This window comes from Chenopodium album, chromosome 1 (assembly GCF_948465745.1).
Source record: "Chenopodium album chromosome 1, dcCheAlbu1.1, whole genome shotgun sequence".
NCBI classification, from domain to species: domain Eukaryota; kingdom Viridiplantae; phylum Streptophyta; class Magnoliopsida; order Caryophyllales; family Amaranthaceae; genus Chenopodium; species Chenopodium album.
Genome location: NC_137834.1, coordinates 3,942,837 through 4,014,925, shown reverse-complemented (window position 1 = coordinate 4,014,925; position 72,089 = coordinate 3,942,837). Strand labels below are relative to the sequence as shown.

Sequence of the window (72,089 nt, the reverse complement as noted above, 5' to 3'; positions counted from 1 at the left end):
GATGGGCAGTAGAGGCAGCAGTCACCCCGGGGCTGCTGTGATGTGCAGCAGTGGCAGCACCCGTGTCGAGGCTGCTGTGAGCAGTGTTGGCCGGAGGTTCGTGAACAATGGAGTCTTCACCGACCTCCAAAACATGTTCCTAATCATCTAAAAAATCAAAGCGCCACATTTTCTTGCGACACACCCCTGGTTCCCACATTATCATTAATCGAGTCACTAGTAAGCACAAAGGGAAATTCATTCTCATAGAATTTGACATCACGTGAAACAAATATTTCACTGGTTTCAAAATCATACATCTTCCAACCCTTCTTACCAAGAGGATAACCCACAAACACACATTTCCGACTCCGAGAAGCAAATTTGTCACCCTTAGCTTTTTGGTTATGAGCAAAGCAAAGAGACCCAAAGACACGTAATGCATCAAAATTAGGTTGTTTGCCAAATAACATTTCATATGGAGTTTTCTTATCAAGTAAAAGAGAAGGGGTACGGTTAATAACATAAACCGCCCCAAGAACACATTCTCCCCACAAATCAATCGGCAAGTTGCCTTGAAACATCAATGCTCTACTGACATTTAATATATGTTGTTCAGGGGTACCAACACAAGAGGTTTGAAAGAGAATGCCATGTTCATCAAAATAAGGAAGCATGTGTTTGAATTCGGTGCCATTATCACTCCGGACACACTTAACAGTAACATCAAATTGATTTTTAATAATAGCAAAGAAAGAGCAGAAGGAGGAATAAACTTCAGTTTTATTATTCAGCAGATAAACCCAAACACCTCTTGAAAAATCATCCACAATAGTTAAAAAATAATGAGCACCACAAGTAGAAGTAGTTTTCTCCGACTAGCACAATGAATCATCCACAATGAATCATTTCAAGAGGACGAATAGCACGACTATCACTATCAGGAAAACTGTCTCGGGTTTGTTTAGCTAGAGGAAAAATTTCACATGCTTTATACTTAGAAGTAGTACTACCTTGAATAGCAGGAATCAATTTGACAATTTTCTCCGACGGATGCCTCAAACGACGATGCCACAACTCAAATGTAGAGATCTCCGGACCCGTGATTGCACATACTTTTGGAATACGCCGGAAGTAATATAGTCCATCTATCCGTTCACCGCCTCCAATTAAGCTCCCCGAGGATTGATCCTGTATAGCACAAAGAGAATTAATAAATCGGAGAAAGCAATTAGAATCATCAATCAACTTAGACACCGAAATCAAATTGCAATTCAATTGCGGAACAAATAAAACATGTTGATAAGTGATGCCATCGACAGAAAAACACGACCCTCCTTAGTAGCCATGGCCTTAGCACCATCGGGAAGACCAACGGGACAAGAAGTGATGAAGTGAGCATCTTGTAGAAATTTCTCATTGCCGGTAATACGATGGGATGCACCGGTGTCAATAATCCAAGACGACGATAAATATTCATCATCAATATAGTCCGTAGTATAATCAAACACACCACCCACAAGAGGGGTAGTGACAGAACTAGAGTGCAGCGACAAAGCAGAAGGGGCAGCAGCCGCGACAGACGCACTAGCAGGCGGAGCAGTCACATCAAGCAGGGCAGAAGCAGGTGTGGCAGTAGCAGCGTGCAGGGCAGAAGGAAGAGCATAGAGGGCAGCGTGCAGAGGAGCAGCAGGCAGAACAGTCGTAGTGAGCAAGGTACGTAGTAGCATCGGTCTCCGATGAAACAGTAATCGATTGTCCGCGGTGGCCATATTTTTGTAACCACCATTCGGGAAGACCATGAACAAGAAAACAACCATCGTAATCGTGTCCCGTACGATTACAATGAGTGCAATAGAGATTGATCTTGCGATTGAAAGTAGTAGAAGAAAACATAACATTAGTAGCATTCACCATGATCGAGCAATTAGAGAATTCAAACCAAAAAATCCCTTTAAAAAAAAATTCAGAAATTTATTTAGGGATTAAGAATGTAGAATTAATCAAATTAGGGATTTAGAATTTGATTAGAATGTAGAAGAAAATAGGGATTAGAATTTGATTGGCTCCGATACCATGTCACGAAATGATTTTCCGTAGTTTGTATTAGAGTATGAGCAGAGTATATATACAATAGACTAGGGCACAAGAACTAGGCCCGTTAGCTATCTACTATGCACAATAATAGGCCCTAATAGAAACTTATCTCTTTGATCGAAAACTGACATTGGAAAGTGAACTAACAATTTTAGTTTAGGAGATATTCAGTGTTGAAATGTGTTTCATCATCAAAAGCAAGAGATTGATTTACTGATACTCTGACTAATTCTAATATTGTGATTAAATTTTTACTAGAATTTTTTTTTTCTTAAAGGCATGCTTGGATTGAGGGTAATACATTAAGAGAGTAATAAAAGTCAAACTTGAAAAAACAAAAGTAATTAGAGGTGGTCTATTAAAAAAAAAAATAATAATAATAATAATAATTAGAGATGGTGTTGTACTGTTGTAAGAGGCATGGTGCTTACAAATGAAATAAATTAGTTGTGTCATGAGGAAAAGAGAGAGATGGAGGAATTATTACTCTCATAACGAGGGTAATAGTTGCCCACCCTCCCTCTAGTGTTCTATTACCCCAAAATGAGGGTATTGATTCCTCTTTCTTCACTTCACTTCACACCATACCATCACTACATAATCTTCTTACAATCACACCATCGCTATCCCCTTTTTCTCTATTTTCACATTCATTTTTCTTAGTTTGACTTTTATTACCCCCTTAATGTATTACCCCCAATCCAAGCATTAATTGAAAATTGAATTAGGTAGCAAAGAGGTGGTATGGGGGGGGGGGGTTTCCAGGGGAGGTTCTATTGATCAGCTTCTGGCATCACTTTTCTTGGTAATTTGGCTTTTTTTATTTTTATTATTGTACATCACATAATAATTTATTGATTTTCCATGAGTTTCAGTGTTTGTACAGATATTTAGATCAGCTTCATGACCATCTTTACAATAGTAAGGGGCAATACCAATTATTAAGATGTACCATATTCTATTAATTTGTGCTCACAGTCTCGACAGATGCCTTCAAGATTGATTTCTTTTTCTGAAATTGAATTGTATATGATGATGGAACTCCTCGATTTAGCAGAGTATTCTCCCCACAAGTTAGTAGGGCTGTTTTTGAAGGCAAAAAGCATATGCGTAGTGGTAAGTGTAACAAAATGAGGATGTGTTAGTTTGTAGCTCATTCTTTTTCTGCTCATGTCATACCATAACTTACTCTCTTTTATTTTCTCGTCAAAAAAAAAAAAAAAAAAAAAAAAAAAAAACTTACTCTCTTTTATTTTAGCATACATATACTATTTTATTAGTGGCATGCATGTTAATATTACAATAGCAAGTTTTTTTTTTGAAAGAAACTAAAATAGCAATTCTAATGCAAAATAAATAAGCTGAAATACGTACTAGTCCACACAGCTTATATAGAGGCATGCTGATTATTCTTAACATATAAACACTCAGAGTTGCATTTGCAGGAGAGTGGAGCATCAATCATACTCCCGGAAGTGAAATTATTAGCAGGTGAAACCATAACATTGATGTTGTCGCACATGACTTTGAAGTCGCAGTTATCAGTTACGGTCTTCATAAAAGGATCGGTCTTCAAATAATTATAGCGACCCCGAGCCTTTAGGGCAAAGTGTAAAACATTTTCACCCCATAAATCACGAGAGATGGAATCTACAGTGTTATTTAGAAGTTGTGCATCATCCTGTTTGATCTGCATATGAAATTCCAATTGGCCTTGGCCTTGATCTAGAAGAAACGGGTCGAGTGTTGTTGAGGAGAGGAACCCGGACTGGTGGTGGTCGTGGTGATACTCTAGTGACACTAGCAATATGTTAAAATATACTAAGGCTCCAACATTGTTATTCAATTTAAGGGTAACGTCCAAGTCGGCCGTTATGTGTTTATCATCTCCAAGTCCAACACTGAGATTACTCAACTTCATAGAAGCCACCTCTAGAGAAACCACCTCCAACCTTAGATTGGGGTCATATGGGCTGTTACCCAAGAATAAAATCAATATAAGTCCGGGAAGTACTATTAATAGTGCACAAAGAACAAATGGTTTTTCTTTGCTGCTGAACTCACGGGTATTATCGTTATCATTATCGTTGTTGTTGTTGATGTTGCTGTATGTATTGTTATCGTCATCATTGTTGCTGTTGCAGTAGTCATTATTATCATCGTTGTTGTCATTGATGTTGCTGTATTTATTGTTATCGTTGTCCTCGTTGTTGCTACGGCTACCCTGATCTTGGACATGGTTGTAGTGGTCCCAATACCATTTCAATGGGTAACCAACTGCCAAATCATCTTCACCTTTGTTTTCTGTCATCATCAATCTTCTATCTTCACTATAACCATGGAAAATCTTATCAATACCATCTCGGAATAATTTATATTCGGAACAATTATATAAATCAAACGTACAATTGAGTTCACCAACAAATAAACTCCCCCAAAATATTCTGATTACAAAATTAAACACGGAAATTAAACAAATTATAAATCAATTTCAATTTTTTCATCAAAATTGAACACGAAAAGATTTCTAACTAAAAAATAAATTTGCATTTGATTATCCACCCAAAATATTCAAAGCTAAACCCCAAAACAAACTATTAATCAAATTTGTTTTTTAAAAAATCAAACAATCCTAGATTTGAACAACGAATCAATAATCCAACAAACAATTTATAAATTACCTGAAACGGCGAGACTCCAACCCACTCCGTCAGTAGAAACGGCCGGCGAGATGGCGAGATCGACGCGGATGACGGACGCCTGATAAAGTTTGGAAAGAGAGGAAAAAGGATTGGAGTTATAACTTATAAGTTTATAACGTACGTATACGAAGACAAAAGTATATACTACGTGTCTACGTAGTATAAAAGGAGAAGGAAAATTTGTCAAAAAAAAAATCTTTTAAAAGCACTAAATTTGTTAAAAAAATATCTTTTAAAAGCTTTTGGGTTAAAAAAATCAATTGATTATTTTTGCAAGGAGAAACATGTTTATCTAATTACTCCCTAATTACTCCCTAATCAATTTCGAGTATTGAAATGCAAAATGAGTTGTTTTTCACACTCAATGATAATACAATCCACTTCTCAATTTCTCAAAACCAAACTTTTAATTATAAAACTGATTTAAAAATTAGGTAGTGCAAACTGATTTTATTTCCACTCTGTTTTCATTATCCGAATTGAACCAAACGCCTCCTTGTGGGGTTTAAAACTTGGAATTTATCCTATATTAAATTTAGATCTAGGAGTAATTCTTTTCTAGAAGTAATTCTTATTTTCTCTCTCTTATTTCTAGGAGTAATTCTTATTTTTAGAGATTGAAAGTGAGGCAAATTAGAGAAAGAGAGAAGCTTTAGAAAATTATCTGGTGACAAAATCAACAATGAAAAACAACCAAATAATAGAAATAAATAAAGGCAAAATTGAGTGAAATAATTGTTAATCAAACTAGAAAATGCATAAAAAATAAACCTTAAAGTGACCTAATTATCACTTATTATTCTCTGAATTGCATTACAAGATGAATCTTCCTTAATTATAAATAAAGCTGGTAACAATTTAGTAATACCTATTTGCATTGGCAATTATAAGTAATGTGTATTATTAAAATACTTTTATGATTTATTATCCACCTATATTGTAGCTTTTTTCTCAAATCCTTGCACATATTACTTGGAAAATTTTGACAAAATTAGAGATTTTTTTATTAGAAAATTTAATTTGATTAACTGAATTATTGAATGTTATGAAGCCCGAATTTACATTTTGGCGAGCGTTTAATAAACAATCGCTTATTATGGGTAACTTTGAAATAGTTGCTATCTTCACGATTTTTTATGGACGAAAAAGTATTTATTTACCCTAATTTAATTGAAAATGTTATGCTTAACTCACTTCCTCTCACCAACCTTCATTCAAACACACTCTTATTTTTTTCATTTTTTTTTTCTTATAGAATTAATGTATACTTGCATGTATTTTTTTTATGTAATACGGAAGTTATCTCATTAACTCTTAGAATAATGTTCAGTCCAACAATAAAACCATTTAGATACAATTAGTCAGTCAGCATATCAATAAACTATTTGTTCAAAGTCAATGTGCAACATGCACTTGATCTTTCTCCACAAGAGTTTAGTGGTTTCTTTCTAATACGAGGAAATGTTGATGCAAGCAAGAAATTAGCAGATTAAATCCTTAGGGTTTAGGGTTTAGGGATAATATGCTCCACTAAATCCCATTCACCTTAACATAAGAAGAGATACGAGTCATACGACAACAACAATATCTTATCACTCACTTAATTTGATTCTATCAAATTCCTTCGATCATTTTTAAATCCCTCCATCCAAGATATAAGTCCTTATTCAATAAAAATTATTTTTTTATTTAGCTATGCAATTATATAGCAGATAATTACTTCATAGAAAGGATCAAACAACTTGCAAATATTGTGAATAGGTCCACTACTGCAAAGACAGAATTCATTTAAAATCAACAAGCTTACAACAGGATGAAGATTACATACCCTACTAGTACTTGGAGTTGGTGTGCGGACAATTCTGTGCCTTATCATGCCCAGAGGAGTGAAGGCCTTTCCTATTCCAGTTTTATGGGAAACTGGAAAAATCTATTCATTAGTTTGACATCAGAATTAACATTGATTGACATTTGAACCAATTTTAAAGTTGGTTTTTTCATTTCAATATACTCCTCCTTTGCCATCTTATGAGTGCTAAGCGTGCCACTACATTCCTTTTTAGGCTGAACTGGAGTTGCAAGTCTAGCAAGGGAGGGCTTTTCTTTGAACTTTTCAATGTTGAGTCTGTAGGTTTCTGCTTGCTTCTTAAGTCCAACTTGTTCTTCTTTGCTGCTTCCTTCTGGAGCATCAATAGTAATCAATATTAAATAAAAGAGAGGTATAATTGAGGCTATACCTCTATAGTCACAGTCACATCCAATGCATCTGTAGACAAGTCAACCTTGATCTCAATAGTGCTGTTGGTGATGCTAGCATTTTTTTCTGTATCCTCAGGGCACTCCTTATATTCAATGTTTGAACTTGGTTCCACAATATTGGCTTCCTCATTTTGTAGTTCTTTAGTTTCGGACGAGTCACGGGAAGTCAGGAACTGACAATGACACTCAGAGGCTCCACATTGGAGGTATCGTTCCTTGGAAAATCATCAGCGGTTGAATAACTATTGAGAAGGGATGTTTCTGGATTCAGTGCAGGGGAGCTCAAGCTCATTCGAAGTTCATTAGCAGTTGAATGACTGCTGGAAACTGTCATGTCTGGATTCAATGCAGGTGAGCTCGAAAAAATTTCTGATTCAACAAAACTAGAATCATCACTAGCTTGCTCTAGGGCTGCCTGCTTCTTTGCACCAATCCTCCCATAATAAGCTTTCATCTTGGCAACAGATCCAGGTTTGGAAGACTTTTCTGCTTCTTCTAGATAACGATTGTGAGAAAAAGTCGACCATTTCTCCCAAGCCAAGGACTCTGACATATATCTCCCAAAAGATATAGAGTCTCCAAAGTTACGGAAATATCATGCTGATTGAGATATTTTGTTGATTTATTTACTAAATTATCATTAGATAAACAAGTTTTTTATTTAACATGGACTCCCTCAAAACGAGAGTTGTTAGGGGTTTGATTTTCATTTATTTGTAAGAAAATATTGTTTCATCTCATTCTTTATGATATAATCTTATTTATAGCAGGAAAAAAAAATGAGTTTTTTAACTTTTACTTTGTTAAGATAAGATAAATAGAAGATTTATCTTGTTTGATATCTTATTTACAAGATTATAGGATTACACATCCGTGATTTTAGATAAAAAAAATATAAGAATCTTATTGATATTCTATCTGATTATGATACTTTGTACTCCGTATTTGGTAATGAAATTAAAATGGATTCTCTTATCCTCTCACATATTAATGAGAAAATAAAGAAATAAGTAGTTGGATATGTGTTTATTTAAATTGTAAATTCAAGAAAAATCTCAATGGTATCCTATACTTGTAGTTTTGGATAAAAGTTTATGAACTTTGGGCATTGGACCATTGGTGATTGACTGATTGGTCACGACAAATAAATTTGATATACATAGTTTGGTATGATACCATTACTAAAAAGTATAATACGATATGAGTAAATCTTATATAACCTCTGTAACTAGTGTGTTTACCCAAGGCGTTGATGTTGCTTAGAGTTTTTTTTTTATTTTTTTTTAAAATAAAGTGTTTGAATTTTTTGTGTTAATAATTTTTTCATATGAGTGTTCCTATGTTTTCCATAAAAATAATTTAAATTCATTATGTGAGTGAAATCGAGTAATTTAAAAATAATTATTAAGGCTAATTAGCTTCAAATTTTAAATGCTTACGAATATAAATTTTCATTTATGAAGCTCGAGGTCATAAATCTCTACAAATATAAACGTGTGTACATCATTAATTAAAATTTTACTAGTAGTTTTAAATTAAAATAATAATAATAATTAATAAATAAATATATAGAGTAGATCAAACGTCACCATATGTTTCACTACATATTAAAGATAAGATTTTTTTTTTTTCCCAAAACTCAAAAGAGGGTTAAAAGTCAAAGGAAATTTTGTCAGAAAGGACCTTTTAAGTCCATTTGTTTGTTAAAAAAGACCTTTTAAAGCAAAAGTTGTGAAAAGGGTACAAAATTTGACAAAAATTTGTGACTTGGGACCAGACGTCGGAATGTCAACGTTGACTGGTCAACTCCGGCGTTGACCAGCACGTGACACTCACGTGACATTTAAAAAAGACCCTTTTTTTTTTTTTTTTTTCCACGATCTTCCTCCTTTTCCCTCCAATTTCCCCCAAGCATGGCAGGATCAACCAAGGCAGAGATAATGATAGTGTCGGGAAAAGGCCTAAAACCCGAGGTTGGAGCCGGGTGATGAGCCTTGGTGGTGTGATGCGAACCTATGCAGCAGTGTGGATTAATAACCCGATAATGGCGCGACGTACTCCGATTAATACGTTGGGTTGGTCATTAAACCCAACTTGGAATCACACGTTCACTTTGAATGTTAACACTAAGTTCATGTCAAATTCAAATTCTCATATACAAATTGGGATATATTCTAGTGCAACGGGGTTAATGAATACCAAAAAAGATCGGTGCATTGGTACGTACACCTTGTTTGTTAAGGAAATCCCTACTTATACACATTGCTACTTCTCCCATAAGGATCTTAAGCGTGTCACTAAGGCTGGAAAAGCCCGGTTCGCCGGCTTGATCAACTTCTATACCAATGTCAGGATCCCCTACATGGAACACCAGTTGGAGAGGGTAAAACATGTGACTAAGAATTGCACCGAATGCGCGATTTGCTTGGAGAAATTCAACACATCCAAACATACTACATTTAGGTTGTGCGTTGTGGATCGATGTGATCACAGATTTCATGAGGTTTGTATGGATTCTTGGTATAACAAGCACGGCAACCGCACTTGTCCTACTTGTCGTCTGGCTTTGCATGCTGGTGACATAAGTAGATAATTAAGTTTTGAGATGATCAATGTATCTTGTATTATCTATTAGCTTTTTTGGTAACTTATATCCAAACCCCTTCGTCACTTAATAACTAAAACTTTGGACTTTTTCCACTATTTACCTATTAACTTTGATGTTTTTTAAAAAAAAATTTACCTATTATAGAATTGCTTAAAAAATGGTCATATTGGTTAAATGGATAAATATAATCTTATTCTATCAGAATTTTTGCATCTTATTCTATCAGAATTTTTGCGCCATAACACAGTCACACAATGTCTAGCATAAGAACAATAAAACTCTTTTAAATTACTATTGATATAAAATTTCATAGTATAATTTTTATTGTGTCAGTTATTTCGATACACGGCGAGTAGATGAGTTATTCTTATTAATAGTAACTAGCCTTTTGACCCGTTCGATGCACGGGTTGTTACGTAGGTTATTTTTCTTGAAAAGTTTCGATGTTGTTGTGGAATTTAGTTAGGTATATATACATAGATATTATAGGGCATGAAATGACACATTGGTCTAAGGGACTATTTTATTGTTATGCAATGAACACTAATTAGTTTAACTTTAATTTATTATATTGAATATGAAACACTTAATTTTCTTACTTAAATTTGTAAGTTTTACTGTTTTAGAATGCATAAAGATTAAAGACTCAAACATTATTTATATCTTTTGTTTTTATATTAAAATGAGAATTTAAAAAGAAAAGATTAAGAGAGGTGACATGTGGCAGGCTTAGTATAGATTTGTGGTTTGGTTCACCCGAAATATGTTGCCATTTAGGGGCTATTTGATTCACCCGAAATAAGGGGAATGGAATGAACAAAGAGAATGAAATGAGAATACCTTATATTCTCTATGTTATTTGTTTTAAAAACAAAAGGAATCAATCCCATAAGTCCCACCAACACACAACCACCCCACAACATTCACTTTACACCTTTTCCGGCCACCGTCCGTCCACCAAACCACCCTTCGCCGCCCTTTATCGACCCTCCCCCTCCCCTCGCTGGCCCACACAGCTCGCTCTCCCCTCCCCTGAAAATTAGCTCTCCCCTCCCCTGAAAATTAGCCCTGAAACCCCTATAAATATCCCTCAACCCCCGTAAAACCCGCCGTCCGACCCTTCCTCACCCTCGAAAACCCTAGTCGCTAGGGTTTCGAAGGTAGGGGAGAGTCAGATGGCGGGTTTACAGTGAGGGAGAAGGGATTTTTTCAGTTTTTAAGGGGATGGGGATAGGGTTTCGGGCGGGAGGTTGGCTGGCGAGGGGAAAGGCGGTGCGACAAGGGGTGAGGGAGAGGAGGCGAGTGGTGACATGGATGGCTGTGGTGCGGTGGGGCGAATTTCTGGTGATTTGGGTAGGTAAGAGGGTGGTGGTGGCTAAGGAAAGGGAATGGAAAAGTCTAGGGGGTGGGGAATGAAGTTAGAAGGATTTAGGGTAATGGAAAGGGTAAAGAGAATGGAAAAAAAGTGTAACAAACAACAACAAAGGGAATCGGGTCAGTTGATTCCCATTCCCTTTGATAAATACCCCCAACCAAACGACCCCTTAAGGTAATTCTATCAAAGTACACCTTTACCACCCTAGTATATAGAAGAAGAGGAATGTGGGTGCTGCTGCTGTGCAAAGTTCTGAGGGTTGGAGTGCTCATGTTGCTGGGAAAGTAAAGGTGAACGTGGATGCAGAAACTCTTGGGGCAGCTGGCTTCGAAATGGGGGTAGTTAGGACTTGCAAGGGATGCTGCTGGCTCTGTGCAGTGGTGTGCTTCGGTTGACTTGTTCCTTTGATAAATGTCCTTTGGAATTTGCCCCTAAGTTGCTATTTGTATTGCCCAATTAAACCATTCGGCAATATTTGTTAGACCTTTCTTCTTTGATCAAAAAAATTAACAAGTGATCCATGTTGAATAGAAAATCTCAAGCTATAAGTCACAACTCACAAGCTTTCAAATCTACAATAATGCAAGACTCAGTTTACTCACAGACAGATCAGAAAGAATATGTAGTACAGTACAATTTAGCCAAACAAACTACCAATTGTTCACTGATATTTTATTATTACAATAGCAAAAAAAAAAAAAATAATAAAATTGAAAGAAACTAAAATAGCAATTCTTATGCAAGAAAAATAAGCTGAAATACGTAGTACTAGTCCACATACCTTATATAGAGGCATGCTGATTATATTGTGAACACTTAGAGTTGCATTTGCAGGAGAGTGGAGCATCAATCATACTCCCGGAGGTGAAATTATTAGCAGGTGAAACCATAACATTTATGTTGTCGCACATGACTTTGAAGTCGCAGTTATCAGTTACGGTCTTCGTAAAAGGTTCGGTCTTCAAATAATTATAGCGACCCCGAGCCTTTAGGGCGAAGTGTAAAACATTTTCACCCCATAAATCACGAGAGATGGAATCCACAGTGTTATTTAGAAGTCGTGCATCATCCTGTTTGATCTGCATATGAAATTCTAATTGGCCTTGGCCTTGATCTAGAAGAAACGGGTCGAGTGTTGTTGAGGAGAGGAACCCGGACTGGTGGTGGTCGTGGTGATACTTTAGTGACACCAGCAATATGTTAAAATATACTAAGGCTCCAACATTGTTATTCGATTTAAGGGTAATGTCGAAGTCGGCTGTTATGTGATTAGCATCTCCAAGTCCAACACTGAGATTACTCAACTTGATAGAAGCCACCTCTAGAGAAAGCACCTTTAGATTGGGGTCAGGGTTGATGTCCACGTATAATATAATTGGACACATGAGAATTGTTAATAGTCCAAAAACAAAAATACAACCCGCCGCTCTGCATTTAATGTTATCACTGTTGTTGTTGTTGGTGTTGTTGTTGGTGTTGCTGTAATTATTGTTATCGTCATCCTCGTTGTTGCTATCGTGGTCCCAATACCATTTCAATGGGTAACCAACTGCTGAATCATCTTCACCTTTGTTTTCTGCCATCATCAATCTTCTATTTTCTCTATAACCATCAAATTATAATCTTATCAAATCTATCTCCAAATAATTTGTATTCGGAACAATTAAACGTACAATTGACTTCACCAACAAATTTACTCCCCCAAACTATTCTGATTACAAAATTAAACATGAAAACAACTTTTCAATTTTTTTCATCAAAATTAAAAATAAATTTGCACATGATTATACAACCAAAATATTCAAAGCTAAACACCAAAACAAACTATTAATCAAATTTAAATTTTTTAAAATCAAACAATCCTAGATTTGAACAACGAATCAATAATCTAACAAAGGACCAACAGACAATTTATAGATTACCTGAATCAATAATCAGTAGACACGGCCGGCGAGATGGCGGGATCGACGCGGATGACGGACGCCAGATAAAGTTTGGAGAGAGGAAAAAGGATTAGGGTTTTTTTTTTAACGAGAGTATTGAGGTTATAATTTATAAGTTTATAACGTACGAATACGAAGACAATAGTATATACTAGGTGCAAAGTTTATAATACATAGTATAAAAGGAGAAAGAAAATTTGTCAAAAAAAATCTTTTAAAAGCATCAAATTTGTGAAAAAAAAAATCTTTTAAAAGCTTTTGGGTTAAAAAAAATCAATTGATTATTTTTACAAGGAGAAACATGTTTATCTAATCGAAAACTTTTGTATACACTAATATTAGTGTACATCGAGCAGTATAAGGGTAACTTTTAGCTAATTTTAGGGTAACTTTTTGCCTTTTTTTGGAAACTTTAAACGTAGTACAATTTTTATATAAATAGACTACAAGAAAAGTTTTATAATGGTGATTTAATTACATTCAATTACTAATAATTGATTTTTAGCCATTTAAAAAGTGATTTTTTACTAATAAAGCGTTGATAATTTTTCTGCATATTAGGGTAACTTTTATTCTTTTCAGGGGTAATTTTTAATCACTTTAGCCTATCTTTATAATGGATGTACAATAATTAATGTACAACCGATTTTTTTAAAAGTTTGTGTTATCTAATTACTCCCTAATTTACTTAACTATGTTAGTTTCTGTATCAAGTACAGTAACTTTCAATAATAATTAATAATTTATCATTATAATTAATTTTCAGATAACGATTTATTAGGGTTATGTATAACAATTAAATATACTCCCTCCGTCCCTTTTCTACATTCCTGCTGCTTTCCTTTTTGGGTAACCATAATTACATTCCTCTTTTCCTTTTTTAGTAAGTACTTCGTATTTTTTTCTCCAAATATCCCAAATTATCCTTCTTTTTCTGTTTTGTAATTAATGCTCACTCTTACTTTCCTATTCTCACTCTTATTTTCCTATTCTCACTCTTATTTTGTAATTAATGCTCCTTTAAAAAAATTAAGAATCCTTGTACTTAAATTTAGATGAATATAATTGGTTCTTAATTTTCCAATAAGAGCATGTTATCTATCTTTGTTTTACTCAAAGGCGTCATTTAATATTTTGTACTTCCCATTGTGTTTTGTTTTATTATTATTTGTTTTATTCTTAGTTCCCTAATTCCCGTGTAATTTTACAAACATGACGTAAAAAATGGCGGAGGGAGTACTTCCTAAAATAGAATTAAGTTGGAATTTCATGATAAAATCATGCGCAAATCGGTGTAATTAATGTACATTTATCCTTAATATTCCCTTTTTTAGCTCCTTATACATAACCCTTAGGGATATGTTTATCATTTTCCTTTATTTTTTTAAATATAAAAAAATTAGGTAAAGATATTGTTGTCAAATTTTGATTAAAAAAAAAATGGAGTTCAAAAGAATGATACATATAGCCATATAAGATGCTGTATTATAAATCAAGAGAGTGAGGTATAGCTCAAGTGGTTAGGAGGTTCTCTCCTGATTTCAAGAGATCTTGGGATCGATTCTCATCCCCATCCTCGTGGCTCTCTAAACACCAAAAAACATGTATTAATGTATTATAAATCAAATAAATGTCATTTTTAAAATTAAGTACCTCTATTTTAGTATATGTATAAATTGATAGATTATTGATTATTGACTAATTATAATTATTGTGAATACAAATTATCGAAGAGATAATAGAAATATGTGTTGTTATTTTTTTTTATAAGCATTGATTTGTTATATGAATACCTTCTTGTAGTAAAATAATGGATTTTTATCGGGAAAAAAATGAATAGTAGAATATATAGTGAATTATTTTGTTAAGAATGATTTTTTAATAACTATAAATATTTGTATTAAATATAGGAAAATTTGTCAGGAACTACACGCTTAATAGGGGTATTTGGAAACAACTACCCACTAAAAAATTTTATCAAAAAAACTACCCCCTAAATTTAAAAAGTTAGAATAGCACTACCCATTTGCATTTTCCGACGAGAATGTTCGTCGCATGGGCCCACTTTTTCAATTTTTCTCTGAAAAGACAAGATGCAGTGACAAATTGGACCTTAATTCTTAACCCTAAGATAAGCAATTTGAATTAAAAGCAATAAATTCAACTAATTTTAAATTATCCCCAATTTCTAAGAACCCTAATTTTTCTAATCGTTACACCCTAACATCAAAATTCATAATTAATGAATTAAAAGAGAAGAATTACCTATGAATTGCATACCCTACTTGGTTTTCACTTCTTCAATTAGGAATTTTCAGAAGAAAAATTTAAAAATTGGGCCTCACATGCCGGACTTTCTCGTCGAAAAATGCAAATGGGTAGTGCTACTCTAACTTTTTCAATTTAGGGGGTAGTTTTTTTGATAAATTTTTTTAGTGGGTAGTTGTTTCCAAATACCCCTATTTAGCATGTAGTTCCTGGCAATTTTTCCTTAAATATTTGTCAAATCTTTTTATTTTAAGTAATTATATCATATAAGATTAGGGTATTATTTTAATAAATATAAATATTTGCTTGTATTAAACATATGTTAAATTTTTTAAATTTTAATAATTATATCATATAGGATTAGAAATTGTTTTTGTATAAAATTTATTTCCTTAATAGAAATTTTATAAAAATAGAAATTTATCAAAAAAAAAAAACTAAGGACACACTAGGAGATAACAAGTGTTATTGCTGATGTGTCTTTTAGTTCCCGTGCCATGCACGGTAACTTTAACTTTAATTGTTTAAAACTCTTTCCGTTCCTTATTGATAGTCCCTTATGGACAATTTTCTCGAAAATTAATAAACATGAATAAAAGTAGTAAACCTACATTGGACAAGTATATTTACATTGGGTATGTATAAAAGTAAAGAGAAAAAGTAATAAAAGTGCATGGCAAAAACAAAATTTACATGAGAAAGTTAAATTTGCACAAATATTGTTGCAAATTGGAGAGAATATTGGTAAAAACTCAAGATTAATGGCACTTGAAAAAAAGCAAATAAGACTATCATTTTGGGACTTAAAATTGACCATAAGGGACTATCAATAAGAGACGGAGGGAGTATTAGTTTAATTATTGCATAGTATTAGTTAAAAGAATAATATTTTTATTGAGCGTGTAAAAATGAAATATAAATACCAATAAATGGGAAATATTATTGCATAGTATTAAATATTCTCTAAGAAGCTTTTGCCAAAAAAACAAAATGGCAGGAATTTTTTTTTAAAAAGACGACGCATGCATGTCATTCCTGATTTCACCTTTAACTATAATATTTACGTAGTAGTTATAGTTATATATTTATGAGTTAAAGTCAATTTGATGCAATATAATTTTAAGTTTTTTATTTATTTTATTTTATTTTATTTTATTTTTTATTTTATTTATTTTATTTTTTTTGTATTTCGTACTATGAATTAACATTTGATTATAATATATTATATAAAAAAATCATCTTAAGCATATAATATTAATATTACTAATAAGAATCTTTATTTATATTATAATATATAAATTAAATATATACAATTTTATTGTCTTAAATAAGCTATCAATCAAAAAGATATAAAAAGAAAAATCAAGTTAGAATATATTTAATTTCAGGAGGTTTTTGGAGGGAAAAAACCAGTCATTCACGGTGTCTGTTTTAGTATTATGTTATTCATTGATTAATTGATTGATTACTCCCTAATTTACTTAATTACTCACTAATTTCACCCCATTACTTCTAATTACCTTCTAACCCACCAAATTATTCAATAAATAAATTTAATCTATATATTATAGATAAAAAAATCATTAGCCTCCAAACCACCGGCCACCATCTCCATTTCCTCCCCCCTTAGAAACAGCCCCTTCCCCCCGTGACAGTCGTTGCTCTGATTCCCCCACCCCCGTTGACTTATCCCCACCGTCGGCCGACCAAGCCTTTCCCCATTTTCGAAATCAAGGTACTAACACCAATGATAATTGAAAGGCTAATTTTCTTTAATTAACTTCTTCTTCATTTACCAAAAAAAAAATAAAAAAATAATAAAATAAAAAAAAATAACTTCTTCTTCGAATTCAAGGCACCAACACCATTGAATTTCCCGGCTAGAAGCACCATCAATCAACATGTTACAATAAAATTGTAAGGCTAATATTTTGTGGGTATTTCTGATTTCCCAAAATCTATGGTGTGTTTGGATTCTAGAATTTCATTTGAAATTCCGGAATTGGGACAATTATAGTGTTTGGATGTCCAAGAATTTCAAATGAGGAATTTGCCCAAATTATACAACTACCAAGTAATAACCTATGAAGGTAAGGAAGATAGATTTCATGGGTTATTGTAACATGTTGGGAAGATAGATTTCATTTCAAATGCATCATTTGAATTATGGAATTTGAGTATTTCAAATGACATGGTTTACCTTGTCATTTGAAATCCTTACCTTCATGGGTTATTACTTGGTAGTTGTATAATTTGGGCAAATTCCTCATTTGAAATTCTTGGACATCCAAACACTATAATTGTCCCAATTCCGGAATTTCAAATGAAATTCTAGAATCCAAACACACCATAAGGGTATTTAAAATGAAGGAATTGGGTGGTGATTTGGGAGAGAGGAATTTTAAAGGGAGGAATGTTAGGCATTTAGAAATGCATAACAAAGGGTATTCATGTAATTATGCATATGTACAAACGAATAAATATTTAGATATCATTGGATGATCAAATGGTACCATTGAATATACGGTGATACTATATGTGCACATAATGGTATTATATATGCATTCAGTTGTACTAAATTTAAGCGTAAATAGTACCACTGAGGATTCAATGGTACCATATAAACTTTCAGTGGAACAATCAGCATGTGGTCCCCCATCACGTGATACAATCCGACCAAAAAATAGGTGTGGTCCACCTACATGCCTCTCTCTTCCTATCTCTCTCCTCTTTTCTCTCTCTACCATGTGTTTTTATAATATTTTAATCAATGTTATGAATTAGTAAATGCATAACTTTCCTCCATTTCTAGTTCCTCTTTGGGAGAAAAGTGTAAGAGAAATAGAGAATAGTGAATGTTTGAAGATGAAGAGAAGTGCAGGAGTTGGTTAAGGGCGAGCTAGGTCGTAAGCGCAGTGGGGACAGGCTGGAGGCGGGAATAAGGTGGTGGCAGTTACAGGTGGTGGTTGGGGCTGGGTTATGGTGGGGTTGTTTTTTTTTTTAAAAAAAAAATAAATAATTATTTAAAATTTAATTAATTGAAAAGACAACCAATAAAATCCTGCCACGTGACATACCTAACCCTAATGACTAGCGGACGTCCGTTAGTCATTTGGGTGTATGGTGACATTTTTGTTAAATTCAGAGGTATATGGTGAATTTGAAAAATGTTATAGGTATTTGGTGAATAAAAAAATAACTCAGGAACATTTGGTGAAAAATCCGTAAAAACAAATATGGTGGTTGGGAAGTGATGGTTTTGGAGTTTGAATCGGGTTTGGGATGTGCTGGTATGGGTAGGTTTTGTTTTCGGTTGGCTCACGCATTGTATTGGGCACCCTTTTGCAAGTGGGCTTCAATCTTTAATGGGTCGGTGCTACAGCTATCCTAACTACATAAGAATGTATGTAAGATCAATTGCCCTTGTATTGATTCACGTAAGATTTAATTTTGGGCAAAATTGATCACCCAATAAAACAATGGACCTTGCATAAAGTTTCGGCAACAATATTGATACTCAACAAAAATGAAAAATTGACAATGAATCTGGATTTCTTTTCTCCAAGTTGCTTTTTTCTTTGGGAAATTCTCTTCGATAACACTATACTTTTTAAATTTCTCAGTGATAAATTATAAAATTTTAGTTATCCTTGATAAACTCTAATTTGCTATAATATTCAAATGGTGACATCTATTAACTATTACTAAAACAAAACATGCTGACATCATTAAAGGATACATGTCAAATTCTTATTAAAAAATTTCCCGCCTAAACTATTTTTGACATCATTCTTTTTTTTTTCCTCTAATTTTTTCCTCATCTATTCCAAAACTAAATAAAACAATACTCTTTCAAAATAATTAAAGGATTATGATTACACTTTTTTCGAATATAAAATTGACGATTATCTAAACAAATAATAGCTACCTAATCCGGGCAACGCACGGGGACTAAACTAGTTAATGAAATATTTTAGTGAAATCTAAACTATGGTTAACATTTTTCTTAAAATAAAAAACTTAAAATTCCTAAAAATGCCAACATAATAATTTTATAAAGGAAAAATTGATTCTAATAATCCCACCTTTATAGAGGATCTTCTTCTATTGGTCCCTTATGACCGGTAACCTGAACATCGGGTAAACTTTTATTTATTTATTTTTTAATTTGAGTGACACAGTTAAAAAAATGGTAAAAAAAAAAAGAAAAAGAAAGCCTATATTTTTTGGAAAATTTGCCAAGAATAACACCACCTTTCACCGGTCTTCCAATAATAGAACCACCTTTGGATTATCTCAAAATAACACGACCTTTAACACACATCTTCTATAAATAGAACAAAAAACGGGTAACCTGTTTTAGAGGTTATATTGGACACGTGTCGCGTTGTAATTTGTTAATTTTTTTATTGTTTTTATAAATAAAAAAAAAACCTCTTCCCATTCAGCAGCCCCCCTCCACCTCCCCCCCAGATCCTCCCCTGTCAGCCAACCACTCGCTGGAAACAACCCCCCTCCCCATCACTACTCTCGAAACCTCCCACCCTCTCACCCCCACACCCGAACCAGTTGAACAACCATGTATCCCCACCCACCACCCTCGAAACAGCCTCAAAGCCAGCACTCTGCCCTCGAAACCGCCTCAAAATCACCGACCTGCTCTCGAAACCGCCTTAAAATCACTGACTTGCTGTCGAAACAACCCCAAAACCATCGCCCCGCCCTCGAAATTGCCTCCAAAACCATTTTCCTCACTTGCCGGAAAATAGAGAGATAGATCAAAACCCTTTCCACCACCTTCCAGAAAAGAGAGAGAGATTGAAACCCTATCCCCTACCAACCTGAAAAGAAAGAGAAAGCTTGCGTGAAAGGGAAGGGAGGTGCCGAAATCTGGGATGGGGAAGGGAGGGGGGTCGAAATCGGGGATGGGGTAGGGAGGGGGGACAAAATCGAGGACGGGGAAGGGAGGGGGCCAGAAACAGGGATAGGGACGAGGACGAGACAGGGGGCTGGTTGCCGGAAATAATACGCTGGTGGTTGAGGGGGATTTAAAAAAATTAATTTTTTAAAAAAATAACCAATCACATTGTGACACGTGTCACAAGTAACCTATTATACAGGTTACCAACAGGTCACATTCTATTTTGAGCGGATTTGTGACAAAGGTCGTGTTATTTTGAGATAATCCAAAGGTGATTCTATTATTGGAAGATCAGCGAAGGTGGTATAATTATTAGCAAATTTTCCTATTTTTTTTTTTAAAATCAAGCGATCCCCAAATAAATGAACACCCTGAGGTCAAACCTTTGGCAGCCCCTCCTCCACTGCTGAACCCCCATCCCCACCGCCGGAACCCCATTCCCACCTTTACCCAACAAGAACTGGCCCGATTCCAACCCTCACACCCATGAAAATATCGAAGCCCTTAATTTCAATGAATTTTTTTTTTAAAAAAATCAATGAATTAATTTCAAGGGGGCATGAGGTTGAATTTGGGTAAGAGTTTCAGAGATTTTTGGTGGTTTTCGGCGGTTAGACGGGATTTCTCGGCGATTAGAGGGCGGTTTCGGTGGTTAGGTGAGGTTTTTAGGGTGGTGCTATGGTGGTTTCGGGGATGTTATTTAGGTTAGGGGATGATTTCGGGGGTTGATTTTGGTTGGTGGGGCGGTTTTCGGTGATGGGAGGTTTCGATCGGCCCTTTTTAGGGGTGTAGGGTGGTGGCTGACCGGTTTTTGTGGGGCTAAGGTGAGGTTAGGTTCACGGTGGGTGGAGCCGTGGAGGTGGCTGGCGGGGTTTTTTTTTCCAGTTTTGTATTTTATTTTTCTGTTTTGTTTTTTATTTTTTCAGTTTTTTTTAACCAATTAACAAACGACACATGGCATATTGACCTATCAAAATAGGTTACCAATAGGTTAGGGACCAACAGAAAAAGATCCTCTATAAAGGTGAGATTATTAAATAATAATCAAAAGATGGGATTATTAATAGCGAACTGATCAAAGATGGGATTATTAGAATCAATTTTTCCTTCTATAAATATTTCTTTTTTAATGCCAGGTGATTTTTCATGAGAATGATTATGCCTTTTGAAATCAATGGTTTACGATTGATGGAGATCATTAAGCATTATTGTTAATCATTTGATTGATGACCGTTGGTGATGAGTTGTGAACCTTTTGAATTCGAATTTCCTTCTTTCTTTTTTCTTTTTTTTTTTTTTTTTTTTTTTTTTTTTTTTTTTTTTTTAGTTTATATTTTACAAGTTAAGTGACACAAAAATTTGTGCATGTGCATATAAATAATTTTCAAGATCAATTCTCTGTTTTTTATTTTACTAGAGTGTACCCGTGCAAAATGCACGGGATATATATTATATTAGAGAAATATTAAATATATAATATTTAATATTTGGGAAGTTGATTTTGATGTTAACTTAGACCTTATTCTTTTGAGCTATTATTGTTTGTTGTGTACTTGTGGTTTGATTTGCTCTGCTCAAGCCTGCTTAACTATGCCATTGAGTATTAGTAATACGCGAACACTCGTTCTGGCTTGCTGACATTTCTCTTCTCGATTGAAATCTGATGTTCTTTGCTCTACTTAAAAGAACATGGTCTTACTCTTACCGGTGGCCACGCAATGTGGCCAGCTATTATGGGATTTAGTTTGTCAAAGTTATAGAAGCTACTCGTTCAGTATTATAGGGGTTACTCGGTTAGTGATTTAAGGGTTGTTCTATTAGGAGTTACTTTGTTATTTTCCAAGCATTTATTCGGCGAGGCCAGTCACGCAAAAAGTGTGTTGTACATTTTTTGTGTTAATGATTAGAGAAGGATGTTGTTTAGAGGGTTGTCCCTAAAAAGTGTATATAATTTTAGGGTTGGGGATTTTGAGTGTTATGGTTAATTGTTGATAAAGGAATTGTATACCCGTGCTAATGCATGACATATATAATACTACGTTCAAATAAAGAAAAAACACACACACACAAAGTGAAATCTTAGCAGTAGTCCCTTGGAAAAATACCAAAAAAGAAGGAAAAAAAAAAAGGTGCTATGTGTAGTTATTGTTTTTTTTTTTTGTAAAAAAAATAAAAAAATTGAAATAAATAAATAAAGTATGGGATAAGGGTGGGTAGTTATTAAAAAAAAAAAACCCTCAAATCAATGAGAGTTTAGCATTGGAGATTTGAAGGCTTCACATTAAAAGTGACTCTCAAATTATATATTAGATTTATTTTATTTTATTTTAAAGGAGGGTAGTTTTATTGATTTTTTAAGATAAACATGAGAGGGGTGGTTATGAATTATGATAGGATAGTTTTTTATTTTTTATTTTTAAATGCACTTATTTTTGGTAAAAATGTAATTTTTAAAATGTAAAAGGATATTTTAGAAAAATTAAAATTTATCAACCAAAGGGCCCATTCTCATATAATACTATAGATTTATTTTCTAATCTATCATTTTTTCTATGTGGCTGACCACTCCGGCCACGTGGTCGGGGTTATTTACTCAGGGGTTATTCGGTCAATCAAGGGTTACTTATTTTGGGTTATTTGGTCGATCAAGGGTTACTTATTTTGGGGTTATTCGGTCGATTAGGGTTATTTATTTTGGGGTTCATCGGTCAATTAACACGTTTTCTAGGTGTTTGCTTAGCCCAGTGGCAGATTTTGAGTAATTTTCCTTTTAGGGGCCAAACATTTTTATCATTGTTATAGAAATACTCCATATGGTTATTTTCCAGTTTTTTCAAAAAAAAATTGTATTAAAAAATATAAATATAATTTGTTGCAATTAAACAACATTAAAAATTAACATATAATAAGTAGTAATTAAAGATATACAATTTTTTGACAACCGATAGACATATTTAACTCGTTCATATAAGAGTGCTAGTACTTGTAAGTGTTGTAACATAACTACATAAGGCTTACAATAGATTTGTAATGTAATTCAAGTAACATACTATATACGATTAATATGATATGTTATAGAAAGTACAGCATGTCGAGTTGCTTATTTACAGTATATTATAGTGAGTAACTTTTTTTCTTAGATGGTGTAAAATTTATTAATTAAGAGGTGTTAAATCTCTCACAAATAAATACTGTACAAGAAACATAAAATGTGATACTTGTACTACGTACGTAGTAATCCCTCCGTTTTTAAATACTTGTTCCATTTTTTCATGTGCGGAGCTTTAAGAGAAATTGGAGAAAGTAATAAAATACGGAGGTAATAAGGTTGGTGAAAGAATAAAAAATTATAAAAAATTAAAAGTAGTAGAGAGAATTGAAGGAGAGAGAATATATGGAATTAATATTGTTGGGTTCACTTAGTGAAATAAATTAATTAAATATTGTAAAAACTTTTAAAATAAGGAAATGGAACAAGTATTTAAAAACGGCCGAAAAAGGAAAGTGGAGCAAGTATTTAAAAACGGAGGAAGGATATAGGATTGTTGGTCACGTACTAAGGGTCTGTTCATATTTACTTATTTTCAGTTCAGTTCAGCTCCAATTAGTTCAGTTCAGTTCAGTTCAGTTCAGCTCTAATCAGTTCAGTTCAGTTCAGTTTTATGCATTTCAATTTTTCAGTTCAGTTCAATTCAGTTCAGCTCCAATCAGTTCAATTCAGTTCAGTTCAGTAAATATGAACAGGTTCTAAGTGGGTCAGCAATACTTGATCCATTTATTTGGAAATCTGAGGCCAACAATTGAAAAGTGCAAAGGTGAAAATCACTTGGCAATATTCTATGGCTTCCGTGTTTTATGCTTCATTTCATGGGTTGGGCTTTATTTGGATAAAAAATTTTGGGCTATACCAGGTGCCAGGCCCCAATAGGCCCCAACTGAAAATCAGCCATTGGCTTAGCTTGATGATACATACCAAAACACTTGGCGGGCAACCTCTAATCAATTGAATAGCTGCTGGAGTAAACCCTAACCGATCGAGTAACCCTTGACATAGTAACCCCTGACCGACACAGTAACTGCTGAATAAGTAATTCCGACCACACGATGTGGCCAATCACAATAAAATTTGTATTATTATTTTATTTAATAAATTTTATTAGTTTCTTTTAGTTCTCATTATAAGTTTGTACAATTCCCTTAATAAATTTAGTTAGTATGGAGTATATAAATTCTCTTAGGGGCGTTAGGTTAGTGTATTTTTTGAATTAGAAACGGATTCGATTAAACCGATAATGTTACCGTGTGTTTGGTTAGAAAGTATGGTAACAATACCAATACTTAAGGGTAATAATTACCCCTCATTTGTTGCCTCTTAAAAGCTTAGGGTAACAATACTCTTACCCCTCTTTTAACAAATATAAAGTATCTAATTTATGGTTAAACCATACAAATAAATTAAAAAGCAATAGTTAAATGCTTTCTTTCCGCTCTTATTTGTTTTATTTCTACTTTGTTTTCATTATCTGAACCAACAGTCTTCTTAATGGGGTTTAAAACTTGGAATTAATACTATATTAAAATTAGATTAAGACTCTCTCTATTATTTTCTCTCTCTTAGTTCTAGGAGCAATTTAAATTTTTAGAGAGTGAAAGTGAGGCAAATTAGAAAAAAAAAGCTTTAGAAAATTATTTAATGACAAAATCAACAATGGAAAACAAATAAATAATAGAAATTAATAAAGGCAAAATTGAGTGAAATAATTGTTAATCAAACTGAAGAATGCATAAAAAAATAAACCTTAAAGTTACCTAATTATCACTTATTATTCTCTGGATTGCATTACAGGATGAATCTTCCCTAATTATAAATAAAGCTGACAATCTAGTAACTCCTATTTGCATTGACAATTATATAGTCTTCGATGTTATAAGTAAGGGAAATTCTCACCGGTAATCACGAACTTTTATTTTTTCTCAATGGTAAACCCTAAAACTTTTGATTATCAATGGTAATCATGAATTAATATTACTAAACTAATGGTAACTTAAGTTAAGCAATTTGTAAATTCCTTTACCATGGTTTAGCAATCGACCTACAAAAAGACATTAATACCCTTATGCATAACCACTTCTTTCTTCTTCCTTTCTCTTTCCTCCTCCCCGCTGCAACTCCCTTCCCAGCCACCACCGTAATTGTTTAACTACTTGTTAAGGTCAGAATCGAAGCAAACTCGGAGTGACGTAGCTTTAGTGTTGTATAACCTATGGCTTGATCATAGCAACCGAGTGAAACACGTGAAACAATTCAACAACAAACCTCAGGACGCTGCCATTCGAACCGCAAAACCCAGAGAATTCAAGGCAAACCCCGACAAATTCGACCTAAAACTAACAAATTTGACCCCAAAATCAACGAATTCGACCACTAATTCGACCCCAAATCAACATATTTGGCAATTTCGACCCCAAAATCAACATATTCGACCCCCAAAATCAGCAGATTCAACCCCAAAATCGACAAATTCAACCCCAAAAATCAATAAAATTGACCCCCAAATCAACAAATTCGACCTCAAAAATCAACAAAATCGTCAAATTGGACCCCCAAAATCAACAAATTGGACCTCAAAATCAACAAATTGGACCCCAAAATCAACAAATTTGACCCCAAAATCGCCAAAAGTCCTAGAAATTTTAATCAAAGTAAGGGGAATGAGAGGGAATTAGGGAAGAAGATCAGAGGGAATCGAGGAAGAGGGGAGGGTGGCTGATTTCGGCTAGGGAGGATGGCTGGTTTCGGTGGTGATGAGAGGAGAGAGCGTGTGGGTCGGGAACAGGGGAGAAGGTGCTCGTTCTAGGATTAGGGTGTCGGTGGTGGGGTCTCCGGCGGGGGATGGGGTTGAGTTACCGTTAGCCGGGCGAGCTGAGCGGCGGGGAGGGGGGGTTGCTGGTTGCCTGGTAACTGGGGAGGGGTTCAGATTTATTTTGTTTTTTTTTTTGTTGTTTTTTAAATAATTTGAAGGGTATTAATGTAAATTTATTGTTACTTAACCCAAGATTAACCCTAGTTAATCTTTTAATAATATTAAAATATCATTAATGTTACCATTAGTTTAGTAATATTAATTCATGATTACTATTGATAATCAAAAGTTTTAGGGTTTACCATTGAGAAAAAATAAAAGTTCGTGATTACCAATGAGAATTTCCCTATAAGTAATGTGTATTATTAAAATACTTTTATGTTTTATTATTCGCCCATATTGTAGCTTTTTTCCAAATCCTTGCATATATTGTTTGGAAAACTTTGATAAAATTAGATTATTTTTTATAGAAAAATGTAATTTGATTAACTGAATTATTGGATGTTAAGGAAATCCGAATTTACATTTTGGCGAGCGTTTAATGAACAATCGTTAATTATGGGCGACTTTGCAATAGTTGATATATTCAAAAATTTTAATGGACGAAAAAACATTTATCTACTCTAATTTAGTTGAAAATCTCATGCTTTAATTCTCCAGCTCACTTTCTCTTATCAACCTTCATTCAAACATACTCTTTCATTTTTTTCCTTATAGATTTAATGTATAATTTCATGTATTTTTTAATGTAATTTGTTACATCTATTATATTTTTCATGTAATTTGTTTTTATATTAGTAATCATTGATGAGTTGAACATTACCTTTAAATAGTTCAGTTTTGTTTATTTGCACAAGTTAATCCATCAATTTAATGTATAATTTCATGTTTTTTTTATATCAGTTTTACTCAACAATCACAACATCACAAAGTCTCAAAAATTCAACTATAGAGCATACTAAGGAATATCTCACTCTAAATAATTTAAGCACCCCCATACAAAAAACACTGTTACTAAGTTCTAGGAACAACCGTTGTTCCAGGCTGCACACCACATATTGAACACTTTATTAAGTATCTGTATGACATCGTTGTGGTTTTCTGTTTTTTTGTTTTTGGTTTTTTAAAAGTATACAATATATGTCACATAATGAATAAAAAATTATTTAGAATTATTAAAATCGTGATAATTTTGAAAACTGACAACAGAAAAGTGGAAACACCTTTTTCTTGTTTCCTGTTTTTGGTTTTTAGTTTTCAAAAAAACAGAAAACTGAAAACCAAAAACGATGCTAAACAAGCCCTAAACTTACTGTTACTGTATACAATGCTCTGATTCAGGGATGATAGGCTTGTTGGTTGTTGCCTTGAGCACATTTGATGTACAATGTGTCGGCTTTGGAAACCCAAAACATGGATATCCTGTATGTTCACTCTACTTTTTGATTATGCTAGATATATAGCTTATGTTGTTTTTGTCGGCATCACCATGATTTCTGTGATAATCATGAAGATCAAAGGATTTTTTAAACTCATCTGAATGCAAGTAGCTCTAAGTCCTCTAACTCTTAACAAAAACATTAGATTTGATTATCTTTTAATTGACAGTTTTAAGGGATTTTTAATTGACAGTTTTAAAGTTCTAAACATCAGATTTAATATTTATCTTTCAATCTTTTGATTATCTTAAATTGAGAGTTTTAAAGGTTTTAACACCCCTCCCCCCTAAGTATGTGCTAGCTAAATAATGATAGCCCTTTATATCACTATTAATAATACCAAGTATAAATTAAAGGTTTATGCTAGCTTGAAAAATTTACATTGCTCATGAATGAATGTATAATAAATGATCACTTACTATACATAAGAAATTATAATCAACAATCACAATATCACAATGTCTCAAAAATTCAACTATAGAGCATACCACACAAAAAGCGCTGGAGGTTAACAATATGTACAAATGCTCGTGAGATGTACCATCAGCCAACATAATGAGCTTTTAAAAATAGGGTACTTCCTTCTAATTATTCCAACAATTGGTCTTGTATGGACCTGGTCTACAATAAATTATTGTAGACCCAAAATTTGATACTTTCATATAATATAATCACATTCTGGATGATATAATCACTTTTTTAGATGATATAATTATCTTTTTGTGAGTCATATTTTGATCTCATATTAAACCATTTAATGAGATTATATAATTATCTTTAGGATGATAAAATTTAAAAATCATCTTCACTTTTTGAGTGATACATTTACATAACAGCTTCAAGATGATATAATCACTTTTGTAATAATATAATCACATTTCGTATGATATAATCACATTCGTATGGTATACTAGAAGGTTGGGTCTACAATAAGTTATTGTAGACCGGGTCTATTCTAGTCTTTATATTATTCCAATATGTAGAGTTCTCCAAATTTTGTTGACCGTATTAATTTGTTCAAACTTTAGTTAAAATAACACTTTTACTTCTACTATATAAACAAGGAGACAATTGGTCTCACCTAGACCATGAACGAAAGATATGCCTCAAGAACAAAATCACATTTATAATTCTACTCGATCTCCAAGTTTAATAAATCAATTAATTATAAGACTATCATTACTTACCTCATACAAATACCTACCCAAAAGTCACGTATTAATAGGATTCATAATTAACAAAGTTAACAAATCAATTAGCCAATGAATTAGGGATATAAGATTAACACTTTAGGCTCATCAAGAGTTACATATCCAAGCCTTAATCATCCATGACACTCAACAATGGATCGCATATAATACAATAAGCAAAAGTAACAACTCACAACTTGACAAATGAGTCAATATTAAGCCACAATTAAGTGAACTCACATGAGAGTCTCCCTCCTCAACACACCCACTAAGGTGAGTCCAACTAACATATCATAACAAAATATATGTTACACATGAATATATGCATAATAACATATTACGCAAACTGAGAAATATAATGACAATAATTTAGGAGGGTTTTCCCATTCATGAGCAAGGTTGATTACTTGATTTATTTGAATCCCAAACAAATTAATTTAAGTACACAAACATACCAATGTCCGAGCAACTCAACTATCCAGCCTTCATGTCCCTAATCCAAGCCACTATTGGTAGGTTACGCTACATGCTTCCTAACAACAAGCTAATATATACACAATAATTTGAATATATACTCCAAATTGGCTCAAGAAAATCCACTAAGGTCACTTCCTAACAAGATACTAAAATAGTATAATGCCTTTGGAGTACAACTTGAGAGATTTGAAGTTTAAATACAACTAAATAAAAAGAGGTCCATGTAGCAACAACTTAAACTCCCCATATCAACTTTTACCGCTCTCGAAAAATCCAAATTGACTGCATACTAAATATAAGTGAGATCATAATATCAATGTATAGTCTCGTTTAGGTATACAACAAAGTATTGAAGTTTTCTAATGAATGAATTATGTTTAAACACAGTACATCATGTAGATAGATAGATAGATAGATAGATACCATAATACAGATGCATACAAACAGCAAAAACAATCTATTACTTTGTATTGCATGAACACATCTATTCCCCTTTAAGAATATGCATTAGTAACCTTTTGTTTTAATGCCTATTTTAGAGAAATTTGTGTTATGTCACTATGTGTGATTCATATCAGGGTTTTAGAGTGACGTACTTAATAAGCCCCAATCTGCTTTATGTACTACAATGGACTCCTCCTTAGATACAAGGAACTCACTATGATCACATCTTTGTCATCTAATGTTATTTGCAAAGAATTACAAATGAAACATAACACTACTTCCACCCAAAATAATTTACGTCGACGCTAATATTGAAATTTGAAGAGTTGGGTTTGTTAAAATATGTCTTGAATATGTTAATCTATTTTATCCCCAAGATCACTAAAAATCTCTCAAAATCGGCTTGTGAAAGGAGCTAACACATGATAGTGAGCTATGTAAATCTATGTGAGTTTTGCTTTGTTCTTTGCATTAAACTTTTGACATCTATTGTGACAAATTAAAAGTAGTAACACGTAAACAAAAGTTTACTAACATCTAGTTTAGTACGGAGTAACTTATAATAAATGACGCTAATGGGAACCAATTCAAGTGCAACTTTGCAAGAAAAGTAACATCAATATGTTCATGATAATGTCATCTCTTCCTCAAACTTATATCCCACCCCATAACACTTTCCAAGTGATAATGGACAAAAATTAATAGAATGAGATGCTTAAGATAAATTAGCCTTATCATGGACCTAATTATATGACTCCTCTTACATATTTACAACACGTTATAATAAGTGTTACACTTTCTTTTATTGGCAAAAAGCTATATTAAAATATTATACGGAGTATCTTTTTTCTCTCTTAGTCAGCACTAAAACCCACAACTACTTTTATATTATATGTTTCCTCTTGCATTCTGTTAGATTGTGACTCGAAATCTAGTAGGGCTAACTTTGAACGATTATATCTCTCAGACTACAACTGATTTTGAGGTGATTCAAGTTGGAGGTGATAGCTTGGTTCAAGAGCTTTCCAACGATAGGTCATATGCCCAATTCCGATAAGAAACGAGAAAGTTATGATCGTTTTACAAAAACCTGACGAAGCTGGAAATTAGCAACGAGGTTGCGAGCTATAGCTCTATGCGAGTGAGCTATAGCTCGGCCCTATGAGGACTTGCGGCAGGTATGAGCTAGCTTCCGAGCTATAGCTCGGTAGTTAGGTTATTCTAGGATAATTTATGGAATATTTCCTATAATTATATCTTTTCTATGACGGCTATTTGAGTATACTTGGGGAACAATATTAGGGTTTTATTAGGGTTTTCTTGTGTTATAAAAGGACCCTTTAGTTGATCATTTAGATCATACCTTTTTGAGCCATTAGATTTAGGACTCCTTGTATTATTCTCTCGTTCTTTCTCCATTATAGTGAAGAAGCTCTCGAATCCCCCACCCGTGGATGTAGGTCTATTTTGACCGAACCACAAAAATCCTTGTGTTCTTTGTTTATCTTCTTTATTGTTTTTCTCGTTCTTAATTTCATTGACTTGTTCCGCGTTAATCAAACACAATTACACCCTAATTTCCTAACACATTCATTACTATCTTTCTTTTATATAGTAGGAAGTAATTTTTTAAGTACTTCACTTACCTTTTATTTTATTTAAGTTAATTAAATTGTCTTTTTTTTTTTTTTTTTTTTTGAATAAACACGATGGGGATTATATTAAATGAGAAAAGTTCATCGCAACGAATAAGACTTTGGGGGAGGACCACAACGAACAAGTTCATCGCAACCCCTAGAATCCCATCTTGCCACCAAATGGGCTAAAGTATTCCCCGTCCTTTTAACATGAGAAAAAGAACATAAAATAATGAAAGACATAGAAATAGAACAAATATCCTCTAAAAGTAGATAGAATGGAGAGCATCCTGTGGAACGTTGCTTAATCCCCGAGATCACATTAGCCGCGTCACTTTCGATTCCTATTGCAGTTAATTAAATTGTCTAATTTATTAAAACACGAGGTCAATTGACCAATTTGGTAAATAAAAAAGACCTTTAGCGACAATTTGGTAAAAAAATAACTCCAGCGACAATTTAGTAAAAAAAGTTAACCCTAAGCGACAATTTGGTAAATAAAATTATCTCAGGCGACATTTAACACAAAAAATTCCAATAAATTACTCGCGAATACTTATTTTAGTTCGTTTTTTGTGGTTTTTTACCGCCCTTTTTTATGGATCTAACAATTTCAAGAAAAAAACATGTTAAGTATCAATTTTTACTTAAGATTCATACCCCTATTAATGAAATGTTTTTAAAAAGGGGTAGGAAATAAATTTGGTATCGGGATTATTTAGAAAAATAAAAAGGAGATGAGATAGTAATTCAAAATTTTTAAAAAGAAAAATAAATTTAAAAACACAAATACAAATTAAAATATGATTTTAAAGAGTTTGTCGAAAAAAATAGATTTTTTTGGTCTAAAAGTCGCCGGAGTTTATTGTTTTTATCAAATTGTTACACATGATTAGGTTTTTTTTTACCAAATTATCGCTAGGGTCTTTTTTATTTACCAATTTGGTCAATTGGCCTAAAACACAAACTGAGTAGTCATTTTCCTAAAAAAAAAAAATTCGACCGTTGCCCCAAAAAGGCTTGTCCTAAACGTCTCAGATTCAAAATTTGTCCTTGATCTCCTTTCTCTCATTCTCTCTCCTCCCTGTTTCTCAACATTCTTCAATGGTGACTCAAGATTCAACCAAAACCCCTAAAATCAAAAACACCCCATCAATTAATTCAACCCAAATCCCAGAAAATTGCAGTAATAATATGAGTATGTTTAGCCCAAGATTCAAATCAGTTGCAGCAATGGCGGGATGGGATGAAGAAACCCTACTTTCTACTCTTGTTGTTGAAGATACCCCTGAAAGAAACTTAAGAGACAAGAAACGTTCTGATTTACTTGTGAAATCTCCTTCTACTAGTTCTAGAAAAAAGAGAAGACGGGTTCGCCCTGGTTCGATTCCTATTGCAGTTTTTAATCTTGATGTTGATGTTGATGATGAATCTTCTAACAGTAATCTTAAAGGTATATTTTTTGAATCCTTTTTGGGTTTGATTGGAAAATTTGGTGTATTTTTGGTGTTTTGATTGATGGGGTCTGGTCATCTGGTGGGTTTTCAGTGAATTAGTCTTGATTCTATGTTACTGGGACTCGGGTACTCGAGTTGATCATGGATACGGTCAATTTGAGAATTAATCAAAGATTTTGGCACAAATTGAAGTGTCGGGGATTCGACATGGGTACTTGGAGTGAAATGAGTAACCTAGTCTAAATTGAATTTACTGAAAAAAATTTAAAGTTGTTTTTCCAATTAATTTCATTGAAATTAAAGAAGGGTTAATAATAATAATTATTAAAGTTAGAGTTATGAATTTCAATTTACTGAATATTTTGAGGATCTTTTGTGATGGGTAGAAGCAGAAAAGGGTAAAAGTGATTTACCAAAGAAAATAGAAGAAAAAACCAAAGAAAAGGAGCAGGAAAATGCTGTTTCTGATGCTGCTAATTGTTCAAGTTCTTCAACACTTCCATGTATGGATCGTCTTAGAGATGAACTTTCTTGTGCTGTAAGTGAGCTTTACTTTCTGATTTTGCTTGTCATTTTTATCCCCATTGTACCATCGTCATTTAGCGCCCTGATTAGGTGAAAACTTATATGCAACGGGTGTATTGTATACACGACATGTTTAGTCATTCCAATCTAATCACCTAAAGTCGACTTTATGTGATTTGAGGTGACTATGAAAGTTGTGTACATATAAGAATAGTTGAGTTTTCAATTTTCATGGATTGAATTTAAAATGGTTACTTTTATTTATCCAGATTTGCTTGGACATATGTTATGAACCAAGCACAACTCCTTGTGGTCACAGGTAAAATTCAGAATCTTACATCATATAATTGAGAAGAATAATCTGTAAAATTCCAATTTTTGAATGTAACATCAACTTTGGTGTTTTAGTTTTTGCAAGAACTGCTTGAAATCTGCAGCTGAAAAATGTGGCAAAAGATGTCCCAAATGTAGACAGCTGATAAGGTACTTGAACAAATCAGTGCAAATTTCATATTTCGTATTAATTAAGGTCAGATTTTGATGGGTGTTAATGTATATGATTGTTGATGAATTTTTGGCAGTAATGGAAGATCCTGCACTATAAACACAGTGCTTTGGAACACTATACAGCTTTTATTCCCTGCAGAAGTCGAGTCGAGGATTGCAGCTGCAGCTGCAGCAGCTGCGAATAGTAAAGTAAGTGATCAGCGCAGGAAGAGCACTGAAAGGGTGATCAGTAGTAGTAATCAAGCTACTGACAACAGCAATCCGCGCTTGAGCAGAAGACTTAGAGTATCAAGGAGATCAGAAGAAGCTAGTTTGATCAGTAGTAGAGGAGTTCCAAACCAAGATGAAGATGCTGCATTTGCATTGAGGTTACAGAGAGAAGAGTTCATGGGAATTTATAGAAGCTCTAGCTTGGCACGAGATAATTTGAGAGCTATGGCACGAAGAGTCATGAATCGATAGGAGCCACCTTGTTTGATCTATATGTTCAGTCTTGTCTCTCAAAGACATATAAAATTGGAACGATACAGAGAATGATATTATTCCCTTTAAATTGGTTTCTCATGAGTGTTGTAGCTGTTGAAATGGAACTTCGGGTTCACTTTAAAAATTCTAGCTTGTTAAGACTTTATTATTAAATCTATTAATATTTCAACTTTATTTTTCTTGTATTTATGTAGATGACTAGATGTCAACTAGCTAGATTGGTTACAATTCTAAAAGTATTCCCTGTAAGATCAAATTTTGTCTACATCATTAACCTTTTTACGACTCTGTACATACACACAAAAAAAAGAAAAAAAAAATGTACATATTTTAAATTAGACAATATATTGATTATTGAGGGAGGGTAGAACTTTTCCAAAAAGGCTTATGCCTTATTATCTTAAAATATATCCAAACAAATGACATCAGATGAATATCTATTCATACAGCATATTTTAGGTCAGCATGTTAGTTTTTTTTTTTGGTTAAAATCATGTTCATAGTCAAATATCTGATTTCACAAATATTAACAGCTTGAGGAACAACAATGTCACAAACAGCACTCATGATTATGTTTATTCACATTCATTCATGTATACAAACTGTCACTGTTTACATACTTCGTATAAGGTTACAAATGAAGAGTAATTTAATGCTTTTACTATTATTTACAAAAGAATATACAAAATAGAATGCTACACTTGTATAATCAACAATTACGTGGCTCCGCCTCGTGCACCAAATACAGCACGTAATGGCAGTAAGAATCCCAGGAAGCGAACAAAAAAAGTTCTGAAATGACATTTGCTTTAACTGGGATTTCAAGTTGGTACGAGACCTTTGAACTACGCAAAAGCAATTCAACTTCAGAACACGAGATGATAGTGATTCATGGTGTACTTTAGTACCGAATGAAAAGTCAATCATTTGATGGGGAAGAGAAAACAATGGTTTGACCCAATACAAAAAGGACTAGTGAGAGCTCGATAGCAAATATTGTAGACAAAAGCGAACGATCCACTGTCCATCCATACAATGTGAGCCCTCCAGGATTCGTCTGCAAATACATCACTGTAATATTCACTTAGTAAAATGAACACATGTTGTATGAAATAGCACTAATCATAAACCATACATACGAAAATACAATTTCCACTATCATCTTAAATATCACAAAACAACATGAACTCAAATTCGAAACATTGGAATGAAATGGAGGGCATATGGAGTATATAGTGAATAAAGAAGCTAACAAGGTGAGCTCTGCTCCAGGATATATCTCTTCATTGTAAAAGACTTCAGTGATCCAGGGTTTGTTCTCACTTACATCCTTATCATTTGAAGCAGTAGAAGTAGGGAGTAACTATAATTATTCCACACTTTATATCTATTTTTTTCCTCTCATAAGAAATTAATATTAAGTGGAAATGAAAGAATAGTCTTGCAATATGCACATACATTTTTACAATTTTTGGCCTTAACAACAGAAATGTTCAAATAGGTCTTGACATCCTTAATTTGCGAATAGAAAACAACAAAAACATTTAAGGCGTAAACATGCATCTTAGGTTTCTGGTTCACAGGCAAACCAATCTATCCAAAATTCGATAAATTAAATGTTTCTAGGCTTGACTAATATTGTTTTCAGAAATTATCTCTAAAGCTAATGAGCTTAGATGATTTGGTAAATATGTTTTTCACCTCAAAGTTAGAAATCTGTTAGTATATTTGTTTTCCTGCCATTCAATAATCCAGCAAGGGTGATCACATTAACTATTTAACACTGAATAAAAGGTTGTTGGGAAAGTAGAGTGTAAGATAGGTGTCCTAATGAAAAAAAAAAAAAAAAGAAAAAAAGAAAAAAGACTAGACTTACCAAAAGATTGCCTCTTGTTATATGACGAAACAGAAGCAAATTGCGAATGGCTGATGATTGCATTTTCATCTAGTAAATTCGATTCACTGTCAGAATAGTTTGAAGTCAATGAGCCCATCGACATTGATCGTTTTCCTGCATCAAGGGACTTGCAAGTTACTAGCGCATGCCATCTAGATGCCACTGAACCAATTGCGTGAGCTCTGGAGGAAATCTTTGTACCAGCATGCAAGCAAAGAAGTGTTTCAACAACTTGAACAATTGAAGTTACCTAAAATCAGGAGCAGAAAGAAGTTAGAAACACAAAAAGAAGAAAATGGAAGAGCGAGAGCAATTATTCCATTAAATGGCATAGGCAAAGACACTGAAGATCTTATTTGCTACAACAATGACGACTACCAATTAGTTTAGTGCCTGCTGTTGACGAGGTTTGGGAGGCCAAGAGGCATGTAGCTTTACTCCTAACTAGTTGAAACTGGAAGAGAACTTGTTCCCAAAATAACCCACAAAAGCAATGTTCTTACAAAGGAATATTGTAAAAGGTCTAAAAATCATTTAGTAGACATAAGAATCAGAAATTAGGGAAGGACCACTCCACTACCTAAAAGCCTAGGGTAAAAATGATATACGAGGTCCCCTTCTGGCAGTCCAGCCCTCGCCCAAAATTTAATCCAGGATCTATCTGTTAATTCTGCTCTCCTATTACAATCACCTTTTTACATCACTTCAATGGAGTATATAAAAGCATCCAGTGTATATGTTCAGCTCAACCACATATTGTTTCCTGCCACTTACATTAAGTAGAATTCACACAATAATCTCTAATCACTTCCTGATTTCACTTTTCTATAAAATCCTCGTCTCTAGCACTCTGCAACCTTTATTTTACGAACTTCAGCTTATACATACAACTATGCCACAATCCTGACATGTATCTTGTAGCATACAACTTTGAGAAATGCATAGCTCCTTGATGTCAAGTTGTCAACAACCTAGCCCTACTTCCATGTATGTAAGATCATCAATCAATGATAGAAAAAAACATCAGTATATCATCCATCCCAATCACCATACAAAGCAATGAGGCATTTCCGTTATCAATGGCTTCACTTCACCAAAGGTTTGTTGGTAAAACTAAATAAAAATTAGACTCTATTACCAGTTTCACATTGATTTTCCTTCTTAGGGTTAGATAGATGTAAGCCTTCCTCGGGTTTTAGCACAAAGATAACATATAATCTGCACATTAACAAGGCATACCGCATACTTCAATCAATCTAATAATTTTCGTTTCGGATCTTTTTGTAACTTTTGTTTTGAGTGAGAAAAAGGGGGGGGGGGGGGGGGGGGGGAGGTGTTTTCTTTATGATTTATTCATACATACCGATCATACACCAACACACAACTATGCAAGAAAATGTATCCAGTTCATTAATTCACCAATTTAACTTTTAATCAAAGGTTAGAACCTGTGGAAGCTGGGGCTATTACGACCCCATGGACAATGCAACAGTAACCTGTCATCACTGTAGAAATTGGGTTCTAGTATTCTGCAGCCCCTTCTCGTTGATGGATAAGCTGAATGGCTCCCATACTGTTTGAAGGGCAGAAGGCATAGATGCCAAACAAACCTGAGCCCTATCTGTAATCTTGGAAGCTGGTTTTAGGAAACAGATCCCGAGGAGGGGCTGCCCTATAATAGGTAGGTATCAATACAAAGAACTTCTAAAGAAAGCCTTAATGTTTGAGATTTGCTAAAAGGTTGAGTAAAAACTTCTATACATTATCAACACAAAAAAATTTTCTAGTTTAGTTTTGCTGAAGTTAATTAAACTCTTAATCTTGACAATCACACACCTTGTGATCATGCAAATTATGTCATAGCAGTACACTGTAACTCTGATCTAGTATAAACACAAATAATTTAAATCGAAAGTGAAAAGGGAATTTGACTTACAGCGAAATTTCCACCATTTAGGAAAGTTACTCTACCGTTAATACCAGTGATCTGTATAAGAGTCATACACAGGCTAGCAGTGACAAATAGGAAGATCAAGATAAGATATATTCGAAATCTGTGGCTGATTTTGGAGAGATACCCCCTCAACCGCATGTGTTCATCCATCAAAGTCATTATGCTGGATTCACTTTCCAAGAGTTTCGCATAATCATTGAAATGAATGACTTGCAAATTGCAGGCTACATGAAAGAGAATACAGGCTGCCAGTGAAATAGCACTCAGGTATGTCCAAGATATTACTAAAGCTGTGGCATTAAAACAAGCCAACCACCATGAATGGTTTTGCATGTATATCATGCGCATGATCTCATGAAGCGCCTTCAAGATGCAACACGGAATCAGTGACTGTAACAGCAGTTGATATGAACCCTGAGGAAAATTTATGGCAGGATCTTATGAGGGTACAAAATGGTTAAGGAACATAGCATTGTTTATAACATATAAAGCATTAATTAAAGAAAGGCCTAATTTAACTATAAAGAAAATATTAGTTGTAACAAATGAAGTGAAACTTGGAAAATGGCATAGTATGTACAGGAATCTATATGAAAAAAAGACATTGATATAATCAATCGGTTTGAAAATATAAGCACTAAGAGTAACCGAGATTTTCGGCTCCAGCTGTGCTCATTATTTATGATAGATAAGACTGCGTGCACACAAGAATACCAGAAGATACAAAGTGTATCAAACAAGACTCTTGGGAGACCATCTCTAATATACTTGTGATAAATTGTACAGCTTTACAGAACAGTACTGGGGATCTATACTTAAAAAACTGCCTCCCAATAAATTAATTACGTTACTAGACCTAACGTAGAAGCCATTAGGAATCTAAGTCTTCCCAAACTTGCATGTAGCTACAAGCCTACAACTGCCTAAGAATTTTAGAGTTCTAAGCTTTGGCTAACTCCTGCATTATACCCACAGATATGCCGTAGGAACATTGACTTGCATTTGTCCTAAAGGTAAGCATAAGACCATCAATCATCCCAAGCTTCTTAAAATCACCCTCTTCAAGATTCTGAAACTAATACTATTTGCTCTTTCATCCATTTGAGAGTAACTAACAAATTTGAAATTGAGACCAGCCCCATTTTACATGCAATGTGGATTGCATTCATGAAATCAACAGGAAAGAAAAGAAATTTCAAAAGATGCTATTGATAAATCAAAAGCATAAATCTTTCTTATAGAAGCAATACAAATACCCTTGATACAACTTGAATTCGAACATTTTATCAACCAACAAACTAATAACATCCATATATACATACAACTAAAATTCAAACAATTTATCAACCAACTAGCTAATAAGAGTAACATCCATAAATACATACAACTAAAATTGGAACAATTTATCAACCAACAAACTAATAAGAGTATCCATGAATATATATAGCTCGAATTCGAAGAGAAACCCCAAAATGCAGGCCATTTCGAGTTTTGATACACAATGAATTCATAATTTACCTCAATCTTTTTGATATATTGATCCTTGAAACGGGCGGTATACCCCCTATAACGATCGACAAACAAGAATTTTCGAAACCCCTTTTTATTAATATTGTATGCCACACAAATCAAAGAAACACCAGCAAGAATAAGATGAGAGGTAAGAATCTCATACTCAAAATCCTTGACTTGATAATCTTCACAATCCAAGCAATGGGTGAGCTCAATTATCAATACAGGAATTGCAACACCCACAACTAAGAACACAAACCAAGAAACCCCAAATTTCAATGGATTTGTCTGATCAAAACACAGAAATCTCAGAAAAAATTCAAACTTTTTTAGGGTTTCATCAAGTTGGGTATCAACTTCTTCACCATCTACATCAACAACAACATTTTTATCATTAATCCCTTCTGCTTGTTCTTGTTTATCTTTGGGAGGATGATTTTGATGGTGGGTCCCACTTTTGGGTGGGAGAAGAAGTGGGGTTGAGTTATTCCTCTCTTTCTCCATCTATAAGATATAAAGAGAAGATGGGGTTGTTGTAAATTTGCTCAAAAAAATTGAAATTTTTGTCAAATGGGCATAATTTCATTAATTTTGATTCAAATCAATGAAGTTTTGGGTATAAAAATTAGGTCAACAAAAAAATCCCAAATTGAAGATTTCAGAAGGAAGGTCTTTAAATTGAACATAACCCAAGAAATGTATTAAAAAATTTGTGGGAAAAAAACAAAAATTAAAACCAGACCTTTTCGCCCTGTTCTTCACTATGAATTAGTCGACTGAAAATCAACCATCAACTTAGGAGAATTAATGGCAGAAAATAGGGAAATTTAATAAATATATAAAAATTTTATTAATTAATACAATAAATATACAGACGAAATCAAAGTAGTAGTAAGCTTTGAAGTATAAGTTTTAATTTGATTTTCTTAAAAAAAAAAAAAAAAATTAGTTTGATGTGGGGTCAAATGATTTGAGGATGAACTTGTCATCTTGAAGTGTCATCAATTTTTAATTCAAAAAATGGAAAGAAAAAAAATGGCTTATGATGATGTGGAAAAGTGATATGACTGATGGCATGCTCGAAAACCCATATAGGTTAGGAAATGTCTATTTTTTTTTTTTTTTTTTTTTTTTTTTTGAGGAAATAGGAAATGTCTAATCGATGTAGTTTAGTTGATTAATAAATCAAACCTTAAAAATTAAAACATATTGCGCATCAAAACTTATTAGCAAATCATTGACGTATAATAAAACCTATTTAAATTGAATATCCCTTACTTCATACATATATTATTACTTAGTGGCATACTCGAAAACTCATTAGAAAATATCTAATCGACATAGTTTAGTTGATTAAAACCTTAAAAATTAAAATGTTGCACATCAAAACTTAGCAAATCATAAACGTATGTTGCATAACAAAGCTTTTTAAAATTGATTTCATACATCTCTTACTCCTTTCATATTTTATTATTTGCATTATTTCTCATGGACACAAATTCTATATTCGTAGTTTATTACTGTATTAAAACTCAATGGATGTATGTGTGTCAAAGACATGCAATATTGTCACGTGTTGCCAACTGTAATTAGTTAAGTTGGTTTTGGGCGAAATTGATTTACTTGAGCTAGCTAAAGATCCAGTCCGAGTATAGCCTTACTCCAATTTGAATGTAGTATTAAATTCATCAAGTTAAGCACTTTCACTAATCTAGTAATAATCTAATAATAGATACTATCATACTAAGGGCATGTTCTGATTGGCTGAATTGAGCTGAACTGAATTGAATGGAATTGAACTGAACTGAATTGAATGGAATTGAACTGAACTGAACTTATTAGAGCTGAATGATAACTTGTTATTTGATACGATTTTAGAGTGATTTCGAACCTTGTTTACTTGGTATATTGGCATTTTGGTTCACTTTTACTCTATTTTTGTTCAACTTTTGTGTATCCCTTGCTTCACGGGTTGTTAGTGTTTTTGTTGGGTTTTTAGGTTCAAAGGCGACCATTTGAGGCATTTGGATGATAAACCGAGGTTAGAAGCCGAAACAATGGAGCAAAACCGAAGAAAAGCGAAGATGAAGGCCTTAGAGAGTCTGCACGGACGTGCAAAGTATGGCACGTCCGTGCAGAAGTGTTCCAGCACGACCAGAAGCTACTGCCTACTGCTTTCAAGGCCTGCACGTCCGTGCAGAACTCAGCACGTCCGTGCAGGATATTCAGCACGTCCGTGCCTGATCCTGCACGTCCGTGCAGTTTGCTCAGCCAAAACTGATCCTTCTGCCTCCCAAGTGCACGCCCGTGCCAATCTCAGCACGTCTGTGCAGGATATTCAGCACGTCCGTGCCTGATCCTGCACGTCCGTGCAATTTGCTCAGCCAAAAAGTACCTTCTGCCTCCCAGGTGCACGCCTGTGCCAATCTCAGCACGTCCGTGCAGGTATAGCTGCACGTCCGTGCCAACCTCAGCACGTCCGTGCTGACCTGTAGCCGTGCCCGACTCTTGTTTTCTTCGTCCTTTTTATTTGGGGGTCTTTATAAATAACCTTGGGAGCTCATTTGTACGGCATCCAAGTTTTTAGTGCTTCCTCTTAGTTTGCAATTGTAGAAACACAAATATTCTCAAATCATTAGTTAGATTATAATTATTAGCTTGGAAATTTCATTCTCAATCATTGTAGAAGACAAGTTCCACCATTGATATTCAAGTTGAAGCTTCTAGTAACATTTTCTCACTCTTCTCTTCCATTTTAATTGCTGTGATTGTTAATTATCTTGCTAAATTCTTGTATGCTTAGATTGTTATTTAGCTTAATCTTTAGTTAATTCTTGTTCATGAGTTACTTGAAATCCTTAATTGCCTTAATCTCCATGGATTGTAAGTAGTCTAATTTTCTAGGGTTTGGGTAAAACCCTCAATGTAGTCACTAATTACTTGTTGCATGTGTTAATTTGGTAATTGTTGGGTGTTAATTAGTTGAGCTTAAGTGGTTTAATTGCTTAGTTCTTGTATATGGCCATTGCTAGAACTATTATCTAAGCTTTCTCAACGAAGGATCGAGAGATGAACTTGAGTTAGCTCCATTATGCTTAATTGACTTGAAATGCAATGAGAATAGGAATTTCCAGTCAAGGGAATGTTTTTGTCATCGTGATTATGCTTTAATACTTGTTTTATGCTTTGCAACCCCGAGAGTAGGTTGTATTCATAATTCGAGTAATCCCTCTAGCTTGAGAGAGTAGTTGGGTGCTTTAGATGACTTCCCCTATATTATCCCCTTTAATTACCATTGTTTGCTACTTGTTAATTGTGATTTGTGACGAAATTGAGTGGTATATCCCAAGCCCTAGAACCCTCTAAATATTGTTAATCTCCCCCTAGCTTTAGTTGACTTGAACTAGCATTTGTTACATAAAACCAAACCAATTTCGACTTCATTTAGCTTATTTATGCGGTAGTATTTCGGTGGTTGATTCAACGCCTCTCTTGGGTTCGACCCTTTTTTACCCTTGCTATTAGCTAGTGAGACCAAGATAGGACTTTATCTTTGGTAGGCTCGACGACGACCTATCACTGAACTGAACTGCATTAATTAGATCTGAACTGAACTGAACTGAACTGAACTGGATGTTTTATCAGAGAAGGAAATTAGGAGCTGAAATGAACTGAACTTATTAGAGCTTAACTGAACTGAACTGAGAATAATCGTATCACAACAGGCCCTAAGACTTATAAGCTATTGTGCTTGTTCATTGGTAAGTGATACAACATAGGATTAATATTCTAGATATTCTGTTATAAAAGGATATAGTTTGTGTATAAGATACAATTACTCGTACTTCATAAGTAACTTTTAAACACTAACTGTTAAATATTACTCCGTGCTATAAGATACAATTATTACTTACTCATATCCCGTAAAAAAAAAAGTAATTGCTATTTACTAATATAACGTTAAATGACAAAATATTTAGTTTGAGATTTTTAGAATGCTCATTTTCTCAACTTTCATCACTAGCATCGATCACATTTACAGTGTGTTTGGATTGAAGGAAATAGAGGGAAGGGAAATGGAGAGATGGAACATCTTTCATTCGGATAACAAATGGAGAAGGAATGGAATTGAACGGAAGAGAAATGGAAGGATTAAATTGTAGGAAATTGATCACTCTAATAATGTAGAGATTTGGAAGGAAAACTCACCATTGTTCCCTCCCCTCCTATTCTGCTCCCTCCACCTTTTTTTTTTTTTTTTGTGTGTGAGATAAAAAAAAAAAATATGTATTGTAAGTTTTATATTTGTTTTTTTTTTTATTACAAAGTATACAATATAACAAAGTGAAAATAGCATAACAACATAACGCACAAGACAAGTAGACAACAAACAACAACTACATTAAGCAGTGGCGGAGCCAGAAATTTCAAAATGAGGGACAAATGGACATCTCTTAGTTCGACAAAAGAGTTGGAAAAAAATTCAATACTTGAACACATAATTAGTTAAATAATTAGAGTTTTACAAAATCCAAAATACTAACTAAAGAAATTTAACATTATATACTAATTATTCCTCAATACTCCTCTGATGGTACGTTATTAGTATTTGAATAGTGACAAGTCTATAGATATTTACTTATGGGTTTAATTTTTTGACGAATTTGAACATAAGATAATATAGGTTTATTGTTTAATTTCCTATTACAACCATAATTTATTGTTTACAAAAATGGAAGGCAAATTGTCTTAAGCATATACATACAAAAAATTAAAGGAAGAAAAAAGGTAAAATGAGTCAAAAAAAAAAAAAAAAGGCAAAATTACAATTATTGACACAAACTTTGTGAAGTTTTGCAATTATGACACCAACTTATATCACTTACTAAATTATATGGAGTAATAACTTGCTACAAAAAAAAATACAAAATTCACACTGAACAACTAATTTTATATAACTTTCAACCCTTGTACAATTATAAAATTCATTTTTCAACAATCATTTGCTTCAAAAAGTTCTTAACGTTTTGGAAAGGTAAGACTATATAGATGTCATATGTAGAGTTTTATTGAATGTTTAGTGTTTTTATGCCAACTTTATTGTTTTTTGGGCAAGTTGGTGTCAATTTAACAAGTGACACAAGTTCATGCCAATATCTGCAACATACTTTAAAGTTGGTGTCAATGAGTAATTTTGCCAAAAAAAAAAATGCAAAGGGGATATACCATATCGGGGCTGACAATCTCTGACCCGACTCAATAATCCGATTCGAAATTATTGAGAGAAACCTAAACCCGACCCAAACTCGAACAACTCGAATTTGACCCGATTTGATCCAAATTTCATATTTCAGAATAATCTTAAGCTTACACCATATTAGTAGTATTATTTTTAATAGTTGTAAGCACAATCCGAAATCTAACCCGAATCCAACCTACTGACCCAAATTGCCACCCCTAGATATAATGAAATGGAGGGTGTTTGATCCCACTGAGAGCACCCGCAATGGGTGACTCAAGACCCTCCCCACAACACTCTCTCCCCTATTTTGAGCTAACTTACCATTGTGAAAGGTGACTCGTGGGGTGAGGCTCCTTCCTCTAACAAGTCAGTGACAAGCTCGGCACACGAGCCCAGTGACAAACAAGGAGAAGACAAGTGACAATTGTTTATATTTTCATTTAATTTTTTGGCCCAAAATTAACAAAAACAATTTTTTTAATTGTAGTGAGCTAGCTCACCATTGTGAAAAATGTAAACAAATGACTCAAATTAGTGGATTATGATGCGGAAGAATTAAAATTGGAGAGAGAAATTGTAAACTACTCTACCAATGTGAATGCTCTAAGCAAAATCTATTTGTAAGACCTTATCAGTTACCACTACATCATATAAGTTGATGTGTATATAATGTGCATTAGATAATACTTAGTAGTACATATTGTTATTTTTTTTTTTTTTAAATGGGGGACAATTGTCCCCCTTGTTATAGGTGGCTCCACCCCTAACATTAAGTAACAAAGTCCTATTTTTGAAGGGAAAAAATAAAGTCCTAGGAGGCTAAGAAAGACCAATGCGAGCAAGCTACACAGTGACTAACTTGTTGAACTTCAGACTAGGAGATGAATCTTGACTTTAATAATTGTAGATGTTGTATGATTTAATTAATGTTAAACAGTGTCCTTTAGAAAATCTTAAAATAATAAAAATAAAAATAGAAAGCATAAAATGTCCAAGTATTTATATTTTTTTTTTTTGGCAAGGAGAAAGACCATACTCTCTTTGTATTTTAATAAATATTACATTTTGACCGACACATTTGCACAAAAAAAAAATAAAATAAAAAAGCACTTGACTGGCATATAATTTTACGCAATTTAATTTGACTTTTGCACTATTTACATGCCATGTTTGACTTATTTTTTTTTGCTATTATAAAATAAATAATTGTTATTATGTATGTATCATTAGATTCGTCTGAATGTCTACTTTCATATTACTTCGTATAATTTTATTACAATTTTTACTAATAATTAATTAAACATATTAATTAATGGTTAAAGTTATGTCTTGACAAATATATCGGTTGAACTCATACAATTATAAAAAATAAAAAGTGAGAGTATTAAAACACGATTGCATTTAATAAGTGTAACACTTGTTAAAACACGAAGGGAGTACTAAACAATCTAAACCTACACCTACTTAGTTCAACGAGTGATTGTTTCGACGATATGTAATCCAGCACCCGATGGGTGGTGGAAACGCTTCTGGGGTCTCCCCCTTCTTCCCTGGTTTAAGCTTTTTTGCTGGAAAATTCTTCATAATGCGCTGCCTGTAGTGGCAACTCTACTTTCCAGAGGTGTTCCGGTCGATCCTAGATGTATTTTCTGTCGTGACAGCTCAGAGACGACTTCTCACCTATTTCGGGATTGTCCTTGTATTCGTCCTCTTTGGACTCGGACTCTTTTGTCCCTCAATGGTGTGTTGCCTGTCTCTTCGTCCTTTGCAGATTGGATCGTGGATGCAGTTTCTTCCTTCAGCAGATCTAAGGACTTAGCTGGTTTAGTTTCTTGTGTTTCTTTCTTTTGGGCGGTTTGGACGGTGCGGAATGGCTGTGTTTTTAGGCAAGATGTGTGGTCTCCTTCTTTGATTGTTCATCTTTCCATGGGGCATGATCTTGCGCGTTTGAGTGTGCGAGGAGAACTTTCGGACCAGATGTTTGACGGTGCTTGGTCCGATCATGATAATTCTGCAAGTGCTGGTTGGGTTCTTCGTAGGGTTTCTTCTGACAGGGTGGTTGCTGGCGGAGCCAAGGCAGGTCGTGCGAGTTCTGCCTTTCAGGCAGAATTGAGGGCGTGTTGCCTGTCTCTTCGTCCTTTGTAGATTGGATCGTGGATGCAGTTTCTTCCTTCAGCAGATCTAAGGACTTAGCTAGTTTAGTTTCTTGTGTTTCTTTCTTTTGGGCGGTTTGGACGGTGCGGAATGGCTGTGTTTTTAGGCAAGCTGTGTGGTCTCCTTCTTTGATTGTTCATCTTTCTCAGGATTGGACTTTTCGGGCAGTTCAAGCTAGGATTTTCAGCATAGTCTATTATCTTTAGGCAGCTGCCCTCCTTCCCTGGGGCATGATCCTGCGCGTTTGAGTGTGCGAGAACTTTCGGACCAGCTTGATCTGATACTGCCCGATGTTTGATGGTGCTTGGTTCGATCACGATAATTCTGCAGGTGATGGTTGGGTTCTTCGTAGGGTTTCTTCTGAAGGTTGCTGGCTAAGCCAAGGCAGGTCGTGCGGGTTTCGCCTTTCAGGCAGAATTGAGGGCGTGTGTTTGGGCTCTTCGGATGACAGTTCGACATGATTGTTTTAGGCTCTTAATTTATAAGATTTGTGCTCAGTTGGTTTCTCAGCTTAGGTATCCTAATTCTGCAGATATTTCCTGTTGGTCGCTGTTCCAATAACTGAGGGAGCTCCTGGATCGGTTTTCTGCTTGTCAAATTTGCAAGGTGCCTCGGGTGGCTCCAGTTCATTGGTTGGCTGTCCGCGCTCGTGATCGTCATTTCCTTTGCTGGTCGTTTAGTTACTAGTTGTTTTTTTTGGTTTGTTTGTTAGTGCGCTTTGTCCAAAAAAAAAAAAAAAAAAAAAAAAAAAAAAAAAAAAAAAAAACCTACACCTAACGTTGATAGGGTTGGGTTAGAGTAGACTTGTGTTTTGAGAAATCTCTGCAATTGGGCCTTAATCCAAATTCCAAACCCTTTACATTACAATTTTGATTTTTTAAAGTTTGGTCATAATTGGAGTTTTGTAACGGGCATTACAGTCCTTTTCTCCAGTCACTGTTTTTTTCCTTTTTTATTTTTGAATTTGAACAAAGTCAGATACTTTGAAGAGAAGATCTCACTCTCTTCTTTTAACGGTCGAATTTTTCAAACACCTCTCTTTCTCTCTCATCTCTCTCTAACTCTTTCTTTCTCTACCTTCCATTTTCTGATCATCTTCAACCTCTAATCTTTCAACAAGGTTAGTGTTGATTTCCTCTCTTTTGCTCTTATTTTGCTGTGCTTTTGTGTTTTTTGTTTGATTTCTGCGCAATTTGTTATTGTTGGCATTTTTTTTTTTTTGATAAACCCTAATTTTCTTAGGGATTTGATTTATCTGGGTAATTACTGGAAATTGGGCTTTGTGTATACGAGTAATTAATTTCCAGTTACATTGAGGAGTTGTAATTTCTTTTTTGTGGGTTATTTTTCAATTTGAATTTGTTGGAATTTTTCAATGTTTAAGTTATTTGTTTGGAGATGTATCTGTGTAAGTGGAATTTTTAGATGAGTTTGGTTTTCTCAAAATTGATGTCGAATTTTCTATTTATGGAAATGGAGGGGATATTATTAGTATTGTTTACTGAAATAACCTTTGTAATAATCGGTGTAATCGAGCTTGACCCCTCACTATTTTAGGAAAGGTTACAACTTTTTCGGTGATACGAGATATATCTCCGGCGAGAGAGTATTAATTATAAGTTTATAACTAAGTTTACTATAATTGACTTGATTTACTGTAAAAGTATCTCTTGGTGGTATTAATTACAATTTTGATTTTTTAAAGTTTGGTCATAATTTTGAGTTCTATATCATATTTGGTCAATTTGATGTATGTATGTTATGTATAACATATGGTATATATGGTCCAAATTATTTGATAATACATACTGATAATATAATTCATGATTTAGTACATATAATGGTTCAAGATTACAAGAGTGCCTTACTTGAGTAGCTTCTTCTATATGCTCAATTGAAATTCTCATTGATTTTTTCTCCTTAATTAGGCTGTTGGGTTGTGCTTCTGTAGTGAATTAAGATGGCTGTGGTCCCGACCGATCCGATTACACAAGTGGAAACGACCTGTGGATCTTTATTATATGAACTTCAGGTATAAACTGTGAATAATTTGATGCAGTGATGACAGTTGTAGTTTAATATATGGGTGATTGAAGTTGTTTGTTATTATGTTCAGATTATATGGGATGAGGTTGGCGAATCTGAAACTGCTCGTGATAAGATGTTACTTGAGCTGGAACAAGAGTGCCTTGAGGTATACAGGAGAAAAGTTGATCAGGCTAATCGCTGCAGAGCTCAGCTATTGCAGGCTATTGCTGATTCTGAGGCGGAGCTAGCCGCCATTTGTTCTGCAATGGGTGAGAGGCCAGTCCATATTCGACAGGTAACGAATTCTAATACTTGATCATACATGTATACATTGAATTGATACCCTTTGTTGTATACTTTTATTAGTCAACCACTGTTTCCTTCATGCTATTATAGATCAGTTTCAGTCTTCAGAAATATGTCCATGAACTGACGCACAAAAACTTTAATCAATTAGGTTGTTTAGATGCTTCAGCAATTCAGATATTTCCACTTTCAGTATCTGATTGTTGATCACTTATGTAAGATGTGTAGGAAACTTGATCAACAGTCTGTTACCAGACTAAAAGCTTTCACTGAAAACGAATAATCAAAATGAGTATTTAGAGATTGGGCACAGGACCCTGGCGCTATGATCTTTTACCTGTCTTGTAATGAGGAATAACCCAGTTGAACTAATTTTTCAGACTGAACAAAAAGCTGGAAGCCTAAAGGAAGAGCTAGATGCCATTCTTCCACAGCTAGAAGAAATGCGAAAAAGCAAAATTGAAAGGAAAAATCAGTTTCTTGATGTCATTGGACAGATTCAAAAAGTGTCCACTGAAATATATGGACTGTCAGGATATGATAGTTGCACAGTTGTTATAGATGAAAATGACCTGTCTCTGAGAAGGCTCGAAGAATTACAAAACAAGCTGCAGTCCCTACAGAAGGAGAAGGTGAATTATTCTATTCATTGTCCATCCTTTTAAAAGGTTCAAAACTTTAGTTAGTGTTTATTTGAATTAATTCTGCCTCGCTCTTTCAACTTGCAGAGTGATCGCCTGAAGCTTGTCATGGAACACTTGAATGATTTGAGTTCATTGTGTTCTGTCCTTGGGTTGGACTTTAAGGGAACTGTCAGAGAACTTCATCCAAGTTTAGCTGATTCTGAAGAATCACATAGCATAAGTACTGAAACACTTAAGCAGCTGGAGTCTGCCATATTTAGATTGCGAGAGCTTAAGCTTCAGAGGATGCAGAAGGTACATTAAACATTTTTTATTAGATTAGTTCTTGTCATTCCAATTTCTTATTTACTCATCACATATGTTCTTTTTAACCAAAATGGTTCAGCTTCAAGATCTTGCAACAATGTTGTTCGAGCTTTGGAATCTAATGGATACACCATTTGAGGAACAACAACCTTTTCAACATGTCACATGCAATATTGCTGCATCTGAAGATGAGATAACTGAGCCCGATGTCCTTTCAGAAGACTGCATAAAATATGTCAGTGCCAGACCTCTTCTCTAATACATTTTTGATCCAAATTATAAGTCTTTTTAAATACATTGATTTTTATCCGAAGTATAAGTTTTTCTACATCAACCATGCAACAAGATATCTGCTTTGATTTGCATACATGTTGTGTTGTAGTATCAATACAATATCAAAACGTGTACTTCACAATACTAGTGCAACTTTGTCGCAATTCAAGTACTTGCATTTTGGAGGAATCTTCATTTTGATCTTTTACAACAATGCTTAAGTATTGACCAGCAAGCATATATGACTTATGCAGGTTGAGGCAGAAGTTTCAAGATTGGAACAGCTGAAATCAAGCAAGATGAAAGAACTTGTCATGAAGAAGAGAACAGAACTAGAAGAGATTTGCAGGAAGACACACTTAGTTCCGGAAGCAGATTGTGAAACAGAACATCTCATGGCAGCAATAGAATCTGGTATTATGCTTTACATAATGGTTATAAGACTTTGAATTGCATATTGCATTGGTTCCTCCATATGCTCCTTTTTAATGGCTGTAGAATTGATCATATCACCAATAATAATAGATTGCTTTGCTTTGTACTTTTCTCTTATAGAATACTTAATTATTTTTCCTTTTCAGGAGCTTTGGATCCTGCTTCTGTTCTCGAACAAATTGAGTCGGAAGTTTCCAAGGTCAAGGAAGAAGCATATAGCCGCAAAGAAATACTTGAAAAGGTTGAAAAGTGGTTATCAGCCCGTGAGGAGGAAGAGTGGCTTGAACAATATAATCAGGTAATGTTTGTTATCTTGAAATATTTACAAGCTCATTGTCTTACCTCCAACATTCACATTGATGGTTAATCCTTCCTTCTGTCACCTTAGGATGACAACCGGTACAATGCAAGCAGAGGTGCTCATCTCACCCTTAAGCGTGCTGAAAAAGCTCGATCACTAGTCAACAAACTTCCAGGTAAACATGGTGATATATGTCATGTGCAAATGATTTCATTGTAAAGATTAGGCTGATGTAGTATGTATCTAACACCTGTATTGTAGAAGAATTTTGGTAATTGCTCACAATTTTGATTAACCTTCGATGCTCACACAGGAATGGTGGAGGCACTGGCTGCAAAAGCTCATAGCTGGGAGAATGAAAGAGGCGTTGAATTTATGTATGATGGTGTAAGTACATATTTCTTAATACTTCTTTTTTTGTGTTGTTTTCCCTTGTCATTCAATTGTAAATCAGCTCGTGTTTATCAATCAGGTTCGTCTTCTTTCCATGCTTGAGGAATACATGATATTGCGGCAAGAAAAGGAGCTAGAAAAGAAAAGGCAAAGGGTATGCTTAGCATCTTACTTTGATCCACTCTTGGATTTCAAGTACTTCTTGAAAAAGCTGTTAGCTTAATTCTTAAGCCTAAATATGGGTGTTTATAAAGGCATGCATGTGTATTACTGTCTCGAATTTCAGGAACAGAAGAAACTCCAAGGGCAAATAAATACGGAGCAAGAGGCACTTTTTGGCTCAAAACCAAGCCCATTAAAGAGTGCCAAGAAGCCTTCCCGAAGAATGTCTATGGGAGGTCCAGGAGGAGGACCAAATCGAAGGCTCTCCTTAGGAGGTAACATGCACCAAACTCCGAGGCCTGATTCATCTCACTCAACTAGAGCAACACCGAGTTCCCGTTCTGTCAGAAAGGACGACAACAATGGAGGACAATCAACTGGTTAGTTTCTTCAGATCAAGGCTGATCAACCAATTATGTCTATTTTCTGATGTGATAAAGGGTTTGAGAGATGTTTTTTTGAGCCAACATTTCCTTGTTCCAACTGCTAATGTTTGATCATTTGTTTCATTATTTGTAGCGAGGAGGGCACTAGACATTGCCAATCTCCCGACTAGAAACTTCACATTCAGTGGTCGTGAATCTGACCCTACTACTGTGGCACGAAGACCTTTCTCCCCTATTTCTTCTGTGGCATCATCAAGAGCAAATGGAGATTTCTTTGACGATCAGAACATACTGCAAAACAACAGTGTACAGAAATCTCTGGCCAAAAACGAGACATCCCAGAAAGTAGCTAGTGTAAGCAACACTTCAGTAGTTACTCCTTCAAAGAAGATCCCAGCTGGTGATGAAGAAAATCACACTCCCAACAAAATGTTGTTCCCTCCCCCTACAACGCCTATGACAGTTTCAGCTCCCATGCAAACATCGATGACTCCAGCTCCTTCGAAACCTCTTTTTGGTGATAATTTGGTAGGAGAAAAGGATGAAGAAATAGAATACTCATTTGAGGAAAGAAGAGCTGGCTTTGTGCTGCCTAGCACACATCTAAGAAGAGCTCTACAAGTATGAAACCTTAGGAAAACCTTAGTGGATTTGGTTTTTTTTATTTTTTTTGTTTGTTGGAAATATACTTTAGATGATGGTGAAGTCAAATAATATTTGGCTGCTTAACCTTTCGTCCCACTTGTAATATAGTTTGTTGGATTGCTTCTTGCCTGAACCTGCGAGTTGTAAACTCTAAATTGTTCTAATCAACTGGACTTCTTAGTCCCTTGACCCTTGTTGATGAAATTTGATAATTCAATTTGTTCTTTGATCATATATAATCTCTGCTCAGATTTACATAAACTTAAAGTTGATATCTCCTCAGACTTGCATTGTCCCGAGTAGCACAGCTAGCCAACCACAAGAAGTTGGTATAAAGCTTAATTTTGAGTTGTTAATTTCATTTTTTATACATTGAAGTTATCGAGTTAATCATTACAACTTACAGCACCATACCACGTTTAATTTTGCAAAACTATAAACTATTTGAGTCATTGATGACAGCATCACTCATGTTTGATTCCTGTAATAACAAATCAGAGATTTTTCATAATGGAAAGATTATTTCAAGAAAGGTTTGCCAGAATATTTAGCAAATTTGTACAAAAGAATTCGAAGTATAATAGTGGTTCCTTTTCAAATGGAAATGCTATTTGGGATGCCACGGCCAGTGACTCCTGGACCAGAAGTGGGTAGAAGCAGCTCATATGGAGGGACACCAGCACCAGTTCTGTTCCTCAGACTAAAATCCTTATTCCTCTGATGTATTATCTCTTCAACCTCCTTCAAACGAGTGGCAAATCTCTCATACATGTTTCTAACCTGTTGGTCATCAATCCAATGGCCATGCACCTGCCCCAAATACTCTTCATCTGGGGAATGTGTTGACAATGTGTCTTGAACAGCCATCACTTTAGTACCTTGTAATTTAGAAGGTAGAGATGAGAGAAATGTAGCTTGGGGATTCTTAAGGAACTTTTGAAACTCGGGATCATTTTCTTGAGGACGGTTTGGAATGTACCCTCCAAAAGGGTACTGTCCAAAGTTTATTGCTGCATGCTGACCTGAAGCAACCCAAATAATTGTAGTCAGTATTCTGGCTAAATCCTCTTTGGATTCGAGTTTAGGCCACCAAGGTTCGTCTTTCAGGTCAGCATGGCCTTTTTCCTTGATCTCTTTCCACCACTCTTGGAGCTCAGCATCTGAGGTGATGGCACTGGAGTCGGGATAGAAGTGTGAAACATAAGATTCAACCCATTCGTTGATGGCAGACCATATGAGAAGGCCATCAGCAGCATAAGGGTAATCTTCAATCACCAGTTTCACTCCACAGGGTGCTGAGGGATCCTCTTCTGCCATTCCCCTGGAAAATCATACAGCTATCAGTACAGCACCCGATTGTCCTCAACACATAGGATTAAACAGCTGGAAGGACTTTCTGAACAACATTAAGGTTCTGTACATTTATATTACAGATATTTTTGGTAAACTAAGGTTCAAAGAATGAAAGGAGGCATAGGTGCATGAAGTAAGTGGAAATAAGATAGCAGTCATGTGAGTAATAGTTCACCTTCGGAGTAGATCAGCTGGCAATGCCTCCATGTCAAACCGCCACATACTCTTGTAGGCAGCAGAGCTGATCTCCATAGCATATTTTCCAGGGGTAAACGAGGCCTCAATGATTCCTCCTCCATTGATCAAGCTCTGTCGAGCAAGGGCATTAATTTCCATAGTGTATCGCATATGTGGATGCAGGAGCTTGTAAATAGGATGCATTTGGCTCAGCTGTCTATTTGTAGCAATTATGTAAGCCTCCACGCTAGCATGAGTCCTTAACCTAACAACCAAATATCACCTCGAGATCAGAAAAGGATGATGTAAGACATTTTCTTTTCGTTAATATTGGAATCAAGGTTACAAGTTGAAATGCATAGTATATAGATGTGAAGATAAAAAAAAATTCATTGCACAATTGTCATGAAAACAAACCAGTGATTTATTAGTTGATGCACGCCTGCATCAACTGCACAAACGTGGGCTTTGGCCAACTTCCAGATCCAATAGCTTGTAGCATCATGTCCATGAGTATAAACACGATTAAATGCAGGGGAAGAATCAGTGGGAGGAAGCGAAAGCTCAACAGCAACAGGTGTAAGAGTCCCGGCACTGGTATAGAAAAGAATTGTTCTAGAAGCATATACTTTTCTTCCTGGTAAGTCATTAATCTTGTTGACAAACGGAAGTAAGAGGTCATGATAATCTATTATGAACAGCCTCTTGTTTTCTATGGCCTGCATTAGCATGGCAAAAGGAGCATAACTGGTAAGAGATCATGAGAATTTATTACATTCTAACTAAAATTTGAATCCAATGGGGTTGACCTCGAGTCAAATTAATAAAGTAATTCTTATTCTATCAGCCACAATAAGCACAGAAGCTAAAGCTACCAAAAACACAATGTATATCAGTACCTCTTCGACACTCATTCCATCCAGTTCTCCTTCAATTACTTCCTTTGTGATCTTTGATTCTGGAGGGCCATAAACTGCTGGATCCAATTTGCTTGTGATAGGAAATTCCTAAGCCACAACATCAGCTATTTAGGAAAGTCTATCGACTTTGATAGTTTCTGTGAGACAAATATAAAGTGTAAGTAATTTTGAAGCTACCTTTAGAAGTTCAATGTTCACAGGATTGACTCCTGCTAAAGCCTGGCGTGCAAATTCATTGTCCCGCAGCCAAGAAAATCTATCACCTGGGGGCCGAAAATAAATAAGTATTGGAAGAACAGGAGGGACCAATAGCATATTTAACCTTCAATAAAGTTGCTATGAGATAGAGCACAAGACATACTTTTGATAACAGCAGGAACATCATACTTGAAGAGTTTAGTACTCATGTTGAGCATTTTCTTTAAGCTATTAATCTTTTCAGCTACATCATCTTCTGGTACCATAAAACCTTTGATATAAAGGTTGTCAATCTCAGAAAAGCAGGTGAATGGGATATCCGAACTAGCCAAAGCAGTGGCGATCTGAGGCACCAAATTGTGCAAAACAGCTTTCAGTCTTCCAGTAGCAAATGTTGCTTGCTTCATCTCCTCAAAAGCTTCATCACGAGGAACATATACTGGATGAGGTTTCTCGATTCTACTCTCACATATCGGAACTGCATGAATTCCCAGAACAGAACAATCAAAATCAAGAGAAGTACCAGATATTTGAGTGTTTGAGTTTGAAAAGCTACTACATCCATAAGACCATAATCCAAGCCTTATTATCTATATCCATACAGGACCTGTTCTCTTATTGAACCGATTTACTTAACAAATGGTCCCAAATGCATATAGATTGTTTGTCCAACCCTTATTAAACCCGATTGCTACTGATTAAATTCTGCCAGACATATTGCTTGTCACTTAAACTTACAAACACTAATGGATGGAGGAGAGCAGCTATACCAGATTTCATAGGTGGCCTTCCTGTGCGACAGCGCCTTGGATAAGGTCGTTCAGAGCCAGCAAGAACAGGCCTAAAGAGGTCATCATCTTTATCAGGATTTCCCAAATCATTATATGGAGCATAATCATAAACCATCTCATGTAACTTCCTTTCTCCTTTCCCATCACCACGACGACTAAGCAAGTCCTCTCTTCGCAGATCTTTGATACCAGACGGTGTTTGTGCTGGTAAGTACGTCTTCACAGTCAAAAATTCAGTGCAACATCAGATACACTATCATGTCCTCGCAACAGTATAATCCATACAAATTAAACAATGCAACAGCAAAAAAGACTCAAACAAAACAAAATGTGACACTTTACATGATTTCTGAAGATAATTCTGCTCTCAGGATTGTCATTACAGGAATGAATCCATGAATTAGCCGGGAAGTAAACAGGTCCATTATCGAATCCATCAAGAACAATCTCCACCAGATAGAACTCCTTATAGTACTTATTCGTAACGAGGATTGCTCCAGGAATTCCAAAGTCAGAAGGAACTGTAAAACTGGCAGTATATTCAATTATTCATCAATGTATGGCTGTTCTGATGAACTAGGCCGCCACTCGGTCACGTAACCCTCTACACTCTTTCCTGAATTAGTATCTACAAATAACACAAGAATCATCCATGATTCTTCCTCTTGTCAAATTATCAAAAAACTAAATTATTAACCAACAGATTTTAATATCAGAAAGCATCTAATTGGATCATCCATGACATAAATCAAAAAACATTTAGTACAAATTACAAATTAAGACTTTAATCATAATATAAATCAATTCATGCACCACATTTCATACATTATTAGCCAAATTAGCAACTAACAAATTAATAATTTTCAACTAGCTAGCTATGAAAGGGAGATGAATTTACAAACATCTCATTTTTCAATTTTTACATTAAAAATTATTTAGGAAGCAGGTCACTATCTATTACTAGTATATTTTTGCCAAATGTCACTTTTTTAATATTTGAAATTTGTAAATACTAATCTTGCGAATCTCAACCCTTATCCCAAAAGATAACCCTACTATTCACAAATCTTAGTGATTAACCTAATGTCTCAATTTTATTTTATTTTTCACCAAAAAAAAAAAAAAAACATACACCAAAAGTCTCAATTTTATCTATTTTTTACCAAAGTGGACTCACAAACAACCTTTTATCACGTATGATATACAATTAATTAAGTGCGAGCTTAATGGTAGAGCTCCCACCTTCCCGACTCAATTATCATTACCCCCTTATTCTTAAATTGTGGTTGTTGTTTCTTTCTAGTTAATGTTACTTGTTGCCAAACTAAATAATTCGGGTTTCTCTTACCCTTAAAAGTCCACGAGCAGGCTCGACTCATTAACACCCCTAATAGCCCTAACCCCACCATAGAAAAGGTTGCACCTTTGGCAAGTAAATCTCCAAACCAACAATAATAAAGTAACCCACAAGATTATTTACACTAAAATATAAAAACTAAACAAAAAGTAGAGAGAGAAAACAAACCAGTATCAATCTGCTCACTAATAAGCTGAAGAAAAATAGCTTGACCAACATTATTAAGAAAATTAAACCATTGATCTTCAAGTTTATCAACTAATCTCTGCCTAATCTTCTTCTTAATACTAACAATTGCTTTGACTTTAATAAACCCACTTTCAGAAGCACCCAATAAAGTTGGCCCAATTCCCTCTTTTACCTCCATTGTTGAGGGTGCACCAGATTCCACTGTCTTGTCACCACTGCTGATTACAGCTTTAACCCTCATCCCACGTGTCATCTTCTTAGTGGCTGTTCTTGCATTTTTTCCGGTGCCATAGATTCCTACTCCGGTGTATCTCCGGTGAAATTCTGATGGGTCAATCAGATTTGGCTTGATTGTGGGTATTAGCCTTGAAGTTAACATCTTTTTGAGTTGTTGATGAAAATGAATGAATGAAAGTACAAAAAAGATCTCAACTTTTATTTTATACGTAGCATAAGCTTTGTAAAATGCAGTGATTTTGGATTGGAATTGATTTTTTGGTTTTTATTATTAGGTAGTCAGAAATAAAGAAATACTTGTATAAATTAAGTAAATCTGAGCAACACATAAAACAAGAGTATGAATATTATGTTGGAAGTTCTTGATATAAAACAAGAGTGTTGGGAAAAATAAGAGAGAAAGAGAGAGAGAAATAAATGGAAGGGGAAAAGTCCCACATTTATTGGGGAGGAAGGTTTTTCCTTGTTTTTATAATGTATTGCTTTAGCACTACTTAGTTGAGTGAGTTGGAGGTGTGTGTTACTCCACACACGCGCGCGCGCGCGCGCCGAGCCGGGCCGGGCCGGGCCGGGTCGGGCTCGGGCCTCGGGACTTGGGGTCTTGGGCTCGGGCTTAGGTACCTTAAGGGTACTATGGATTGGGGTTTGCACTACTCCAAATTTCCTGGAGTTTTGGAGGGTTTTTGTGATGCCAACTGGGTATCCGATAATGATGAAGTTAACTCCACTAGTGGCTATGTCTTCACCCTTGGGGGTGGAGCCGTATCCTGGAAATCTTGTAAGCAATCTTGTACTGCTATGTCTACTATGGAATCTGAGTTTATTGCTCTTGAATTAGCAGGTCATGAGGCAGAATGGTTGAGGAACATGCTTGCAGATATTCCACTGTGGGGGAAGCCAGCTCCTTCAGTTGCACTTCATTGTGATTCGCAAGCTGCTATTGCTGTTGCACACAACCATGCCTATAATGGGAAGAAGAGACACATCCGTCTGAGGCATAAAGCCGTCAGAAATTTGTTGTCTGAAGGGGTGATATCACTGGACTATGTTAAGTCCGAAAAGAACATTGCGGATCCGTTAACTAAAGGCCTATGTAAAAAACTAGTTTTGGAAACATCGAAAGAGATGGGGCTAAAGCCCGTTGTATGAATTGTGAAATAATGAACTCCTACTCACTATGAGTTCAAAGGGCAACGTTATGTAATAATTCGGAAGCACATTTTCATTTTATTTGTCCATCTCTAGATGTTTGTTTTGTGCTTAGCTACATATGAGAAGGAGGTTGAGCATACGGCTCTTAATGAACCCATATCCATATTTTTGGAGGTGTGTTGTAGCTCACACTTGATGGAGTTCACCTACTTAGGTGTGGAAGTGTGGCCGCTTCCTATGAGTATTTCGTGGGCTTATACTCTAGAGCACCTATGAGCATCCAGGCTGGACGTATGGCCAGTATAATGCGTCATCTTTATTCGCGGAATTTCAGAATATTATACATGTTCAATTGTGTGGCTCAAAGTGACGGGTCCCTAACTCCCTATTGAGTTCAAGACGAAGGTCACTTGTTAGGTGAGGGATCATAGCTTGATGTCCACTACGTGTTCATTCAAGTCGCGAGACATTGACACTTATGCAATTGTTTTGTTTTGCCCAGAATTCATTTTTCCTTTCTTTCTTTTTCATATCTTCGAACCTGTGGGGGATTGTTGGAAGTTCTTGATATAAAACAAGAGTGTTGGGAAAAATAAGAGAGAAAGAGAGAGAGAAATAAATGGAAGGGGAAAAGTCCCACATTGATTGGGGAGGAAGGTTTTTCCTTGTTTTTATAATGTATTGCTTTAGCACTACTTAGTTGAGTGAGTTGGAGGTGTGTGTTACTCCACACACACACACGCGCGCGCGCGCGCCGAGCCGAGCCGGGTCGGGTCGGGCTCGGGCTCGGGCCTCGGGACTTGGGGTCTTGGGGTCTTGGGGAATGCGATGCGCGGGCGTGGGTCCTTGTTATCTTTTTGGAGAAATTTTATTTCCCTTTTCTTTGTCAAACAGAATATTCCTTTTTTGGCTGTTGGGTTTATTCTTTTCTGACTGTTGTGAGAATTAATCAGCCATTAATTCCTTGATTGTAGCTGACTGATTAATTCCTTGTTTCTTACCTCAGTTGTTGACTGACCAGATTAATCTGGTCGTTTTCTTGGCCAGATTCTTCCCACCTTTCATGCTTTCCGTTTTTCCTCTTCACCCTATAAATATTCGGTGGTTTTCTTAGCCAAAACACAACACAATCAGTCTTCTCTTTTCTCTAAACTTATCTAAATACATGTTCTTTCTGTTCTGTTTTCTGGGCAAGTATTCTGAGTTCCAGTCGGGTTTGTGAGTGCACATAAACTCCGGCGCCGTGCTTATCCTGGAGGGCGACCGCAATTGTCTACTGCACCGGGAGGTAGCGCGGAATCGTCTTTTAGGTCAGTGGTTCTCCACGACGCGGCTATTGTCAGTTTGGTTCACGCATCAAGAGATAAGTTATTTCTGTTTTATTGCTTATTAGTATATCAATCTAAAAGACGATTATGGCTTCCAAATTCCTTGTTCCTGATATGTCTAAACTAGAACCTCTTGATGGAAAGAATTATAAACGTTGGGCTGTTAGGATGCATTTTTATTTGGAGCAGATTGATGTTGCATATGTTCTTGATGATATTGTTGAACCTGTTGATAAAGATGATTTGTCTGAATCTGAGATTAAGTTTTCTAAGGATGATAGAACTTGTAAGGGCATGTTGTTGCATTATATGTCGAATAGTCTGTTGGATATTTATATGGGTTTCTATCATGCTAAGGATATTTGGGATGCTTTAGAGAAAAAATATGGAACTGATGATGCTGGTACTAAACGTTATTGTGTTAGTAAGTGGTTAAGTTTTCAAGTTGTTGATGATAAGCCTATTATTGATCAGATTCATGCTTATGAGAGTATTTGTATTAATATGGCTGCTGAAGGTCTGTCTATTTGTGATACTACCCTTGCTATTGTTCTTATTGAGAAACTCCCTCCCTCTTGGAAGGATTTTCGTAACCAACTCATGCACAAAAAGAAAGACCTAACCTTAGAGGAACTTGCTGCCCACCTCAAAATTGAGGAGGAAAACCGTATCAAAGACAAAACCCCTTCTGTTTTCCCTTCCTCTTCTTCTGCCAAAGCCAACCTTGTTGAACCCAAATCAAACAACCAGTCCAAAGCCAAAAACAGTAACCTTAAGCCTAATGGGAAAATTCAGAAGTACAAGTTTAAGGGAATCTGTTATGAGTGTGGTTTGACTGGTCACAGGGCTAGAGATTGCAGGGTCAAGAAGAAGAATGGGCAAAGTCAAGCAAATCTTATTGAGGATTCTGACGTTATTGTTGCTGTTGTTTTAGAAGCTAACTTTACAGGTAATGCTGCTGAGTGGATTGTTGACACTGGAGCTACCAGGCACATCTGCGCCAACAAGGACATGTTCACTACCTATGACAAGGTTGAAGGTGAAAATGTCTTCATGGGCAACTCAGCTTCTGCTTCTATCCAAGGCAAAGGGAAGATCGTTCTCGCTCTCACTTCTGGAAAATTGCTTACTCTCACTAATGTTTTGCATGTTCCAGAAATGCGCAGGAATTTAATTTCTGGCAGTTTGCTCATGAAAGCTGGACTGAAGCTCTCCTTTGATTCTGATAGATTAGTTCTTACTCGCAATGGGGAATTTGTGGGGAAGGGCTTTTGTAATGGGGGGCTTTTTACTCTTGATGTTAATAGTGACTTAGGTGATTTTAATAATCACGAAAGTAGAGGGGGTAAAAAGTATTATATTACTTTTGTTGATGATTGTTCACGTTTTTGTATGGTTTATCTTCTCAGGTCTAAGGACGAAGCTGAGGAAATGTTCCTCAAATATAAAGCTGAGGTAGAAAACCAGTTAGACAAAAAGATCAAGAGGGTTAGGAGTGACAGGGGTGGGGAGTACAGCCCTGACACTCTTAAGGCATTTTGTGAGCAACTTGGCATTGTTCATGAGACGACGGCTCCCTATTCACCCGAACAAAACGGTATAGCTGAAAGGAAAAATAGAACTTTAAAGAATATGATGAATTCTATGCTTATTAGTTCTGGGCTTCCTAATAACATGTGGGGGGAGGCTATTCTTTCTGCTTGTCATGTTTTGAACAGGGTTCCTCACAAGAAGCTTGACAAGACTCCATACGAAATATGGAAAGGTCGAGCGCCAAACCTGAAATACTTGAAAGTGTGGGGGTGCCTAGCAAAAGTAGGCATACCTAGCTTCAAGAGGGATAAGATTGGTCCCAAAACTGTTGATGCTATTTTTATTGGCTATGCTTATCAAAGTGCAGCTTATCGTTTCTTTGTTAAAGGTGCTAACAATTCTTATGCAGGTGGTCATATCATTGAAGCAAGAGATGCTGAGTTCTTTGAGAACATTTTTCCTTTGAAAATGTCTCCTTCTAATGATAGTGAATTGCATGCTAGTAGTTCTGTTAGTTTACCTATTGCTAATGCTCCTATTACTAACGATGATTCTGTTTTGGAGCCAAGGAGAAGCAAAAGGGCAAGAAAGGAAAATAGTTTTGGTCCTGATTTTATTACTTCTTATTTATCTGAATCTTCCTTAATTGATGATGATTTTGTGCATATTTTTGTTTTGGAAGATGATCCAAGAACCTATGATGAGGCAATGAGGTCAGTTGATGCTGTATTTTGGAAAGAAGCAATTGATAGTGAATTACAATCAATTCTCAATAATAACACTTGGGAATTGGTTGAACTTCCTAGAGGTTGTAAGCCCATTACTTGTAAATGGATCTTTCGGAAAAAATTAAAGGCCGATGGATCCATAGACAAGTATAAGGCAAGGATAGTGGTAAGGGGTTTTACTCAAAAGTTTGGCATTGATTATTTTGATACTTACTCCCCTGTTACTAAAATTGCAACCATTAGGACTTTAATTGCTCTTGCTTGCATTTTTGGTCTTGTTGTTCATCAAATGGATGTCAAAACTGCATTTTTGAATGGTGACTTGGATGAGGAGATTTACATGGTCCAACCTGAAGGGTTCGTTGTTCCAGGACAAGAGGAGAAGGTTTGTAAGTTAGTCAAGTCATTGTATGGGCTTAAACAAGCTCCAAAGCAATGGCATGACAAATTCGATAAGACTATGACTGGTAATGGTTTTCATGTTAATGAAGGTGACTCTTGTGTTTATTTTAAGCATGATAGTCATGGGTGTGTAATTATTTGTCTTTATGTGGATGATATGTTGATTTTTGGGACTAACTTGGATCGTGTAAATGAGACAAAACAGTTTTTGAGTTCGAATTTTGAAATGAAAGACATGGGTGAGGCAGATGTGATTTTGGGAGTAAAAATCAAGAGGACTCCAAATGGCATCTGTCTTAATCAGTCACACTATGTTGAAAAACTTCTTAAAAAGTTTGACTCATTTAATGTCGATCCAGTTAAGACTCCCTATGACCCAAGTTTCCACTTAAGGAAAAATAATGGTAATCCAGTTAATCAGTCTGAATATGCTAGAATTATTGGTAGTGTTATGTTTCTTATGAACTACACTAGACCTGACATTGCTTATTCTGTTAGTAGGTTGAGCAGGTACACTCATAATCCAAGCAGTGATCATTGGATTGCTCTAAGGAGGTTGCTTAGGTACCTTAAGGGTACTATGGATTGGGGTTTGCACTACTCCAAATTTCCTGGAGTTTTGGAGGGTTTTTGTGATGCCAACTGGGTATCCGATAATGATGAAGTTAACTCCACTAGTGGCTATGTCTTCACCCTTGGGGGTGGAGCCGTATCCTGGAAATCTTGTAAGCAATCTTGTACTGCTATGTCTACTATGGAATCTGAGTTTATTGCTCTTGAATTAGCAGGTCATGAGGCAGAATGGTTGAGGAACATGCTTGCAGATATTCCACTGTGGGGGAAGCCAGCTCCTTCAGTTGCACTTCATTGTGATTCGCAAGCTGCTATTGCTGTTGCACACAACCATGCCTATAATGGGAAGAAGAGACACATCCGTCTGAGGCATAAAGCCGTCAGAAATTTGTTGTCTGAAGGGGTGATATCACTGGACTATGTTAAGTCCGAAAAGAACATTGCGGATCCGTTAACTAAAGGCCTATGTAAAAAACTAGTTTTGGAAACATCGGAAGAGATGGGGCTAAAGCCCGTTGTATGAATTGTGAAATAATGAACTCCTACTCACTATGAGTTCAAAGGGGAACGTTATGTAATAATTCGGAAGCACATTTTCATTTTATTTGTCCATCTCTAGATGTTTGTTTTGTGCTTAGCTACATATGAGAAGGAGGTTGAGCATACGGCTCTTAATGAACCCATATCCATATTTTTGGAGGTGTGTTGTAGCTCACACTTGATGGAGTTCACCTACTTAGGTGTGGAAGTGTGGCCGCTTCCTATGAGTATTTCGTGGGCTTATACTCTAGAGCACCTATGAGCATCCAGGCTGGACGTATGGCCAGTATAATGCGTCATCTTTATTCGCGGAATTTCAGAATATTATACATGTTCAATTGTGTGGCTCAAAGTGACGGGTCCCTAACTCCCTATTGAGTTCAAGACGAAGGTCACTTGTTAGGTGAGGGATCATAGCTTGATGTCCACTACGTGTTCATTCAAGTCGCGAGACATTGACACTTATGCAATTGTTTTGTTTTGCCCAGAATTCATTTTTCCTTTCTTTCTTTTTCATATCTTCGAACCTGTGGGGGATTGTTGGAAGTTCTTGATATAAAACAAGAGTGTTGGGAAAAATAAGAGAGAAAGAGAGAGAGAAATAAATGGAAGGGGAAAAGTCCCACATTGATTGGGGAGGAAGGTTTTTCCTTGTTTTTATAATGTATTGCTTTAGCACTACTTAGTTGAGTGAGTTGGAGGTGTGTGTTACTCCACACACACACGCGCGCGCGCGCGCGCCGAGCCGAGCCGGGTCGGGTCGGGCTCGGGCTCGGGCCTCGGGACTTGGGGTCTTGGGGAATGCGATGCGCGGGCGTGGGTCCTTGTTATCTTTTTGGAGAAATTTTATTTCCCTTTTCTTTGTCAAACAGAATATTCCTTTTTTGGCTGTTGGGTTTATTCTTTTCTGACTGTTGTGAGAATTAATCAGCCATTAATTCCTTGATTGTAGCTGACTGATTAATTCCTTGTTTCTTGCCTCAGTTGTTGACTGACCAGATTAATCTGGTCGTTTTCTTGGCCAGATTCTTCCCACCTTTCATGCTTTCCGTTTTTCCTCTTCACCCTATAAATATTCGGTGGTTTTCTTAGCCAAAACACAACACAATCAGTCTTCTCTTTTCTCTAAACTTATCTAAATACATGTTCTTTCTGTTCTGTTTTCTGGGCAAGTATTCTGAGTTCCAGTCGGGTTTGTGAGTGCACATAAACTCCGGCGCCGTGCTTATCCTGGAGGGCGACCGCAATTGTCTACTGCACCGGGAGGTAGCGCGGAATCGTCTTTTAGGTCAGTGGTTCTCCACGACGCGGCTATTGTCAGTTTGGTTCACGCATCAAGAGATAAGTTATTTCTGTTTTATTGCTTATTAGTATATCAATCTAAAAGACGATTATGGCTTCCAAATTCCTTGTTCCTGATATGTCTAAACTAGAACCTCTTGATGGAAAGAATTATAAACGTTGGGCTGTTAGGATGCATTTTTATTTGGAGCAGATTGATGTTGCATATGTTCTTGATGATATTGTTGAACCTGTTGATAAAGATGATTTGTCTGAATCTGAGATTAAGTTTTCTAAGGATGATAGAACTTGTAAGGGCATGTTGTTGCATTATATGTCGAATAGTCTGTTGGATATTTATATGGGTTTCTATCATGCTAAGGATATTTGGGATGCTTTAGAGAAAAAATATGGAACTGATGATGCTGGTACTAAACGTTATTGTGTTAGTAAGTGGTTAAGTTTTCAAGTTGTTGATGATAAGCCTATTATTGATCAGATTCATGCTTATGAGAGTATTTGTATTAATATGGCTGCTGAAGGTCTGTCTATTTGTGATACTACCCTTGCTATTGTTCTTATTGAGAAACTCCCTCCCTCTTGGAAGGATTTTCGTAACCAACTCATGCACAAAAAGAAAGACCTAACCTTAGAGGAACTTGCTGCCCACCTCAAAATTGAGGAGGAAAACCGTATCAAAGACAAAACCCCTTCTGTTTTCCCTTCCTCTTCTTCTGCCAAAGCCAACCTTGTTGAACCCAAATCAAACAACCAGTCCAAAGCCAAAAACAGTAACCTTAAGCCTAATGGGAAAATTCAGAAGTACAAGTTTAAGGGAATCTGTTATGAGTGTGGTTTGACTGGTCACAGGGCTAGAGATTGCAGGGTCAAGAAGAAGAATGGGCAAAGTCAAGCAAATCTTATTGAGGATTCTGACGTTATTGTTGCTGTTGTTTTAGAAGCTAACTTTACAGGTAATGCTGCTGAGTGGATTGTTGACACTGGAGCTACCAGGCACATCTGCGCCAACAAGGACATGTTCACTACCTATGACAAGGTTGAAGGTGAAAATGTCTTCATGGGCAACTCAGCTTCTGCTTCTATCCAAGGCAAAGGGAAGATCGTTCTCGCTCTCACTTCTGGAAAATTGCTTACTCTCACTAATGTTTTGCATGTTCCAGAAATGCGCAGGAATTTAATTTCTGGCAGTTTGCTCATGAAAGCTGGACTGAAGCTCTCCTTTGATTCTGATAGATTAGTTCTTACTCGCAATGGGGAATTTGTGGGGAAGGGCTTTTGTAATGGGGGGCTTTTTACTCTTGATGTTAATAGTGACTTAGGTGATTTTAATAATCACGAAAGTAGAGGGGGTAAAAAGTATTATATTACTTTTGTTGATGATTGTTCACGTTTTTGTATGGTTTATCTTCTCAGGTCTAAGGACGAAGCTGAGGAAATGTTCCTCAAATATAAAGCTGAGGTAGAAAACCAGTTGGACAAAAAGATCAAGAGGGTTAGGAGTGACAGGGGTGGGGAGTACAGCCCTGACACTCTTAAGGCATTTTGTGAGCAACTTGGCATTGTTCATGAGACGACGGCTCCCTATTCACCCGAACAAAACGGTATAGCTGAAAGGAAAAATAGAACTTTAAAGAATATGATGAATTCTATGCTTATTAGTTCTGGGCTTCCTAATAACATGTGGGGGGAGGCTATTCTTTCTGCTTGTCATGTTTTGAACAGGGTTCCTCACAAGAAGCTTGACAAGACTCCATACGAAATATGGAAAGGTCGAGCGCCAAACCTGAAATACTTGAAAGTGTGGGGGTGCCTAGCAAAAGTAGGCATACCTAGCTTCAAGAGGGATAAGATTGGTCCCAAAACTGTTGATGCTATTTTTATTGGCTATGCTTATCAAAGTGCAGCTTATCGTTTCTTTGTTAAAGGTGCTAACAATTCTTATGCAGGTGGTCATATCATTGAAGCAAGAGATGCTGAGTTCTTTGAGAACATTTTTCCTTTGAAAATGTCTCCTTCTAATGATAGTGAATTGCATGCTAGTAGTTCTGTTAGTTTACCTATTGCTAATGCTCCTATTACTAACGATGATTCTGTTTTGGAGCCAAGGAGAAGCAAAAGGGCAAGAAAGGAAAATAGTTTTGGTCCTGATTTTATTACTTCTTATTTATCTGAATCTTCCTTAATTGATGATGATTTTGTGCATATTTTTGTTTTGGAAGATGATCCAAGAACCTATGATGAGGCAATGAGGTCAGTTGATGCTGTATTTTGGAAAGAAGCAATTGATAGTGAATTACAATCAATTCTCAATAATAACACTTGGGAATTGGTTGAACTTCCTAGAGGTTGTAAGCCCATTACTTGTAAATGGATCTTTCGGAAAAAATTAAAGGCCGATGGATCCATAGACAAGTATAAGGCAAGGATAGTGGTAAGGGGTTTTACTCAAAAGTTTGGCATTGATTATTTTGATACTTACTCCCCTGTTACTAAAATTGCAACCATTAGGACTTTAATTGCTCTTGCTTGCATTTTTGGTCTTGTTGTTCATCAAATGGATGTCAAAACTGCATTTTTGAATGGTGACTTGGATGAGGAGATTTACATGGTCCAACCTGAAGGGTTCGTTGTTCCAGGACAAGAGGAGAAGGTTTGTAAGTTAGTCAAGTCATTGTATGGGCTTAAACAAGCTCCAAAGCAATGGCATGACAAATTCGATAAGACTATGACTGGTAATGGTTTTCATGTTAATGAAGGTGACTCTTGTGTTTATTTTAAGCATGATAGTCATGGGTGTGTAATTATTTGTCTTTATGTGGATGATATGTTGATTTTTGGGACTAACTTGGATCGTGTAAATGAGACAAAACAGTTTTTGAGTTCGAATTTTGAAATGAAAGACATGGGTGAGGCAGATGTGATTTTGGGAGTAAAAATCAAGAGGACTCCAAATGGCATCTGTCTTAATCAGTCACACTATGTTGAAAAACTTCTTAAAAAGTTTGACTCATTTAATGTCGATCCAGTTAAGACTCCCTATGACCCAAGTTTCCACTTAAGGAAAAATAATGGTAATCCAGTTAATCAGTCTGAATATGCTAGAATTATTGGTAGTGTTATGTTTCTTATGAACTACACTAGACCTGACATTGCTTATTCTGTTAGTAGGTTGAGCAGGTACACTCATAATCCAAGCAGTGATCATTGGATTGCTCTAAGGAGGTTGCTTAGGTACCTTAAGGGTACTATGGATTGGGGTTTGCACTACTCCAAATTTCCTGGAGTTTTGGAGGGTTTTTGTGATGCCAACTGGGTATCCGATAATGATGAAGTTAACTCCACTAGTGGCTATGTCTTCACCCTTGGGGGTGGAGCCGTATCCTGGAAATCTTGTAAGCAATCTTGTACTGCTATGTCTACTATGGAATCTGAGTTTATTGCTCTTGAATTAGCAGGTCATGAGGCAGAATGGTTGAGGAACATGCTTGCAGATATTCCACTGTGGGGGAAGCCAGCTCCTTCAGTTGCACTTCATTGTGATTCGCAAGCTGCTATTGCTGTTGCACACAACCATGCCTATAATGGGAAGAAGAGACACATCCGTCTGAGGCATAAAGCCGTCAGAAATTTGTTGTCTGAAGGGGTGATATCACTGGACTATGTTAAGTCCGAAAAGAACATTGCGGATCCGTTAACTAAAGGCCTATGTAAAAAACTAGTTTTGGAAACATCGGAAGAGATGGGGCTAAAGCCCGTTGTATGAATTGTGAAATAATGAACTCCTACTCACTATGAGTTCAAAGGGGAACGTTATGTAATAATTCGGAAGCACATTTTCATTTTATTTGTCCATCTCTAGATGTTTGTTTTGTGCTTAGCTACATATGAGAAGGAGGTTGAGCATACGGCTCTTAATGAACCCATATCCATATTTTTGGAGGTGTGTTGTAGCTCACACTTGATGGAGTTCACCTACTTAGGTGTGGAAGTGTGGCCGCTTCCTATGAGTATTTCGTGGGCTTATACTCTAGAGCACCTATGAGCAACCAGGCTGGACGTATGGCCAGTATAATGCGTCATCTTTATTCGCGGAATTTCAGAATATTATACATGTTCAATTGTGTGGCTCAAAGTGACGGGTCCCTAACTCCCTATTGAGTTCAAGACGAAGGTCACTTGTTAGGTGAGGGATCATAGCTTGATGTCCACTATGTGTTAATTCAAGTCGCGAGACATTGACACTTATGCAATTGTTTTGTTTTGCCCAGAATTCATTTTTCCTTTCTTTCTTTTTCATATCTTCGAACCTGTGGGGGATTGTTGGAAGTTCTTGATATAAAACAAGAGTGTTGGGAAAAATAAGAGAGAAAGAGAGAGAGAAATAAATGGAAGGGGAAAAGTCCCACATTGATTGGGGAGGAAGGTTTTTCCTTGTTTTTATAATGTATTGCTTTAGCACTACTTAGTTGAGTGAGTTGGAGGTGTGTGTTACTCCACACACACACGCGCGCGCGCACGCCGAGCCGAGCCGGGTCGGGTCGGGCTCGGGCTCGGGCCTCGGGACTTGGGGTCTTGGGGAATGCGATGCGCGGGCGTGGGTCCTTGTTATCTTTTTGGAGAAATTTTATTTCCCTTTTCTTTGTCAAACAGAATATTCCTTTTTTGGCTGTTGGGTTTATTCTTTTCTGACTGTTGTGAGAATTAATCAGCCATTAATTCCTTGATTGTAGCTGACTGATTAATTCCTTGTTTCTTGCCTCAGTTGTTGACTGACCAGATTAATCTGGTCGTTTTCTTGGCCAGATTCTTCCCACCTTTCATGCTTTCCGTTTTTCCTCTTCACCCTATAAATATTCGGTGGTTTTCTTAGCCAAAACACAACACAATCAGTCTTCTCTTTTCTCTAAACTTATCTAAATACATGTTCTTTCTGTTCTGTTTTCTGGGCAAGTATTCTGAGTTCCAGTCGGGTTTGTGAGTGCACATAAACTCCGGCGCCGTGCTTATCCTGGAGGGCGACCGCAATTGTCTACTGCACCGGGAGGTAGCGCGGAATCGTCTTTTAGGTCAGTGGTTCTCCACGACGCGGCTATTGTCAGTTTGGTTCACGCATCAAGAGATAAGTTATTTCTGTTTTATTGCTTATTAGTATATCATATTAAACAAAACATGGGGAAAAAGACAAAACTTTTTATATTATTTTATATTTTTGTGTTTGTCTATTTGTGTATTAAGGATCTGTTCTCTTCAGTTTAATTTCGGTTCGGTTCAGTTCAGTTCCTGATTTCATTCTTTCATAAACAATTCACTTCAGCTCAGTTTTTAATTTTCTTCTCTTATAAACAGTTTAGTTCAGTTCAGTACAGTTCAGTTCAATAAATCAGATAATGCCCTTAGTCAATTACTCCATAATATTGACAAGTTTGGACCGTTTGGTGTGATTAATGTTAGCCTAGATAATTAATAATTGAGAGAAATGTCACATTCATGTAGTACTATTTTTTTTTTTTTGGTTCATGATTTCATGTACCCTATGTCCCTATGTGTCTTGAAATATCTTCAAAACATTTCTTAAACACCCTTATTTCTTGACATTCCTTTTTAATAAGTCTAGATTATGCATAAAAGAGTGGATTTTTTGTCAAATGATTCAATGAAATGATTTTGGTTAGACAGGTTATCTTTTCACTTTTTCTTTTCTTTTTTTTTTTTTTCTAAAAAAAAAATGTAACTAAAGGGCTTTATTTTTAATATTTTTAATTACCTCAATCTTTCGTGAATGGTTTAATTTATACAAACGAAAAATCAAATAATGCAATAAGGTAATAGTGGTGTACCGAGTAGAAAATACTATAATTTCTTAGATGTTAGAAGATATGGTTGGATACTCGATTGTTAGAGTACGTAGAGTATTAATATACATTCAAACAACTACTACGTAAATATTTTTTTGACCATATATACTTTTTTTTTCAGCTTATACAAGCTTATTTAAATTTATTTTACTTAAGAATTTAAATTTAAAAGCTCTTATGCTTCCTAAATAAACATATTTGAAGTTATTTTTCTTGAATTTAACTCATCTAAATCGGTTTAATTTTTTAGTAAAATAATTTAAGTAATCTAAACATAGTGGTAGAATTTGAAGTAGACAACCTTATTCATATATTACCTCCGTTAAATTTTATGTGCAACTTTGGAGTATTATTTGTGAGATATTAAATATTCCAAAGTTGCACATAATATTTAACGGAGGTAGTATATCCAAACTTATTGAGTTCTAACCTATATACATTTGATATGAGTAGGGGTGCTTATCGAGTGAGTCGATCACGAGCTGAGGGGTGCTCGACTCAACTCGTGCTCGCTAAAGTTTTGAGCAAATTAAATAAAACCTGCTCGACTCGTGCTCGTTAAAGTTACGAGTCGAGTCGAGTAGCTCACGATCTGCTCATTAAAATTTTGGTCCTTCTATTATTGTATGCCTTTATTT

General features: G+C 35.5%; 3 protein-coding genes and 1 pseudogene across 7 annotated transcripts; 2 read left to right on the top strand and 2 right to left on the bottom strand.

Moving 5' to 3' along the window:
* The first annotated feature begins 32,281 nt into the window (after window positions 1-32,281).
* On the top strand, window positions 32,282-34,490 carry LOC145633945 (uncharacterized). Of its 2 annotated transcripts, none has more exons than XM_081685555.1 (5): window positions 32,282-32,656; window positions 33,053-33,198; window positions 33,455-33,504; window positions 33,594-33,668; window positions 33,767-34,490. In XM_081685555.1, the coding sequence occupies exons 1-5, from the start codon at window positions 32,308-32,310 to the stop codon at window positions 34,152-34,154; spliced, it is 1,008 nt and encodes a 335-aa protein (XP_081541681.1). In that variant the 5' UTR covers window positions 32,282-32,307; the 3' UTR covers window positions 34,155-34,490. The 2 variants fall into 2 exon arrangements, with proteins under 2 accessions (XP_081541681.1, XP_081541676.1); XM_081685550.1 differs by having other exon boundaries at window positions 33,047-33,198.
* A 238-nt stretch (window positions 34,491-34,728) lies between these two features.
* Window positions 34,729-40,589, bottom strand: LOC145633735 (uncharacterized). 2 transcript variants are annotated; one of them, XM_081685541.1, is made up of 4 exons: window positions 39,548-40,561; window positions 38,012-38,443; window positions 36,055-36,325; window positions 34,729-35,249 (listed from the first exon to the last, which is right to left on the bottom strand). In XM_081685541.1, the coding sequence occupies exons 1-4, from the start codon at window positions 40,043-40,045 to the stop codon at window positions 35,098-35,100; spliced, it is 1,353 nt and encodes a 450-aa protein (XP_081541667.1). In that variant the 5' UTR covers window positions 40,046-40,561; the 3' UTR covers window positions 34,729-35,097. The 2 variants fall into 2 exon arrangements, 1 of the variants encoding a protein (XP_081541667.1); XR_014113189.1 differs by lacking the exon at window positions 34,729-35,249 and adding an exon at window positions 37,524-37,742 and having other exon boundaries at window positions 36,189-36,325; window positions 39,548-40,589.
* Window positions 40,590-46,274: 5,685 nt separating this feature from the next.
* LOC145640338 (65-kDa microtubule-associated protein 3-like) lies at window positions 46,275-52,997 on the top strand. Of its 2 annotated transcripts, none has more exons than XM_081691639.1 (13): window positions 46,275-48,057; window positions 48,889-48,969; window positions 49,054-49,260; window positions 49,652-49,903; window positions 50,000-50,209; window positions 50,301-50,456; window positions 50,749-50,908; window positions 51,076-51,227; window positions 51,318-51,405; window positions 51,544-51,617; window positions 51,703-51,777; window positions 51,910-52,165; window positions 52,305-52,997. In XM_081691639.1, exons 2-13 carry the CDS (start codon window positions 48,898-48,900, stop codon window positions 52,796-52,798), a joined length of 2,196 nt encoding a protein of 731 aa, XP_081547765.1. In that variant the 5' UTR covers window positions 46,275-48,057; window positions 48,889-48,897; the 3' UTR covers window positions 52,799-52,997. The 2 variants fall into 2 exon arrangements, with proteins under 2 accessions (XP_081547765.1, XP_081547759.1); XM_081691633.1 differs by having other exon boundaries at window positions 48,866-48,969.
* Window positions 52,998-53,141: 144 nt separating this feature from the next.
* Window positions 53,142-58,370, bottom strand: LOC145640330 (lipoxygenase 6, chloroplastic-like; annotated as a pseudogene). The gene is made up of 9 exons (XR_014114948.1): window positions 57,781-58,370; window positions 56,598-56,883; window positions 56,235-56,472; window positions 55,628-55,942; window positions 55,444-55,529; window positions 55,246-55,353; window positions 54,764-55,065; window positions 54,345-54,611; window positions 53,142-54,137 (listed from the first exon to the last, which is right to left on the bottom strand). The product of XR_014114948.1 is annotated as a lipoxygenase 6, chloroplastic-like (transcript).
* Window positions 58,371-72,089: the final 13,719 nt, after the last annotated feature.

What these genes read in the sequence shown, in the direction of transcription:
- LOC145640338 (XM_081691639.1), top strand. Translation starts at nt 48,898, where the DNA reads ATGGCTGTGGTCCCGACCGATCCGATTACACAAGTGGAAACGACCTGT. An exon ending in AGTCCCTACAGAAGGAGAAG is followed by an intron (nt 49,904 to 49,999) that starts GTGAATTATTCT and finishes TTCAACTTGCAG; the next exon opens with AGTGATCGCCTGAAGCTTGT. An exon ending in TTGAATTTATGTATGATGGT is followed by an intron (nt 51,618 to 51,702) that starts GTAAGTACATAT and finishes TTTATCAATCAG; the next exon opens with GTTCGTCTTCTTTCCATGCT.
- LOC145633945 (XM_081685550.1), top strand. Translation starts at nt 32,308, where the DNA reads ATGGTGACTCAAGATTCAACCAAAACCCCTAAAATCAAAAACACCCCA. An exon ending in ACAACTCCTTGTGGTCACAG is followed by an intron (nt 33,505 to 33,593) that starts GTAAAATTCAGA and finishes TTGGTGTTTTAG; the next exon opens with TTTTTGCAAGAACTGCTTGA. An exon ending in AAATGTAGACAGCTGATAAG is followed by an intron (nt 33,669 to 33,766) that starts GTACTTGAACAA and finishes AATTTTTGGCAG; the next exon opens with TAATGGAAGATCCTGCACTA.
- LOC145633735 (XM_081685541.1), bottom strand. Translation starts at nt 40,045, where the DNA reads ATGGAGAAAGAGAGGAATAACTCAACCCCACTTCTTCTCCCACCCAAA. An exon ending in TAAATGGTGGAAATTTCGCT is followed by an intron (nt 36,326 to 38,011) that starts GTAAGTCAAATT and finishes TCCTGATTTTAG; the next exon opens with GTAACTTCAATTGTTCAAGT. An exon ending in TAACAAGAGGCAATCTTTTG is followed by an intron (nt 35,250 to 36,054) that starts GTAAGTCTAGTC and finishes TGAATATTACAG; the next exon opens with TGATGTATTTGCAGACGAAT.